The sequence below is a fragment of the Haliotis rufescens genome, unplaced genomic scaffold (assembly GCF_023055435.1).
Source record: "Haliotis rufescens isolate VD_foot unplaced genomic scaffold, xgHalRufe1.0.p SCAF_5, whole genome shotgun sequence".
Taxonomy (NCBI): Eukaryota; Metazoa; Mollusca; class Gastropoda; order Lepetellida; family Haliotidae; genus Haliotis; species Haliotis rufescens.
This window is the reverse complement of record NW_025964223.1, coordinates 9,744,173-9,809,950: the sequence shown is the minus strand read 5'-3', so window position 1 is coordinate 9,809,950 and position 65,778 is coordinate 9,744,173. Positions and strand designations below refer to the sequence as shown.

General features: G+C 40.4%; 1 protein-coding gene and 1 long non-coding RNA gene across 2 annotated transcripts; one reads left to right on the top strand and one right to left on the bottom strand.

The window, feature by feature from the left end:
• The first annotated feature begins 16,378 nt into the window (after positions 1–16,378).
• On the top strand, positions 16,379–62,011 carry LOC124150652. The gene is made up of 24 exons (XM_046522622.2): positions 16,379–16,535; positions 17,285–17,449; positions 17,669–17,877; positions 18,278–18,467; positions 20,760–20,888; positions 21,406–21,527; positions 21,625–21,792; positions 23,576–23,726; positions 25,879–26,021; positions 26,423–26,597; positions 27,096–27,318; positions 27,876–28,003; positions 39,086–39,215; positions 44,307–44,362; positions 45,959–46,167; positions 46,589–46,778; positions 47,304–47,432; positions 47,892–48,013; positions 55,760–55,927; positions 57,938–58,088; positions 59,588–59,730; positions 60,245–60,419; positions 60,910–61,132; positions 61,716–62,011. The coding sequence occupies exons 2-24, from the start codon at positions 17,311–17,313 to the stop codon at positions 61,843–61,845; spliced, it is 3,603 nt and encodes a 1,200-aa protein (XP_046378578.2). The 5' UTR covers positions 16,379–16,535; positions 17,285–17,310; the 3' UTR covers positions 61,846–62,011.
• Positions 36,749–38,933, bottom strand: LOC124150662. Its single transcript, XR_006863263.2, has 3 exons — positions 38,835–38,933; positions 38,245–38,314; positions 36,749–38,073 (listed from the first exon to the last, which is right to left on the bottom strand). It is a non-coding gene; the product is annotated as an uncharacterized LOC124150662 (long non-coding RNA).
• Positions 62,012–65,778: the final 3,767 nt, after the last annotated feature.

The window sequence follows — 65,778 nt, the reverse complement described above, 5'->3', positions numbered from 1 at the left end:
TTGTTTATGTGTATACTGAATTACAAAACAAGCAACCAAAGGTAAAATGTCGCCACATGTGAAGGATTTAGTTGTGATACTAATATCATACTTATTGTACACTAATATAGTATTTTCAACTGGATATCCATTAATCTTCCCAAAATCTTGTATCGCGATCATACAGACTCTGACTCCAAAATCTCCTAAATCCGTTGACTTCATTAAATTTAGATGTTAACAATAAATATATTGTCCGTTCATGATTTTAGTTGTTACTTTGTCCATTCTCATGTAGAATTAATTGCCCAGTATGGCTTGTTTCATTGAATAGATTAAAGTTCAAGCCTACCTTTCAGTAGGTTAAAATCTGCAAGACCACTTGGTTCTGCCTGTCGTATCGAAAATACAACAACCTATATCCCTCACTGAAGCAAAGATGGAGTCACCCCTTGTTCTGGCGGATTATTGGGCATTTAGATCAGGTTAGTCAAGATTGCATGCACTGGGCAAACGGCCTGCCCAATGCATGCAATGAGCAGTTGCACAGTTTGATTGTAACATATACGTATGTGGCCACAGCCAGACATCCCCCACACTGACACGTCATTATATGGCATTCTCGAACACCTTTTATATGATTTTAATCTCTAATAACATTTTACCAGTAGATTGTTTGAGTAACTGTGTTCAACATTAAGATGACAATGTTTTCAAGCTAACATGGTAAGATCAAGATACATTCAGATGATCTAAATTGCATTCCTAATAATATTAGTTCATTTAGCGTAAAACACCAGCTCGGGGATATGTGGTGTTGCACACACAGAGTAACATTGTCTCATGATCAGCTGGGCATCCATCCAATGTTTCATTCATTCCCCATTTAGTTTGTTATATTGCCTCATCCGAACCGTGAATATATACATTGAAATTACACTTCTTATGTTTCCAGAGTGAAGGGTATTTCTGGACTGGGAGTCGTGGACGCCTCCATTATGCCGAATATTATGTCAGGAAACACAAACGCTCCGACCATCATGATTGCAGAGAAGGTGGCGGACATGACCAAAGCAACAACATAATCCAAATTATATATAGATCAAAATTCCCAATTACAATCATGTGTAATTAAGAGGCGACTATAACGTTCACTTGACATGCTGGATGTCTGACAAATAATGTGTTCTAAGTAACGTGAGTGTATGATTTGAAGCACTGGCTGAATCGTAAACAGTCGGACAATTCAATGATTGACATTGTGAATGATCCACGCCGTTGAGGTATGAACCGCAGTGAACCAAGTCACCTGATTGATGAAGTCGCCTCTTACTTCCAGTTCATGTAGTTGTCGTAATATCGTCGGAAAGATCGCTTTCGCTTTTTCATTATTTAGTAGAAGACGGTTCCGATTAACACAGTCTTTTTCAAGTTAGACAGATAAGATGGATAGACACATACTTGTTTTTCCTGGTGTATTGTGTTATTATTTGGTAGGAGACGGTTCCGATTAATAGTGCTCAGTCTTTTTCAAGTTAGACAGATAAGATGGATAGACACATACTTGTTTTTTCTGGTGTATTGTGTTTCATGATTTAGTAGAAGACGGTTCCGATTAATAGTGCTCAGTCTTTTTCAAGTTAGACAGATAAGATGGATAGACACATACTTGTTTTTCCTGGTGTATTGTGTTTCATGATTTAGTAGGAGACGGTTCCGATTAATAGTGCTCAGTCTTTTTCAAGTTAGACAGATAAGATGGATAGACACATACTTGTTTTTCCTGGTGTATTGTGTTTCATGATTTAGTAGGAGACGGTTCCGATTAATAGTGCTCAGTCTTTTTCAAGTTAGACAGATAAGATGGATAGACACATACTTGTTTTTCCTGGTGTATTGTGTTTCATGATTTAGTAGGAGACGGTTCCGATTAATAGTGCACAGTCTTTTTAATGTTAGACTTATAAGATGGATAGACACATACTTGTTTTTCCTGGTGTATTGTGTTGGAAAGATCGGTTAACTTTTTCATGATTTAGTTGGAGACGGTTCCGATTAATAGTGCCCGATCTTGATTTCCCTGGCTCCCTCATGATCATACACAATGTGTATTGCGAGCCTTATACCGTGCCGTCCACCTTTATATATTAAAGTGAACTACAATACCAAAACAGTTTGCGTGATGGTATCGAGAGTAATATTAGTCAGATAACCGATACTGACGAGTCGTCAGTATGTAATTATGCAGATTAAACTTCAAAACTATTTCAGCTTTATCATAGCGATAAGGACTTGGCCAGAAAACTGAGTGGTTGGTGTTTTTGAGCAACGTCCCAGGGTTAAGATGACATGCCATCAACCTACCTACTGAGTCTACCCACGCTATCCTGTAGTCGCATCTCACAAGCTCAGGGGACATGGAACTGGGAATGTAACAATGTTGGGATAAAATATAACCGCAAGATTACGTTTGTCTCATATTCTAGAATCGCACAAAACATGGTTAGCTTTTTTCGGCCCGATATGTGCATTTACTAAAGTTACAGATATTTGACCTATGTGAATTCTTATCAGTACCCTGTCTACTGAGTATAGGGCTGTAGGGTCCCTTGTCTGATAACCTTCACGAGTAACGACTGGCGAATTGCAGGCATACTTACTGCGTTGTGAGCAGAACTCTTTCTAAGCGGTCGGGTGCGAATGTTCGTCGAACTGCAAGTGTTGACATGGAAGGGCTGCATATATGTCGGATATCGACCTTGTCCTCTGTCGCTCTGGGTGAAGCTAGTTGACGACCGCTAGTATGTGCGTCACTGGTACAGATGTATTAGATGACATCTGTGCTTGGCGGGGCGGTCGGGTAGCCTAGTGTTAAAAGCGTTCGCTCGTCAAGACGGAGACCCGGGTTCGATTCCCGACATGGGTACAATGTGTGAAGCCCATTCGCCGTGATATTGCTGGAATATTGCAAACAGTGGCATAACACAATACTCACTCACTCACATACCTGTATTTTAATTTGTTCAGAAAGGGTCACATGACATTCTTGAAAACACGGTATTGCCCGGAGATCCTTCCTGTCGTACAGCGATCACAATCTTCGTGTGTGTTTTTTTGTATTATGTAATAAAACAAATATCGACTACTGTACGGCCAATGTAATGCAGTATGGACCCAAGAAATTGATATTGACCTCGGCCGCTGCGTTTGGTCAATATCAGATTCTTCAGTCCATAACACATCATATTGCCTTCATGAATGGTCAACAATTGATAGGTATTGTGGGGAATATTTCACCATTCAGATAAACCAAGGGAACATCCAAAACAATGTATGACTTTATAATCAAATTCGTAAAAAGTATATGACACTGATATCGATGAAACTGAGTGTAATTATTACAGGCTCGGCCATGTAGGCCCAGTCAAATGTTCCTCTCAGGCTCGAGGCTACCATCATAGGATTATCCAGTGTCTTCTGGTTCTGGTCATCGCCCTAGCCTCGATCAGCAGGAACATTCCCGGACAGACGGGACGACAGAACAGCCCCGGCGGATCCTGCCCAAACTTTGACATAAACCCTTATCTCAGATATGAAATCGGCCACACCTAGCTTCTAGTATTGATAAGATCTCAAGCACTAATAAGTATAGTTGCAGTTATTTCACAACTATATAACGTTAGTATTTCACAACTATATAACGTTAGTATTTCACAACTATATAACGTTAGTATTTCACAACTGTATAACGTTAGTTTTCGTTAGGGACCAACCATTCGACATTCTTAAGGGTCATGGGATTTTCTATCGAGATTAGATATTTTGCAGCTACAAAACCAAATATCATTTTATTATTTAAAATTATTAACCTGATTTCTTTTTGTAAGAAGAACACCTCGCAATAATGTAATTGTTGTGGTAGGCACATTTATTTCAACATTCTGAGGCATAAATATTTTTTTCACGATTTTAGGGGACAATATATTTCCTTCCATAAAATCCCTGGCCCCCGGGAATATCAAATGATCTGTCCCTCACGTCTTCTTTCCCACTGGACCATAGAGGGAATTGGTGGTGAAAGCGTTGGCTGGCCACGTCGTTGGCCTGGGTTCGATTCCAACAGTGCGTGATACTGCTGAAATGTTGCTCAATGTAGCCAAATCATGGAACTTTATCGGCCAATAAAATCAATTCGGACTAGAAGTGTTCGTGTAGCATTAATTCGTTCGGGTTCTCACACATACACACACACACACACACACACACACACACACACACACACACACACACACACACACACACACAAAACACACACACACACAAAACACACACCGTCACCATCATCACACCACCCCACTCACCCTCAGCACCGAACACACAGGTTACATCACGTTGCCTAAAGCGATGTTCACGTTAACTGAAAAAGAGCAGAAACATATATATCTATATTCAGGGCCTATGTAATGCATGTCAGCATGGTGCTAAAAGTTTAAGCGAAAGATAACATACTCGTTTAAGACCCATAGAAATACTGTAAAGGGCCTTGGCCCCACTGTAAAGAGCTGCTTGCGAAGACAGCAGAGAAAACATTCCACGTGCATAATGTAAGGGCGACTCACACATTACTAACACAGATTACAAAGATTCCTTGTATTTTTCTTTTAATATTTTAAAATCTAGCAGTAGGTGTGTGTCCTAAGTTAGAGAACATACACATGTGGACTAGTAAAGCTTAGCTCGTGAAAAACAACTGCCCCAACCCTGCGGGGTTCGGCAATTCTGTTTGGCAAACATCCAGTTACTCGTTCTCGTCATGTATTCAGTTACCCAACACACGATAAAGCTAAGTCAGCGTATATTTATAAGTTTGCGCATGCGTATCTCTTTTCATGATCAGCACTACACCAACATGATATTCCCTTCACTGAGACACGTGAGCTGGCCCATTAACCCCATTTAAATTGATCCATTTAAAGACTGAGCACCTCAAATCCTCCAGCAGAAAGTGAGACCTGATTGACCCAAAGGAAGTTTACGACCAATCGTGGGTAATACAACAATGTGCTAAACGATACTGAATGTATTTGTCAATTACATATAAGCTGATGTTTAAGTATCTTGCCATTGACCAAAACACCATGCTATGGATGTGCAGTCAACAGATATAAATGTGAACAAAGACGTCATCTCAATAAAATTTGCTGTCAGCATTTCTATTCAAATATTTTCTACAGAAATACTGAGGACAACAGTATTTACAATTACCAAAAGTTACTGAGTGAGTGAGTTAATAGTTAACGTCACATCGGCAGTATTTCAGCCATATCGTGACGAGAACTGACATAAAATACAAATATTTGAATGGAATAAATATCTGGCATCGAACGACAGTAAAAATAACTAGAGTATCACAGTTTTGATTTTAAAACTAGTTGAGAACATTAAAAAGAATACATTTTCAATCAACAATACAATATAAAAATGGGCTATAGATCACCAGCAACCAAAGTTAGGCCACCTTACTGGGGACCGTGGGGACTTACAATACTTTTGCTACCTGCACGACTCCCCAGCAGGTTTTACACCATCCCTTCAGCCGCTGGTGATTATATGCAATTTAGCCAACACTTAAAATAAACAAATGTTCTACGTCTAAAACTGTGGCAAGAATAAATGTACTTTGAATGATGTGGTCTTACATATCCTCTCAGGGGGACAATAATTTTACGTTACTTCAACCCCCTTCAAGGATACAGCCAATAACAATCTCAGTCAGCAAATTTATTTTACCACCAAAAGTTACTGAATTTCCACAATGGTCCTAAATCGGCGCGAATGAATGTCTTATTGTATAACACAGTTGTAACGTCAGATTTACATCATGTTAAATACACTTTACACAAAGTTCAAACTCTGAGCCTTAGATGCCTTCTTAGGAGAATCATGTTTCTAATGCCGTAAAATTTGTAAATACAAAAATTTGTTAAAACTACGGTTATGACGAACTCAAAGGGACCACTAATTTTATTTGCTCGTTATAAGCATATATACAACATATACACAGCAAATGCCCGGGACCAAAAAAAACAGTTCGTTATATTCGCAAGTTCGTTATAAACGTAGCTTACTGTAATGTTTGACAAAAAAAACACAAAAATCCTAATGGTTCAGACAAAATATGGGGGGCACAGGTGGCCCAGTCGTCTAGGGCGCCGCGATTCGCTGTGCAGAGTTGCGTTCCTTGGGCACGCCAGAAACCTATGATTGAGGGTTCGAATCCCGTTTCGCCCCGGTTATGTTTCTAGGTTTGTCAGCACCATACCCGTGCTCGTGAATTTCACCGAAGTGGTAAACGTCCAAGACCTGCATCACTTCGGGCTTTCCTCCCACATTAAGCTGACACGCCGTGATATGACTGGAATACTGTTCAAAGCGGTGCTAAATACCACTCACTCACTCAAACAAAATATGACGTCAAGAGGAGATTTATACATGCTTCAACAGTCTTGAAGTGTGAGGAGAAGATGCTTGTAGGCCCCTTAAAGAGACATTTTGAGAGGATTCAGGAGCATCTCAGTCCATTTGGAGCAGAAATGGCTGAGCAGTTGGCCTGGTCAGTGGCAGCAATATTGGAAATCTGATTCAAGGTATTTTTGAGCACATTAATGTGTCAGCATTGGTAAGATAAAGAATGGGAAGTTTAAGCTGCACTGGCCCAGTGATTTATGAGGAGAGTATGATGAAGGTGAAGGGAATGCTATGTGAGAACAATTAGGAGCATGGTCAAAGTGCAAAGATCAGATCAATGTCAAATTTTAAGATATCGCTAAAAACAGATCATGTATGTTAAAGACTTCGACTGTAGTTCGAACTACACGCTTCAAAAATGTCCGTACAGACATGACTGACAAATGACTGTTAATAGGATATGGCTATCACGGCTACCATATGGAAAATCAGATAGAAACCTGTTGAAACCATTTGTGTGTCATCAATGGTGGGAGCAAGCATGAAGTTTCAGCTTCATTGGTCAATAAGTGTGTCGCAACAAATGGAACACACATGGTGACCCCTATTACCCACTACAGCGAAATTCTATCCAGTTTACATCATTAAAGACAAGCAATGCTTAAGATGCCTAAGTTGACCATATTTCCACACGTGCCAATCCACAAGCCAAGCGTATTTTGGATATGATTTTGCCGCACATCTAGATTTTCTTTTCATGTTCCTCTAACGTTTATACGTTCACACATGTTAAACTGGATACTGTGCTGTTACTGCGTAACAGTTTTCAGCAATGTTTGCTGCCTGGCTGTCGGAACTCTCCTGCGGGTGAGTCATTTGTTGTTGTGTAATGGCAAGCTAGACAAACCATGGCCTTCGCTCTCGCGATGAGAAAATTAGATTTTGAACACTTGGGACTCAAAACAGTGTGAGTATTTGCAGTATTTTCAATATGGTTAGAATTGTTTGTGTACAGTTTAATTGGCCTTTTGTAGGATAATGAGTCCTGAATTTCACGTTGACAACTCACGTACTGTTACTAAGTCTTCGCGCGAATTTGAATGTATTTTGAGTCACATTCAATCTATATGATATATTTTCCTTATAATCCAATCTCGGATAAAGGTTTCATGCAAAATAATATTTCTTACATAATTATATTTGTAGTGTGTTTTTAAAATCTATTAAAATGCATTACGGGCTATATCATTTGTCAGCGACCAGGTTAACTTGCCATTTGTGTTAATTTTTCTTACAGCATTTTACCTTTTATGATAACCTCCATCTTCAGAATAAACACCTGCATATCTGATGCCACTTGTACTATCATTTCTTGAACAGAAGCTAAAGATGTTCGGGATTATCCGAATTGTAGCTCGCAAGGATGACAGTAAAAGGACTAGTGTAAGGTTGCCGGTCATCTACACGGGACGGCTCTTCAGACAACAACAGGACTTAGAAGCTGATTACAAGATATTGTAATAACTACTGTGAGGAACCTCATCATGTCTGACATTTGGAAAACAGAAAAGGAGAGGTCAGAGGAGTTCATCTATTTGTAACAGATGGAAACTATTGAAAAAGCAAAATTTTGAAACTTTAAGCAGAATAAGAACTTTAACAGAAAAGGCAACTGAAATGAAAAAAGGAGACCAAGGATGCACACTGTGTTAAGCTAACTAAAACCTAACAGGAACTTAAACGGAATTCTTAAAGCTTGCAGTGAATTCCAAAGCGACATCAAGTCATTATGACTTACTGAACGGAGCTACATTACTGTGAACTGTCATCGGGATGTATAGACTTCTTACGGGGTACAAATACACTTGATAGCAACAATGATACATCTGCAGAAATACCAGGTACTAAGTGGTGAAATTGAAACAGGCAAATCTGTAGATGATCACATCTGGGAACTCATTTATTCATCATCCCGTTACATGAAGTCGACTATATACACCAGTAAATCGGGATTAAGCAACACTAGTTCGACGCTCGCTTGGAAGCGTGATAATGTAGAGAGGCAGCATGTGCGAGAGCAGAATACGCTGTCAAGGAAGCAGAGATTCGTGCACTTCTGGAAGAGCAAGCAACAATCGAGAAGAAACACCTGTACCTAGGGTTGCAAGGCGCCTGAAGGACCGTGTAACCATTCTTGGAAAGATTCTCTTTCACGATCAGATATCAGGAACTTCAGACTGTGATCAACCATTACCTTCTGGCAATGAACGAGAATGGGAAGATTGGAAGGACTCATTGACATTGCTCCAGGAACTCAAGATACTCAAGATACCTGTCTCATTGCAAGGTGTCATCACAAAAGAGGTACATGCTTCCTTGGATGCATCGAAGAAGACCGTGGCTGTTGTTGCCTTCTTGAAAACTGTTGATAAGGACGAAGACCAAAGCCAAGCTTCATTCTTGACAAGGCAAATCTTGCTCCTACTCATGGGCACAGTCGGAATTGCTGATCTGGTTGGTGAACATCTTGGACTTCTTCCCGATGTTCGTCAGTATTACAGGGACAGCAAAATAGTCCTTAGTTATTTTACAATTAAACAAAAAGGTTTTTTATGTGTATGTGTCCAACAGTTTCAATCATATCAGGAAACATTCTCAACCGGAACAGTGGCATTATGTGCCAGATCCCTCCATGCTACACAGTTGATTTCATCAAGATGGTTCTCAGATCCAAGGTCAATTTCCCAAAATGAAGATTCCGGCACTCATGCTTCATGTCCGTAAAGACAAAGATATGCGACACAATTGGATCTTTGGAAACACGCTACTTGGAGAAATTCGCTTGTACGAGCTTTTACTCCACTCAAAACAAAGCGTCATTGGAAATCAACTCTTTCAAAGAGGCTGAATTGCTTGTTATGAAGAGGATACAGTACGGGACCTTTCGTGCAGAGATGTGTTGTCTGCTTGCAAAAATGCTCATCCCAAGGAAAAGCGTTATATTGAGGTTGGATCCAAAGCTGGATAATCATGGTATTCTGTGTATTGGCGGAGTCTCAACAAAGCAGATTTTGACGCTCGTGTGAAAAACCTGATCATTATTCCTGGGGATTATCACCTTGTAAGGCTCCTTGTGCGTCACCATCACTCAAGGGTCAAACATCAGTGTCGTACGTTAACAGACGGAGCGGTTACGTAGGTTGGTTTATGGATCACTGGAGCTAAGAGGGTGATATCCTTGCTCATATACAAGTGTATTGCATGTCGGAAGCTCCGTGGAAAAAAACAATACCAGAAGATGGTTGATGTCCCTTGTGCCTAGTTCTCCCTTCACCTACGTTGGATTAGACCATGCTTAGTTGTTACATGTTGCACAGGAGGGGGTCAAGCTAATAAAATGTGGTGGACTATTTTATTCACAAGATAGACACAATTTTATGGATAACAGCTTCTTTAATACTGTAAAGAGCGACGTTTCGGTATAGATCCTTATACCGTTGTCAAGCAAGACTGAATGACATAGTGCAGAATATATATAGCAAGTGGAGGATTAACAGTAGAGGATTAACAGTAACAACAAGGGCATACATGAGTGGGATAACATAGGTAGGTGTGACAACAAGGATGATGTTATCACAACACGATGGACAGAAAACACATAGCTAGAAGCCAATGGGGCATGAAGCCAATAAACAGGTGATTATTGTTTGATGAGTTCATAGTAGGCGGATGGGATGAAATAGCCTTGATCTCTGTTGATTGATGGGTTGTGGCGGCGAATGTGGACTGCTTCTGTTAGTTTTCTTTTGGTGAAATCATGGAGGTTGTTGGCGAGGATTTGGACGTTGTCCCAGTTGATGATGTGATCAAACAACGTATTTTATTCACATATCTTACCTAGCGGGCTATCAACTTGCACAATCATTTCTTGAACGGAAGAGGTTCGGGATTATCCGCAAGGGTGAAACAAGTACAGGGTGCACTTCAAACTGACGTTCTTACCTTTTAGGACCGCCTCCGTGGTCTAGTGGTAGAGCGTCCGCCCGGAGAGCGATCCTCGGCCGCGTCATACCAAAAGACGTCAAAAGATGCTACTTGTTGTTATTCTGTCTGTCGCTCGACATAAAGGGGCTAAAACAAGGACTGTGTGGCTCGGAGTCAGTACACAGTGTCTGAGTAGGATATCCATGTTAAACTGTGGCATGGTATCTCAGTGAGCTAGCACTATAAATCGGCATCAGTCCGGACTAGTACAAGCAGCCACACACACACACACACACACACACACACACACACACACACACACACGTGCATGCAGGTCGCTATATAAATGCAATAATCTTGGACGAGACGTTAAACCCCATTTCACCTCACCTCACTTTACCTTTCAGCGTAAGCTGGATAATGGGGAAATAGAGGTGGAATTGTTTAAGTTTGTTCGTCCCTATAGTTCAGTGTCAAGTCTCGATCTGTCACCTGTCAGGTTTGGCAAGTACGTTGATCACGTGGCTTCATCACCCCCGGAAACGCCCGAACAACACCAGATGATAAATCCGAGGCTACCCGACGTAGGAGTGCAGAAACACCGATCACTACACTGCCGGTACTCTGTATTCACAGATAATATAAACTTCAGCTTACCTCAGCGGCAATACAGCACATGTTGCAATAGATTCATGAACCATGTACAGGGAAGAGTTTAAGAAAAGGTCTGTATTAAAAAGATCTAGCTTGACGTAACGTGCAGAAGTTGATAAGTCTGAGTAGATAAGGCAAGGTCATAACCAACAACCAAACAAACAGGATAACGAGAGCCAGCTCAGGCTTACATAACACGCTATAACACGCTGCTCTGTGACAACTCCGTCCTAGACCCGGATGTGAAGACATGTCGCCAGTGTTATGCAATTTACTCTTCTTGAAGCACACGCCTGGTGACCTATGGGGAGTACCAAACATAAATATTGCTGAACGTTTATTCTTTCCTTCGCTTTGCACATAGTGGTTTTTATTACCGTATTCGACGTAATAAGCGCCCCGCTCTAACGGCGATATTTGCAAATGTATTGGCTAGTGAACAATTCCAATGAGCACCCCTTCCGAATGATCAATGTACACAAGACTTATTTATTTGGCTATAATACGCACTCGTGTGTTATATGCACCCTTAATTATGGACAATTAAATTCTGGAAAAATATATCTGTCGTAAATAAACATTTCAGACTGTCCGCATAAATCACGAAATTTCTCTTTCAACTGTTTTTTTCACCAAAATGATATTCTAATAAGAGCCCCCTATTTCTAATTTTTAGAGCGCCTTTGGGCGCTTATTACGTCGAATACGGTATATCTTTAGTTAAAGGTGAAGTGAAATGGAGTTTAAATGCATGCATGCACGTGTGTGTGTGTGTGTGTGTGTGGGTGGGTGGGTGGGTGGGTGTGCGCGTGCGTACGTGCTAGTCTCAACTAAACCCGATTTTATAATGCTAGCCCACTGAGATACCATATCGCAGTTTATCATGAATACCCTACTCACACACATGTACAGTATACTGACTCCGAGCCGGCCAGTCCTTATTTAGCCCCTCAATGTATGTATGTATGTATGTATGTATGTATGTATGTATGTATGGTAGTGACGTATTCCTGGAAACAGGACACTTCTGCTACTTATACAGTCAGAACGCCCCTTTAACTGCATATTGTCCATGTAAGGATGACCGGAAAATACTCCCGAGAACATACTGACACCAATGTTTGCGCGCAATGCAGGTCCTTAACGATAACGCCCACGCCCACCGTGCTGACATCCGCCCGTCAGATGGGGAGACCTGTACGCCAATGTCAAAGGCCAGCCGCCACGTTTTCCGAACTGGACCAAACACTGAAAGGGGAGAAACGACTCCCTGCTATTATCACTGGAAGACTGATCCGGGCCATGCTACGAGGTACAAACGAATGTTTGACCAATCGTGGGAGGATTATTGATCAAGTCATCTCAAACGTCAATAAAACACTCTTTTTAGCTTTGATTAAGTAGTGATGTTGATCTGCTCAGATTACAAGCAAAGTGGAAATAATGTGAACATTTAACCAATTCTATTGATGTATTTTCACTGTGACGTAAACGGTACATACAGTGTATGATTTACACCGTCTGTCTATTGGGATGATTGATCTCAGACAAAGATATATTTCTGTCTTTCAGAATGAAAGACCATGGGCCTCTCCATGACGACACTGCTCCTTGTCGTCAATGTATTTCCAACTAATTAAAAGGGAATTCTATCTCCCGAACTGAACACGACCTATATCTTCATTTTAGGTAGCATAATGTACATGTACAGAATTCATTCGTAGTCTCTGAATGGTAGCTTCAGTTTCAATAAGTCTGCCTTACTGTACATTATTTCATCTGCCATTAGAGCACAAGTTCAGCGTATGTTGGCGTCCGTTTGGAATGACTTTATATTGATAATGCTATTGTAATGTGATGTTCGGTTTGTAGTTGAGAGAGAGAGAGAGTGTGTGTGTGTGATTGTGTGTGTGATTGTGTGTGTGATTGTGTGTGTGATTGTGTGTGTGTGTGTGTGCGTGCGTGCGTGCGTGTGTGTGTGTGTGTGTGTGTGTGTGTGTGTGTGTGTGTGTGTGTGTGTGTGTGTGTGTGTGTGTGTGTGTGTGTGTGTGTGTGTGTGCATCGCCATGACTTCGATAGCTTGGCAGCCGGTGAGTGTGAAGGGCTATAAAGACATTTGCAAAAGTCGGACGGCATACAAATTGAAAGACTTCACCATTCAGATAAATATTACAACCACGTTTAAGTGATCAGGTAATTTAACCGCCGCCAGCGTCGGACTCTTTTTTATTAACCCACACAGTACTTGAAATGTGTTACAGTTATGGAAAGGGTAGGTAGGTAGGTAGGTAGGTAGGTAGGTAGGTAGGTAGGTAGGTAGGTAGGTAGGAGTTACATTCACCCGATGAAGGAGTAAGTATATATACTCCTGTCATATGTGCGTCACATTAACATGCCTTTCAAAGTAACAACATTCAGGTTCCGCTCGAACACCAGATTTAACCATCATGTGATAGATGGACGAAACAAGGTCCACCACAGCCGCAGACCCTGACGTACCTGGCTCTGACATATCGCCAGAGCACACACATCACGACTCACAACGGTAGGCCGAGTGGGCCACCATTCTCCACAGTCTGATTCGCACGATCACTGCTTCCATGTGCAGCAGGTCGGGCAGCTCGGGCGTGCACACAGTCACGATATTCACTGCAGATGGCCTTGAACTTTGACATGTCTACATAAACGCCAGCTTCAACTGTGACAACTTCATGTCCGTTATTCAGTTATGGCCTGATGAGACTCGTACGTGGCACGAGTTGAGAGCGCTAGCCACTTAAAACTGTGTTCAATCTTAATCCACTCATTTAATTATTACTATATTGTACCTGAGGGTGAGGATACAGGTGGTACAGGTGGTAAGATACTAAATCCATACGTCACACGTGTTTTGATTGGATAACCGTGATCTCTGTCAAACCGGGACTACTTTGTTCATTCATACAAAATTCATTTTGAAAAAACAAAGGCAGAACTGGAGCTAATGAGAGCGAGAGATGTTTCGGATAGTTATGATGAGTTATGCATAGAGCTTCTACAGACATTATATGATCGAGTTATATCCATTTACAACGTACGACTACCGTTCAATAGATCGAGGGTCCCCATGAGCGTGACGCACCCGACCACTTTCGCAATTTTCAATTTGATTAAACGTAAAAGGGTGCACGTGTTGAAATGAAGTCAGTTTAAACTATCTGGACAGATATCTAGATTTACTTGGCATGATCAGGTTGTGCCTTCAGAGCTCCTTCGAAGCGTATTTTGTGGCACTGTTTCGGGAATTGCTTGTTCACGACTGCACGACTTAGATCACTAAAAATGAACATTTCCGATATAAATCATTCGAAAACTGCCTAGACGTGTGCCTGACTTCTGATTATGTGGCCCAAAACATCCCAACTGTGAACAATAACATTCCCTATCTCAAGCGTAAAACGCTGGGAGTAGATCACGGTTGTCTTTTCTTATTCCGGTGGTGACCTTGCCCTTCGTTCGAAGCTGTCACTGACATGCATGCATACTTGAGTTTGTTGATTTTCACGTCTTCAGTATAGGGTGGTACAGTTAACATGAATGTCTTTGGCGAACACTCTGATTTCCCTCTTCCAAAATGGTACGGACTTGACATACATTCATCTGATAGATCAAGGAAACCATTTTGATTGCACAGCCGGGACCACGGTAGTGCGAGTGGCCGACTGTTGGTCCGATAATTCAAAGCGCGGCGCTTATGTGACGCGGCGCTTATGTGTTCCACTCATATCACGGCGTGTCAACTTAATGTGGGAGGAAAGCCTGAAGGAAAGCGTCGAAGATTATTGCATTTATTATTATTGCACACAATATTGTGTGTGTGTGTGTGTGTGTGTGTGTGTGTGTGTGTGTGTGTGTGTGTGTGTGTGTGTGCCTGCTTGTACAAGTCCGCACTTATGCCAATTTATACTGCTAGCACACTGGGAGATACCATGCTGCAGTTTAACATGAATACCCCACTCAGACAAAGTATACAGACTCAGAGCCGACCAGTCCTTGTTTTCGCCCCTTAATGTCCAGCGCCAGACAGGGTAACAACAAGTACCATCTTTTAACTTTTGGTATGACGCGGCCGGGAATCGAACGCCTGACCTTCCGCTCCCCGGCCTGACGCTTTATCACTAGACCACGTAGGCGATCTTGAAACTGGATGTATATATGATAATATATAACCAGCTCAGCTTCATTGCCTTTCCGCTATTGGTGCCATAATTGCCAACTTGTTTTAAATCTTCAGATAGGGTGCCACAGTGACCGACACATGATAAAGGTAGCATTAACATGTGGCCAGGAAAGTGCCCTTCACATATACATATGTATGCTTTTCGTAATACGTCAACTTGTCTGAAGTTATCGCTGCTGTCCTTGTATGTTCTATGCCTTTCTTGTCCCGAATCTGTCCCCTCTGACAATGACGTGTTGGGGTTATTCCGCTCCATAGTCCCCATTGGACGCCAGGCGTTTAATTGAGTGTGTTAAAATTCCACGTCGGTTCGTTATACGTGTGTCATAAAAAACATGTCGATGGTGTCGTTTCATAACAAATTTATATTTAAAGCTAGTGGGAGAATATTAAGAAGAACTAAGTAAAACATGACCCTTTCAAAAGCAATGAGAGTATATCCAATATTTGAGTATACCCACTATTTGAGTATATCCACTATTTGAGTATATTCACTATTTTAGTATATCCACTTTTTTAGTATATCCACTTTTTGAGTATATTCACTATTTGAGTTTATTCACTAGTTGATAGTAATTTATAAACTTAGGCTTATGAGATTGTCGAAATCGTACGATTATATTATAAATTCGAAGGATAGTACTACAAGACTACAAACATTATGAATATCAACATTAAGATTCACCAGAGCATATGTTCATGTGTGACACCGTTCACATTCGCTTATCTGTTACACATGGTAACATCACCAGTAGATCTAGACAATGATTAATAAACACATGCTTATGATATAGTCGCAATCGAACAATGGACTCTTTGTAGAGATTTTATCACTTCCGGTAGAGTAGTACATGTTTACCCTTTTCGCGAACACCTGGTGTCATCACTGATTTTCAGTGATCCATTCGTATCATTTCCACCACTATTTCTCCTTTAAGGCCAATGGAATATGTTTAATCAGATAGTTGAGACTGGATATTCTATAGCGATAACATTTTATATCAGGAACTGGTTTTATAGCTTTTATTTACACTATGATATGTCTTCAAATCTGGGTCAAGGAAAAAGGTGCATTTGTTGAGTCACAGTGTAAAGTGCATTCGTGCTTCACGTTAACACCGGCGCTTGTCTATTCTTGTTGTTCATTATGACCTTGGCTTATCTCCACAACTCGACTACTTCGGTGAAGGCTTGACGTGTGTAACATCGAGCTCGCTGTTTGTTGCATACGGTAAGAAACACACAGGGCTTATTTCAATTTTCGCTAAGCATTTCATAACTATTTCAACATGTGTTATATAGAGGAATTGCTAGAAATGGCTGAGGTGTATCATATTTATACGAACAGGACAAAATGAGCGTGAATTGTTTTCGAAGTGTTTTCATTAGATCAGCATATTCATTCCCCAGTTGTATGAAAAAGAAAAGAAACAAGAAAAGGATGATGCGAGGCATAGTCACTACGCCAGAATGCCATCGGCTTGTGGCAGGAACGTGTCAGTCTTGTATCAGCACGAAACAAGATCAGCGAAGGAATCCAGTTCATGCTTTGATTGGAAACACTATCTTTCGTAAATAGACCTCACGTTAAAACGTAAAAACAAGTAATGTTGACAGTGCATGTATTTTCCATTTCCATAAGTCCCAGTGGTTTGTCTGGCTGAGACAAACGGGTGACTAAACACTTGAGTAATGACCCACACCATCGAGCAAACTGACCTGCATTTAGCCAGATCACAGTCCGATATCATCCGTTTCTATTCAGTTTCCTCTTCCTGCACAATATAGGGTTAACCCTTTCTATTCCGAAAGTGGCTGATTATTCAGTTTTCAAAGGCTGAAAACAGAGATAAATAGTATTTTTCGTTTTCATATAGGCATGCAGCTTATTATGAATAGCTTGGCTTGCAGGAAAAGCAGAAATAATGTAACCAATAGTGAAGAGAGAACATATTGCACACCGACTGCGTATTTTGACAGAATATTCAAAATCTGAATAAAGGACCATGGAGGCTTCAACGACGTCACTGCTGATTGTCGCCAATGTTGCAATCCTCGCCATCTTCATCGGTGTCTCCGTCTATCCTGTTGACGACAAAGACATTCTTTCCCCAGAACTGAGGACGTTTTATGACTATATCATAGGTAACATTCATATATTCGTTTATTTCATCTTCAAATGACTGCTATATATTGAACAACATCATTTGGATCGTTAGTGTATTATAAGAACAATTGCTGTAGGATTATATTATGTTAATATTGCATGATGTAGTTCAATTGTTGCATTACTGTTTGGACGTCCACAGCAAATGATTAAGTGTGATCTGTTGTGTATGGTTAACACAGTATTCTATTTCACAGTTGGGGCAGGGTCCGCAGGGGCTGTTCTTGCGTCCCGTCTGTCCGAGAATCGTGACGTGACCGTCCTGCTGATCGAGGCTGGCGGTGATGACCGGAACCAGAAGACGCTGGATACTCCTATAATGCTAACCCTGAACCAGATGGACAAATTTGACTGGGCCTATTTGACCGAACCTCAGCAACATGCACACGCAGGGCTCATAGATAAGGCAAGGTTAACAAATAGGTCTCTGATGGCACGCACCTCTTTGTTGCCCTATTTTTGTGATGGTCGAAGTTGCAGTTTTTATTAGATAATATATCAATATATTCACATGCACATACAGTTGTATTCGTACATTTAATTGGTGTTTGTATCATTCGTGACTGCACATGCCCTATTTTCGAGTTTCTTGGTTTGCTGATTGAGCATAATTTCAAAGAGCGTCACACGAATCTTGTTCGGGAAATGTTTGTTCAAGGTTACAACATTTAAGGCCCCTTTCAAATAGTGTTATGGCAGACATGTGGATGATATATCCATACTTGACGCACCAGTGACAAAACCGTGATAACATTTGATATATTTTTCATTGGTGTTCCGGGAGATATCTTTGAGATGAATTTCAGAGGGGAGCATGGCCACGTGGTAGAGTCTTGGGAGGAAGCAGTAACCTGAATTATATGCAGTATGTCAGAGGTCATCGCCATGACTACGACAGCTGGGCAGCCAATGGATGTGAGGGGTGGAGTTACAAAGATGTCCTCCCTTACTTCAAAAAATCGGAAGACATACAAATTGACAGACTAAAAAATTCAGGTAACATGTCAATATTACCACCACGTACAGTTCATAATTAGCTGAAATTCGTTCTAGTATTATGCTCTTTTAAATGTAAATTTAATCGCACTTTGAAAAGAACTAAAGGCGAGGCACAATATATCGGGGTGAGGCCCAATGTAACAGAGATTAAAGACTTTCACAACTCAGGTAGATGTGTGAATGTTGCATAACGCTGCACTCAGCAATATTCCAAATATACAGCTAAATAAGTAAGATATCGAGATGAGAACAATGCTAAATATCACGAAATAAACCACGCCTCGTTCGTCATCGTTCTTTGTGTTTTATCGCGTAGCTATCTTAAAAAGGTAAATAAGTAAGACATCGAAATCATAATACTTTTTCTCTTCAGAAGCAACAGAGATAGCTATGCAATCTAGATTTACTACAACTGAATGGACGATTAGCTGATATCGCCTACATACACACTTCAAAAGCATGTGCATCAGTGACAAAATGCAACGTCTCTAATATGAAGAACACCGTGTACTCACAAACATCCGAACAGTTAAAAACTCATAATGTTAAATCGCCATTTTAAAAAAACAAAGGCTATAGGTCGTTTCTGCATCACCCTTTCAACAAGAAACGCTGTGAGAAAGAAATGACGTCATTCTGAAATGCAATGACCTCATCAAAAATGGATGTTATTAAAAAATGGATGACATTATAAATTTCGATGACAAATTGCTGCGAGAAAGGAAACTGTTGTCAATAATAATCAAATTAAGTTAGATATATATTAAGAATTCACTGACGATAAAGTTCATACTTTTTTATGCCAATTAAATGAGTGGCGGGTGCTACCGGTAGGGTCGAACATACTTACTCATTCGTGAAAACCTTTTTTTCATTGAACTATTTTGCCTTTTACGCCCAGTGGAATCCGTTTCGGCATATAATCGAGAATTAGTATTCTCTGGTGTTGACGTTTTATTTATTATCAAATGTTTGGCCCTCACTCTATGAAGGTTCATACTCCAATGAACTCACACGAAGTGAAAGTCAATTCTTATAAAAAAAATTATCAAAATTTCTTACCTCAGAGGATGTAGGCCAAGATCTAAACACAATTTTATTTAGTGCGTGTGACTTCATGTTTACACTGACAGCCATACCACAACCAGCTATATCGCGGAGTAAAATAGTTCCTCAAAAAGAGAGGTGACATGAGCGTATGGACGAATAACTTGCTCTTCAGAAACATCTTACGCAGCACATATGTTCAAATCATATCCTCATTAGATGAGAAAGTTTTGTGAAGAACTACCTCAGTAAGTCAGTCACAATGACAGCGTGTCGTAATACATTTACATCAAGTACAAGATGTCAAAATGGCCGACACGATAAACGTGACGGGAGAGATTTCCGAAGTTGTTAATGAACCTGTGGCGGTTACATATGTTAGTCATCGTTGATCAACTGGCCGATCATTGAAAGGTGAATAAAGATGCGTCAAACAGACACTAAGGTAAATTTATAGATTGCTGGAGACGGTCAGTGTCAGCCTGGACACGGATCGAGTCGATACTACGATAGTTTAGATGTGCATGTCTTCGTTTATTCATAAGGATAGGCCGTAGCGAGGATGTTCGTTAACAATCATGCAGTCACGCTCTCTGACATTTCTCAATGTATACTGAAACGCGGAGACCAAGAATAAAGGATCTAAATGATCAGAAAAAACGCTTATGTATGTTTCCGTGCTAGGGAATTCCCAGGGATTTCCCCAGGAATGTGGAAGTAGTCCGGCAGTGTTTACGTCATTTCAAGAACACGGTCTCGTGAAAAACGTATGAACGTCAAATTGTGTCGTTCATACACTTATGAACTTCAATTTCGCGGTCATGTGACCGACCTCTCTTCCAGTGGAAAAGCCGTATATCGTGTAAACTTAAAATTATATTCGCATGACATGAACAATGCCGACCGGATGACGTCAACAATTCACTTGAGCGCGTGAAGTAAAAGGCAACTATGCTTGTCGTAAGAGGCGACTAACGGGATCGGGTGGTCAGGCTCGCTGACGTGGTTGATGCGTGTCATGGTCCAAATTGCGTGGATTGATGCTAATGATATTAATCACTGGATTGTCTTGTCCAGATTCGATTATTTACAGACCGCCGTCATATAGCTGGAATATTGCTGAGTGCGGCGTTAACAAACCAACCAACCAACCAGTCCTCTTTTCATGATAGTTGACAGTGTGTGAATTGTTTTGTTTTTTTGTAATCGAGACATAACGTTTTCTTCTTATTCATCATCAAGAATACCATGGCCGGGGAGGTCCACTGACTGTGACGGAAGTGAACGCAATACCCGTGGCCGACTACTTCGTCAGGGCGGGAACTGAACTCGGATTCAAGGAAATAGACTACAACGGAGAACATCAGGAAGGCAAGTATCTGGGCGAGGGAAGGTGCGTGTGCATGCTCGATTGTCTGTGTCTCCGTGCGTTCATTTCTGTCTGTCCGGCTGTGTGGCGATGTGCGTGGTTGTCAGTTTGTGTGTATATGCCTGTTCCGGAGAGTCCCTGGATGTGTCTTTTTCCACCTGTTAGTTTGTGTGGCTCTGCGTCTGCCGATCTGTTTGCCCGCTTGTCTGTGTCACAGTTGCATGTTCCTGTGTGTCTTTGTCAGTCTGTCAGTTTGGTTTGTCTCTATTTGTGTCTCTGTTCAACGAAATGGATTCCAATCCGTGACCTTATTTGGTACTTTTATCCGACAATTTGTATTTAAGTAGTACGGAAGGAATCGCCTGGCCCAATCGCCCACAACAACCTTTGAATTACATCTTGAGCACCCTATTGATGGAATTCTGCTCATGACGGTTTTCCTTCAAATATTTTCTTAGTCCAGTGGAACGGCCAAGGCGCGTTGTAATACTATACTAAGTTCAGCTGTAACTTTTTCAGGATTTAGTAGATCTCAGACTTCAATTGGGAATGGGGAACGTATGAGCACTTCCAAGGCGTTCCTGTGGCCTGTGATAGACAGACCCAACCTGCACGTCCTGGCCAACAGTCACGCCACGAAGGTAATGTACTTCACCCGTCCACATTCCTCTAGGATACGCATTCGTACATACATCACACACTAGTTCAGTACTGAGTTTGGCCAATTGTTTTCACCAGGTAATGATAAACAAGAAGACAGCAGTTGGTGTCGAGTATGTCAAAGATGGCCGCCTGTACAAGGTTCGTGCTTCAAGGGAGGTAATCGTGTCAGCTGGTGCAATTGGATCGGCACAGCTGCTGTTGCTGTCAGGGATCGGGCCAAAGAAACACTTGGAGGAGATGAAGGTGAGAACTGAGCATCGATCTCTTCATGCAATTTATGTCACAATTTAAATTTGTAGATCAGACTTGCTGTTCTCTCATCACAGATGTACGTCTTCATCCAATATTAGTACATCTGATCACATTTTCAAGGTAGAATGCCACAGCAAACACTGTCCTGAGCATGTTATCAGCATCCGTGTGGTATGGTTCTCATTACGGTACATGATTGTGTTAGGAATAACAATTTTATCAATATTTCGGTTACATCATGGCGTGTCAGCATGTCTTAGATAAAGCCCACACAAACACAGATCCTAAAGGGTTTGCCCAAACTGACACCCCGACGCTGCATGTTTCGAACAGATGCAACATATATCCCTGTGACCATTTTCTGACACAGCATTATGTAATATTGAGGCGAAGGTCGCCTTTCTATGAATTAATAAGACATTCTTTTGTCGTGTCTTAATCACATTAGTTTTAGAGTAACTTCCGGGTATGGTCAAAGGTCGGTTTAGGTCACACGAAAAATATAGCTCAAACCTCATCATTTTGGTTAACCGTTATTCAAATAAACTCGACAGGACCCTTTCCATATTCATAAGGCATATTCTGCTAAAGAAGAGACGATTGTACGATTCCTACTTTTTCTTGAGCATGTGTTTAAGAATCACTATCAATTATTGATGATACCAGGTGTTCTTGAAAAGGTGAGAGTATCCTACCAGAAGAGAATTGATCAAGAAAAGGTGTATAATGAATAACGACGTTAAAATACTTGATAGTATTTTTTTACAAGATAAGCGTTAGACTTGAACATTGCATACTATTGTAGATTTACGAGTGCTTCAGTAATAATGCTGCAATCAGCACATCCAGGACCATCTAGGATATTATATCTCCATTCTGTAATAACAAATACCCTGGAACCATTTACCACTTCAATGTTTCGGAAGCCATATACCACCCCTACCCTCTGTCCCTTACCCATGAGTGCAATTGATTGGACGGGTACTTAATGCTCTTTAGCCAACTCTTGCGACTCGGCTTAAGAGTTGTCACATTAAATAACAGTCATTTATTTACTGTGTGAGATTAATTTCCTTCATTTGTGTACCTAGAGCGTGAACAAAATACATGTAGGTTCTTTAATTACTTCTTATTGAGTGATATGCCTTCGTCTTCTGTTCTAAACGTACCAACTGTCAATTCAAGTTGTAGATAAATAAAGTCCCAAGTGTGTTATAGAATGTCCCCATGAGAATTCCGGGTTAGAATAAATCCCAAACAACCTATGCTGTTCTGAATAAGCGCCTTACCGATTTATCGAAAACTCAATTACACAAATACTATCAGGTTTCAGCATCCATTGTGTTAAACAAGTCTTACTTTCTGACTTCTAATGCCAGAGGATTCCGGGTTAGAATAGATCCCCTGCAACCTATGCCGTTCGTAAGAAGCGGCTTACCGATTTATCGAAAACTCAACTACAAAAATACTATCAGCTTTCAGCATCCATTGTGTTCAACAAGTCTTACTTTCTGACTTCTAATGCCAGAGGATTCCGGGTTAGAATAGATCCCCTGCAACCTACGCCGTTCTAATTAAGAAGCGGCTTACCGATTTATCGAAAACTCAACTACAAAAATACTATCAGCTTTCAGCATCCATTGTGTTCAACAAGTCTTTCTTTCTGACTTCTAATGCCAGAGAACCAGTAACTTGAGGCATGAGGCTTCTACTTATTGCCCTTTGTTTCTTATAATTATGGAAATGGTTTTGTCACTTGTATTACAATATCCAGATTCCAGTTCAAGCTAGCCTCCCAGTTGGCGAAAGCTTACAGGATCACATGATCCTCGTCATGGTGTCGAAAATTCAGAAGCCTATTGGCCTCACGGAAAGCAAATTAGACTCAACCCTTGCTTCAATCCAATATCGTGCATTGAAATCAGGTAAGTTCTATTTCCCTAAAGGATTTATTCAAGCATATATCCCTCATGTATTACCAACTAGGCGAACTTTAGTGTGTATTTTACTGAACAAAGAGGTGGCACGGGTGGCCCAGTCGTCTCAGGCGCAGCGATTTGCTGTGCAGAGTTGCATCCCCTGGGCACGCCAGAAACCTATGATTGTGGGTTCGAATCCTGGTTCGTTCCGATTATGTTTCTAGGTTTGTCAGCACTATAACCGTGCTCGTGGGTTTCACGGAAGTGGTAAACGTCTGAGACCTGCATCACTTCAGGCTTTCCCCCCACAGTAAGCTGAAACGTCGCGATATAACTGGAATGCTGTTGAAAGCGGCGTTAAAATCCAACTCACTCACTCCTGAACAAAAATATTTTACATTTTATTTAATCAAACGATTTTATCGCGAAAGAAACACATCTTCTTAGTGTTTACGACGTCTGTTTCGCACCATTCGTGGTGTGGCAGGCCAACGAACACGAAACTACACAATACGTCATATTTAAAGGACGTTGGTGTTTAACTCCGCACTCAGCAATATTCAATCGATATGACGGCGGTCTGTAAATAATCGACAATCCATTGATTGATATCATGAACATCGGTCTACCCAATTGGAATACAATGACATGCAGTAACTAAGTCACCGAGTCTGCCCACCCATCTCGTTAGTCGCCTCTTCAAGATTCCAACCAATATATGGGGGTCATATTGTGCAGTTATATCCAAGTAATAAGAATTCAGAACCAAAAAGGTTCAGCACCAGAACATCATTCATAACACAATAGTACTACAATATTACATTGTTACAATAAAGTCAGTTTTACTCAATTTTGTCTTTCTTCTCATCATGGCATGAGCACCAAAACGCCTGTACGCACAACGCGGGTTGGTAAGAAATACTTGAGATGAGTTCGCATGCTTGCATGAGGATTGAGTACAATAAGCCCAGGTCACAACAACGACAGAAACTCAGTTCTCCGGTTCCTTTGGTTGAAAGCGTAACTGCTGGCAACAAAACCGTGTTGTCTAAGTCGGAGTCAGTGTATGAATAGCTGTGAACAAAACTTGTGGCGCGGCTCACTTACGAGGTTGAGAGGTGGTTGTCAACATTTTGTGACTGCTGAGTCATGTGTATTAAAAGCAGGGGGCGGTTCTTGTCGATGTCTTCTTGGAAACCTTTGCTTTTTTCTGTGAAGAGCGAGAATGGAACACCTGATGGTTCTATATATCTTGCAAAACAGCATCTTCTGTGATTCTTTTCAACCAACAATTCCACAAAGTACACTTCTTTTCAGTTGTGGTTTCTTGAATGTACTGCTGTCAACATCACCAAAGAACAGGCAGGAATTTTAGTGAACGATCCTACTTGTTACGTGGGTGGAAAAGGAGCTTCAGAAGACAATTTCGACATTTCTTAAATTTCTGCATTGTTGAACGTGACGGTTTTCTCAGGTTCTGAAAACACCTTGGTCTACAGTTGTCGTTTTGAGAACATCATGGTTGAAGGGATATATTCCATATTTCGGGAAACAATCCTGCAAGTAGTAGGTGCATCAAGATAAGCCTTAGACTTCAAGCCATACACTAAATACCCGTCGACACCCGAGGTTGTGTTCTCACGCATGTATTTGTGATGCATGTTGTTCTAATTCCTTCGAATAGGACCAAAGTACCCAGGATCCCTCGGCTGAAGAAAATGTGAAGTGTTGGCCGGCAGTACAAACAGAATGATATTTATCTCTTATCCCAATCAAATGAAAGAAACTCTGATGTGGGCAATATATCCACCACAAGCAAAAGCGAGGAGCCCTTTTCCATAATCAAAGGAATCTCTGAGATTCCGACAATATGATGAAAGTTGTAAAACGTTGACAAAAAGGCTTGAGCTATTGGAATATTGCTTGACAAAAAGGAAAAGTTGACTGTTGAATATATCCGTATATTGATGTCACCTCACCCCATACAATATTTTCTTTCATTTGTGACAAACTGTAATGAACCTCTGACGATAGAGATGTAACTATATTTATGGTCACCACGTTTTGATAAATGCCCCATGGATCTAGGAATATATTTTCCTGTGTGGGACAGTGATGTGCAAAGTTGGAAAATCAATGTTTTTGTCTTTAAATGTAGGTCTTTTCACATCAAGCGGGGGTATGGAAGCCATGGCGTTTGTGAAGACGAAATCCGACGAGCCAAGTCCAGACGTTCAGTTTCACTTTGTCTGTGCTTCGATGGACAAAAGTCTGGCCCGTCTGTTTAACTTTGACCAAAAGGTAAGAGTGCTTTATTTCCACAGGAATCACAACAGGTGCCCCGTATCCATGCCCCCTTTCTTTGGCAAAACAGCCGACCAAACAGGGCACAGTCATTAGGGCCCTATGTTGATTGAGTGTTACCTTGCCCCGATTGAGTGAATAAATGTGATCCAATTCTATAATGACACATGTATTAATGGCTGAGCAATGGGCAAATATGACATTTTTAATATGTGACCAGCTTTACATAATTCTGTGGGACTATAAAGCACCGTAGCTGTGGTCTTTAATGAATAAGGCTTGTGGTTTCAGGGGAGACCGACGGATGGACGGACTACACACGCACACTGCCACGACATAATCTCGCTTGTCTTGAAACGTCCCTTCCCTTAAATAACGATCATCAACTTCTTGTTTAGATCGTTGCTCATTTCAACTGGACGTCGGCTGAAGATGGTTTCACAATCTTCCCAACTTTACTCCGTCCAAAGAGCATGGGGACAATCCGCCTGAGAAGCACCAACCCATTCGAGCATCCTATCATCGAGCCCAACTACCTGTCACATCCCGATGACGCCAAGACTTTAGTTAGAGGTGAAAACAATTCCAGTTATCAGGGCCTTCAAGGGCAAAGCAACTACTTTTAACAAAGACGTATTGCGGGTAAACCAATCACTTTTAACAGGGTCATAATTCGAGTAAACCAAATACTTTTAATGGGAACATACTTCGGGTAAAGTAACAACTTTTACCAGGGGGAGTATCTTCTTTTAACAAGAACATACTGCAGGCAACGCAGCATCCTTTGCTATGGATCTAGTTCTGTTGAGGCAACATCATCTATAAGGGATCATGTATATTTGTCCATCCATAAGTAGATGACAGATGTCACAACCAGAACAAAGTTAACATCAGGTGCAGCGTTGTAGAATTAGAATTCACGCTCATATTTTTGTTAATGAAATTAGCACTTTTCTACGAACTATTTTTGAACTACAGATAGTCAAGCTGAATTAATAACGCTTTGCTCAAAAATATACCTTGGAATATCAAATAGATCAAATGAATTTAAAAGACATTTTTGTTCAACAGGTGTTCGCATCGTCCAGAAACTTCATCAGACAAAGGCATTCAAGGAAATAGGAGCCCAGCTTGAAGACACACCCTTCCCGACATGCAACACTATGAAGTATGACACTGATGAATACTGGGAGTGTTATGTCCGGGCCCTGGCTACAACAGTCTACCATCCGACCACCACTTGCAAGATGGGGAAACCAAGCGACCCAACTACAGTGGTGGATCCTCAACTGAGGTGGGTGACTTTGGAAAACTTCAACTATTCTATTTCGTTGTGTTTTCACCAATCTAAAATGATCTCCAGGATTTGTTTGTCTACAGGTCAACTACATGAATATCACCTTGAATTTTTGTAGCTCTGATCACATCAGAGATCAGCAACTTTCATGGACATTCAGCTAATTCTTTTAATGCTTTTGTGGTCGTTCCGTGCTTGACTGATAGGCGCGGGTAAACTTGCCTTCGTGTTATGTTGGTATTTAAAGTCTATTAGTTTGTAAATGTATTTAGAAAATAACAAACGTATCAGAGCATCCTGATACGTATATAAACCGAGCTGTGACGGGACAACCAGAAGTTAGTTTATTATCCGTCTTTCAAACGTTAACCTGTAGGTTTATGTTGTATGTGATGTCCCCAATGTTGTCCGACGTTGGTCGAACATGCACTAACTGACTGTCTCATTATTGGAGAAAAGTGTATGTTGGAGGACGAAAAACAAAGTAGTTGCTGAAAGCTGACTCGAAGTCGTCAGTTTAATCTGAATGTCGGTTTCAATTTAATATTTTGCAGAGTGAAGGGCATTGCTGGACTGCGAGTCGCGGACGCCTCCATCATGCCGGCCCTCGTGTCAGGGAACACAAACGCCCCGAGCATCATGATTGGAGAAAAGGCGGCGGACATCATCAAAAGTAGCAAATAAGGATAATCTTGCTTCCGCATTTTAGATAGATCATCTATCTCTCTATCTCTCTCTCTTATTATTGCATATCTATCTATTATAACATAAAATATGCTTATAAAACGCTTTAGTTATCGTAAACATCACATAATGTTCTTCGATGATTGTTTTCAATCTGGAGTAAAAATTAAAAATACTTTCCTCAAAACTGTTTGTGTTCTCATTCGTGTGGATTTTCCATCAGGACAGCACAAAGAACATCTAATCTGTGAGTGAATGAATTCTGTGTCGTTTCTAGCAATATATTCTGTCAGGACAGGAGAGACCAAAAATGGGCTTCACATGTTCACACGTGAAGAATCAAAACAAGGTATTATCACCCCATCTAAAACATTACGTCAAATTCACAATAGAATACACAATTTCACATACTACTTTGAAAAAAACCAAGTGCAAATCGCATTTTTCAACCATGCGCCACAAGAATAGAAGTTGGATTTGTATTATGCATCCACTGTCTGTGTACAGCCTTCGTGACACAATTAGGATGATCTGCCTTCCTTAATAGCCGCATGCAATTTGATGGCCTCAAAGGTCGAGAAATACAGTGTTTCAGTTACTGTCAGTTGTCCACACTGACTTTTGTTCTCTCGATTGGTGACACCATTTTTTGTTGGTTTACACCACTGGCAGTAACATTTCAGCTGTACAATCGGGTCTTGGCCAGGAAACCCAGTGATTGATATTATATACAACGTCCCATGCTGGCAGCCTACATTGACATACAAACCATGTTCCTCAATATAATACTGTGACGATGCGCCCTATATTCTGTACATATCGGCCCATCAGAAACCAAAGGACATGCTTGCTCCCACCATTTGTTCAAATTTGAATCTGATTTGTTAAACGTTGTATGGAAACCACGATTGACAGACCCGTGAAGATCCGGGGTAGAATAGGTCTTCAGCAACCCATGCTTGCGTAAAAGGCGACTAACGGGATCGGGTGGTCAGGCTCGCTGACTTGGTTGATGCATGTCATCGGTCCCAATTGCGTGGATCGATGCTCATGATGTCAATCACTAGATTGTCTTGTCCAGACTCGATTATTTAAAGACCGCCGTCATATAGCTGGAATATTGCCGAGTGTGGCGTTAAACAGCAAACAAACAAACATATTGAAACACCGATTAAAGTCCATTATTTTGTCATGTTTGTTCCAAATGTAATGAAAGTCCGAAAATATTTAGTAAGTAGTGTGTCTTAAGATATATGTTCTCTTTTTCGCGATTTATTAAAGATTGACGTTGATCTGACCTTTGCACATTGACCATGCCTCTAATTCTTCTCAAAATCGAGTCTCTGCTCTGTGAATATACCAGTAGACCAATGAATCTTAAACTGTTTTCATCTTACCAATGATGCCCTAGGCCTTCATTTGCTCAAAAGGCTCGAATCCGATTTTTCATTATTGCTGTTACAGTATTAGCCTTATAGAAAAAGTCTTTTTTGTGGCTACTGCTCAGCAATATTTGCTCAAAATGAAACGGGTGCTCTTGAATTTTCTCCAAATGCGTTTTGGGCCCTTTAACACCTATTCCTCACATTTGTTCACTGTCGAAGCTTAACCTTGGCATGTATGTGTCTCACTATGATGACATCAAATTTGTTTAACATATTTTGTGAGGATTTTAGTGTTTTTGTCGAACAATTGGAAATTGTTTGGTTTTGGAAAAGCGATTCTCCTGAGAAGGAGTCTTGGAACTTTGGTGTAAAGTAAATTTAACAGTCGTACGTCGCCTATAGTGCAACAATATTTTACAAAATATACTGAACAGCATTGAAAACGCACAAGCAATAAATCTTGAAATATTACAAAAACAACTTGAGCAATGACCGATTTTAAGTAGAACAGACATAGACGGATAATTAAGGAAGACGACAAAGGAAACAGGAATACCACACAGTAATAAAATTTACGTCATCAATGTAAGGAAGACACATAGGGTTTAAATGAAAAATCATTATCTGGTATGTCCACCACTGGCAGCAACACAGGCCATACAACGTCTTCTCATTGATCGAATAAGTCTGCGAATAGTGTTCTGGGTCATTCCACTCTTGACGTAGTGTATCTTCAAGTTCTCTCAGGTTCTGTACTTGCGGACGACGTGAGAGGCGTTGACCCAGGTAATCCCATAGATGTTCAATTGGCGATAGATCGGGTGACAGGGCTGGCCATGGAAGTAGAGGCACATTATTGTTCGCTAGGTACTGTGTTGAAACATGTGCTGTGTGCACTCTTTCATTATCTTGCTGGAAGGTGTGCATATCCTGGTGCTGATGAAAGAATGGGATGACGTGATTTGCCAATATGTTATTCCTGTAGTAAAGGGCATTAACTCTTCCACGACAAACATGGTGCTCTGTTCGATGGTTATGACTGATGCCGTCCCACACCATGACACTCCCTCCCCACCATCGATCTGTCTGTACAACACAGTCATTGTGGTAACGTTCTCCACGTCAACGCCACACTCGCAGTCGATCGTCAGCATTCCGTAAATGGAAACGGGACTCATCAGAGAACAGCACACCATGCCACTGCCGCAATCTCCAATGACGATGCCTTTTGGCCCAACGCAGACGTTCATTTCGATGTCGATCAGTGAGTATGGGTCAAACATAGGGACGTCGAGCACGTAGCCCTGCTGAGCGGAGACGTCGACGTACGGTGTCAGCGCTGATCAAACCCCGTCGGCCTTGTACGGTTGCTGCAGTCCTGGTAGCCGGAAGTGTACGATCACGAAGATGCCGACGAACAATATGGCGATCCTGACGAGGTGTAGTTACACGACGTTGACCCGGACGTGGTCGATCTCTGGTGGTGCTTGTCTGCTGGTATCTGCTCAGTAGCCTAAGGACTGTTGAATGATGGCATTGAAACCGTTGTGCAACGACTCTACTTGACGTACCAACTTGAAGCATGCCCAAGGCACGTTCATGTTCCCTCTGCTGTGAATCTTGGCATTTTTGTGTCAGTACCCTTTACGTCTGCAGCAACAAGTGATGTGGCTTTTAAAAGTCTGTCTTTTATAGCCCTATTCTGCATGCTTCCCGTGAAAGAAAATACGTTTTCCATGAAGTGCACGCAATTTGTTGCGTTTTGGCGATGTCGCTCACAAAAAAATTAGAAATGTGTCTTGATGAGCTGTTCTTCTTCATGCTTCGTCCAGAACGTCGTTTATTACTCATTCACTTATATATTTTCGAATAAAAATACATCCATTTTTATGGTGGTGCGTTTTCAGTGCTGTTCAGTATATATGTACATTCATTCCATACTTTTGACCTCAGTATTCATGCTGGAACTATTTAAGGTGCAATGCTGACAGAAATTGTATTGAGCTGCTGCCCTTGTTGACATCTTAAACTGTTGACTACAAGTACATATCCATGCCAAGGCACCATATTTGGTCAATCAGAAGGAAATTTAACTTTGGCTTACATTGGCGTGACAATACATTTTCTTGGTCGTAAAATTCAATCGGCTCTCAGGCGTATTTCCTGCTAGGGTATTTGAGTAGCGTGTTAAAAACGAGGTTTGGTCCGCCATTTTTTTTTCACGAGTGTTTTAACAGGAATACCGATTACATTGCTTTGTGCAAAACGCCCCAGATATATATCTTGTGGTTTTGTTATTATGGACAGGACAACCCAATGACTGGAAACGTAAACAACAATCCTCACAATCACTCATGACGTCCAGATCCAATTCAATTGCCTGTCAACAGGAATGGGATGCCTGGGTCCTATTCTGAACGAGGCTAATTATTAAGTTTTCAAAGAATGATACATTCCGGTTCCTCTCGATGAGTTGGCTGGATGGACGTGACAATGTCAACCTAAGGCAACACTTTTCTTATCCCCCGCCGCGCGAAAGCGCGAAGCGGGGGATATAGTATTCACGACCGTCCGTCCGTCCGTCCGTCCGTCCGTACGTACGTCCCACCTGTTTGTTGCCGCGATATCTCAAAAACTAAACACTGGATTGTCTTCATATTTGGAACTATGGTGTATATACAGACTCCGCAGACACCAGTCGGTTTTGGTGACCTTGACCCCATTTTCAAGGTCACAGCAGGCATATCTGCTTTTGGAGTTGGAAAACGGTGTTGCCGCAATATCTCAAGAACTAATCTCTGGAATGTCTTCATATTTGGAACTATGGTGTATATACAGACTCCGCAGACACCAGTCGGTTTTGGTGACCTTGATCCCATTTTAAAGGTCACAGCAGGCAAATCTGCTTTTGGAGTTGGAAAACGGTGTTGCCGCGATATCTCAAGAACTAAACACTGGATTGTCTTCATATTTGGAACTATGGTGTATATACAGACACCGCAGACACCAGTCGGTTTTGGTGACCTTGACCCCATTGTCAAGGTCACAGCAGGCAAATCTGCTTTTGGAGTTAGAAAACGGTGTTGCCGCGATATCTCAAGAACTAATCGCTGGATTGTCTTCATATTTGGAACTATAGTGTATATACAGACACCGCATACACCAGTCAGATTTGGTGACCTTGACCCCATTTTCAAGGTCACAGCAGGCAAATCTGTTTTTGGAGTTGGAAAACGGTGTTGCCACAATATCTCAAGAACTAATCGCTTGATTGTCTTCATATTTGGTAGTATGGTGTACAAATACTTGTTATTTCTTGGTTTACGGATTTCACACTCATTTCAAAGTTGAGACCGGCCAATTTAAAAAAAAAGAAGAAAAAAAAGCCTCTCACATTTCTTTTACTTGTATTTTGTCCTAAAAAGGTAGGTAGGTATGAACAAAAATATCCTGGAGTAACAAAAGTAAAATAACTCAATTTTTCACTCAGCTTGTGCACAAATGGCAAAATAACAACAGTATTCATATCATGGGTGGAAATGCATGAAAGACGCTGCTATTTTTCCAGCATGGGCAACGTTTAACTCTTTCAACACCAGCCTACCAGAAGATTACTGCTGTGACACCAAGTTCCCAGAGATTCTTTTGTGATAGATGAAGTCAACATTTATCAAGGAAATTATCAGCTTGCAAAACATCTTGTACGAGGGGTGTTCATTAAAGGTTTCCCCTAAACCACTTAGGGTTATCATATTTGGTTGAAATCTCACATGTGTAATGATACATGTATCTTTGGGTTATGTCTGAATTTGCAGCACCGAACTATTAGTCCTATACTTTTACAGGTGTTATGATCTAGTAGGGTGTGACAATGGAGCCAGTAGAATACCGAGCAGTGATTAGGTTTTTATATTTGAAAGGTCGCACACCAAAAGAAACTTTCGATGAAATTTAAGCAACTTATGGGGAAGATGCCCTATCATATGACGTTGTTGAACACTGGCATCGCCAGTTCAAGTGTGGTCGGACATCTGTGGAAACAGCTGCCATTTCTGGTCGCCCCCATTCAGCCATTGATGAGGACACTATCCATAAAGTGGAAACCGCCATTTTGGCAGACCGACGTATAACTGTTCGCCAGTTAGCACAAGATGTCAAGATCAGTGTAGGGTCTGTGGAAAAAATCATCCATGACAATTTGAACATGCATAAGGTGTCTGTACGATGGATTCCCAGGCTGCTTACACCTTTCCAAAAGCAGGAACGAGTCAATTGCTCAAAGGATCTTTTGGACATGTGCCCAAAAAAACAGGCAAACGTTTTTGACAGACTTATCACACAGGATGAAACACGGGTCCGTCACTATGATCCTGAGACTAAAGTTCAGTCGATGCAATGGAAGCATGTGGAGTCACCACCCCCAAAGAAGGCACGTGTCCAACCCTCTGCAGGCAAAGTCATGCTCACGGTGTTTTGGGACCAGCACGGAGTAGTGATGATGGATTTCTTGGCAAAGGGTACCACAATTACAGGAGCTTATTATGCTTCACTGCTGCGGAAATTGAGGGACGCTATCAAGCTTAAGAGGCGTGGCATGCTGACCAAGGGTGTCCGTCTCCTGCAAGACAATGCTCCAGTACACAACAATCATGTTGCCCAGACAGAAGCGCGGTCCTGTGGCTATGAAATCCTTCCACATCCTCCTTGAAATATGGCATTATTTAAATAATTCATTAACAACTTAATAAAGTTCGTTTTAAATAAAAATAATGAAAGCTAAAACATTCATAACGTCCAGATTAAGGACCAATGAAGCGAAAACGTAACGATTTTCGGCAAATATAAGATTTCATAAAATGAACTTACCTATTTCTTTTTTATTTTCATTTGTTTACGTTGTTGGAACATTATTTTAAATAGGATTACAAATAATATCTGTCATCAGCCATTTCCCGATGATAGTGACTGTCCGCTCACTCCGTTTTCAAAGCTTCGTATGAATAACACATACGTCGAAGCCTGCCATGTCAGTATACATTAAAAAAACTTATATTGTTTCACCGACATAATCTGCTACAAGGTTCGTGATTGGTCAAATTTAAGCACGTGACCTAAGGAAGCCAATCAAATTACAGCAACGGTAATTTTCAGACTTTGGCGAAAGATTTGGCTTAAATCAAGTTATTCTGAACGTTTTAAGCATAAATCGCGATCTATATTAAAAATATGGAAATTTATTGATGCATAGTGCTAGGTTACAAGCTGTGACAAAGATTTCTTATGCATATATTTTGGCATTAAAGACATCGAGTACGAGCCGAGAAATCGAGGCAATGAAAGCCGAGATGTCATTTTACTTACGATAACACGCGATCGCACGAAAAGATGGAAAAAATAACTTAGATGTCAGTTTGGTAACTTTTAGATATTTTTTCGTTGATTTTATTACTTTGTAAGATTTGCTTGAAACGTCTTTATTTTGCTGTTTGACATGTTTGATGAGGACCCGTTGTCGAAGTGTTTCCGAGAATTTATTTTCACTAACATTTCGGGAAATAGTGTCCAGTAAATAAATTTTTAATCTATAGATAAAAAATAATAAAATCAAATGGAATACGTATTTCAGACATTGTGAAATGTGATAGATTTAATAAATGAATGATATGACAAGTAGGTTAATAAAATTATAAACTATTTTGATGTGAGTTGGTCGGTCTACCCTGCGGTGTGAGTCATGGCTTCTTGACCGGCCAACAGTGTTGAAAAAGTTAAACTGGTCACCACTGCGCTTTGCGTTGACAAGCTCTGATGGTATTAGAGAAGGATCCCAGCAAGAAATATCAGAGTGACTTCCCTTTGCTTTACGCTCGACGAGGAAATGAAATCTTTTTTGGTTTGAACTTTTTGACGAAAAGATCGGCGGTAATAAAAAAAGGGTAATTTTAACATTTGGACTTTGAAAGAGCGGCGCATCCTTAAACCAAGAAATAAAAGTGTCGCCTAAGCCGCAGACTGTCGTACCTGGCACTGGCATAACGCAACAGCACACACACACACACAGGCCCCTGAAGAAGGAAAGTGATACAACTGAAAAACTGGACCCATATATACTCAACAACAAAAGTTCCTGTGACACCAATATTTTAGTATTTCATATTTTTCAAACAGGTAAAGTTTGGTCTTCAATATTGTAATACATGTATGGAATCAAGTCACAAAAACCCAACTGCTACAGAAAGCGTGCATTCCATACAAAAGTTGACATTTTTATGCACGCCCAATGCATTTCACTATCCAAGAATGGGTATAAAAACATGTGCGTTAACGGGATTCCATATGCATTGTTTAGCATCGTGACAACAACCACGCAGAAAAACAACAAAATTACGCAATTATTCAACATTACGAAATGCCACGCCTGTCCGAAAATGAGCGTCTGCGAGCCATTGGTATGCTTGAAGCAGGATCGAGTCAAAGTGATGTTGCAAGACAATTTAACGTCCACAGAAACACCATTTGGTGATTATGGCAATGTTGGCAACAGACGAATGCAGTCAGAGACCATCCTCGGAGTGGCAGGCCACGCATAACCAATAATCGACAAGACACCTGGATTCGAACAACACACGTACGAAGTCGATTCCAGCCAGCAACAGTGACTGCAAGAAGCATCCCTGGCCTCATATGTGCAGGGACTGTAGCCAGAAGACCTACCAGACGTCCCATTTTGACTGGAAACCACCGTCAAGCACGTCTACAGTGGTGCAGACAGCGTCTACGCTGGACGGCCATGCAGTGGGGATAAGTTCTATTCACTGACGAGTCTCGTTTTCACCTCAGCCACAGCGATGGACGGATTCATGTGTACCGACGTCGAGGTGAACGTTACGTCAATCATTGTGTCAAGGAAGAAGATCGGTTCGGGGGCGGCAGCGTTATGGTATGGGGTTGGATTACAGCAAGACAGAGGACCCGTTTGATAGTGGTAGAGGGAAATTTCAATGGACAGCACTACCGCGACGAGATCATCGGCCCTGTTGTTCTACCGCTTTTGCGTCGTCGTGGCCAAGGCATTACCTTTCAACATGACAACGCCCGGCCTCGTATGGCTCGACTTGTACAGGATTCTCTTTAAAAAAAACAACGTGAATGTCATCCCCTGGCCGGCTCGCTCCCCTGATCTCTCACCAATCGAGCACATGTGGGATGAGTTGGATCGGCGCCTTCGACGTCAACCACGTGTTCCACAGACACTCCAGGGACTTCAAAACATGCTCCAGCAGATATGGACAGATATCCCACAGGACTTTGTGGGACGCCTGGTCCATTCCATGAGACGAAGATGTGTTGCTTGCATCTCAACCAGAGGTGGACACACACGCAATTGATTTGTAAATTGACATTTTGGCATGTTCATGCTTTTTTTTTTATAAAACACGCGTTTTCTGAAATCAGTATGGCAATTACAGCATTTGAACACTTACAGGAGTCTTTTATCTGTTGCAAACCGAAATTGTTTCAGATTTGGTAAAAAACAACTATGCATTAAATCTTATTCAAGGTCACAGGAACTTTTGTTGTTCAGTATATATTTAAATAGACAAGGTACGTCACTCGCCATCTTGGCCGAAGTTGAAATCGGCTGTATCGTTTAAATCAAATGGAAATATATGCATGTCATGTTCACGATACCTCCCCACCTCCCTCCAAATACGACCTGCATGCCACAAACCTTCAGTTTTGGCAATTTATCACCTATATCGAGTGATTATATCGAAATCCTGTTTCAGTCGCGGCTGTGGGTCACGGAAGTAAACAAATAATCTCCGCGCTCAATGGCGTCGAGTGCTGTGTGGTCCGCGCTCCAACCGTAACAAACGCACATGGGGATACCAATCAGAGCGTTCGAGGCCACCGAGTGCGGAGATTTTTGTATACTTCCGTGAATTGGCTGATATTCATGCCTAATTTAAGTTAGTATCAAACAAACAGAATAAAATGTTTTTAGAGGGTAAGCTAAAACAATGAAGAGAAACCTCAACTGAAAACAAAACTGATCAAGAAATAAACTGAAAACAAAATTGATAGACCATTCAAAATTTAACTGAAGATGATAATTTGGAATTACCTCTACCGCAAAATATATCAGCTGTAATAAAAACTAAATATCTATGTACATATGTACAGCCAATGTCCAATTGTTCAAAGCACAATCAATCTCCCCCATCCTGACTTTGATGGTGAGGTTTCACGACTTTTTTGACATCCTCCTTCTCAAAGTCTTCACACAAGTTGTATGCATAAACTGCTGAATAATGTTCATACTTGACATTGTACCATTTGGGAAAGCTTGGAACTACAGAAATATCATACCCTTGGTATACACCATCATGGAAAGTGTGCTAATATGCTTTCCAACAAAGAGAGGAATGCCTTCCTGATGCTGCTCTGTTGTAACCATGGTCATGGTTGCCTTTATCAAAACCAGGAGATTTGACCGCAAGTCTGCAAGAGAATGTTTAATGTACTTCCCAGCTTCATTCTTCTTTGAAAAGGAGAAGATCTTGGCATCTTTGTATTTCTGTTTTAGTACTTGTTTCCTGAATTTGAGCTGCGATTCTATGGCCTTTAGCTGTTCTCTTTCTGACAATCTTGTCAGCCCTTCATCTACTTGCTCCTCACTCTGCCAGAGTCCATAGTAACAAAAATTAAAATAAAAATTAAATGTCATTATTCTGAGTGGTATTCATCCTCATATCCAATATGTAATCATGACATCTCATATAAATGTTGACATCAAGCAACTAAAGTTCTTTAACACTAAAAAGTTTTTAAACACTAAAAAAATTCTTACACAGTAAAAAATATCACCATGATACCACTAACACGAACTTGCTGTATTTTGTCTGAAGTCTGTTTTCCACCTGAAATAACAAAATATAATGAATTAGACAAAGTATTAACGTAACTAAATCAATGGTTTTCAAAAAGGAAATCACATTATTTAAGTTGTACCTTCTGAGTATCTCACAATAATGTAAAATATTTAATTATTTTTATAAATAATTTATCAGAAGAGTGTTCCCTGTTTTCCACATTATATCATTTCTGACCAAGTACCTTCTGTACTTTTTAATTAATAATAATTCCTAACAAAATCCAACTCAACTTTGTACTTAAAACTATAAAATAATGAAATTAGAGGATAATATCATTAAAAATTATGGCAAACAGGGCAAGTGTTCCTGGAAATCCCCTTCTATAAATGACATGTAACAACGACCGCGCGATTGTACGGCAAGTAAGTGTGCAAGATTACCTCCCTTGGTGAAACTATAGACCACTCGCTTACCAAACATTTACAATACATTTACGCCAAAATATTAATGAAAATGGTTTGAAAATAAGTCAGATAATGTCTAAGGAACAAGAAAAATACGTTACCTGTAGCGTATATGGCTGTCAATTTGTTTTTCTGTCTAGATTCGTAATTCAAAGCAGTGTAAATTCTTTCGAAGTAAACAACTGGGGAAAAAATGGCGATATACGCGTAATTTATGCATATGACGTATGAACTTTGCTACTAGCCAAGTTCAAGGCTGTTGGAATTTTCCACATGAAAGCGTAAACGACACCGCTGTCAGTGAGGTCAGAATGTACCCGGAATCGAGAGAGAGGTTGAGCGCGCCGCCTAGCGGCGATGGTGGTTGCTATATATGGGTCCAGTGTTTCAGTTGTATCACTATCCTGCTTCAGGGGCCTGTGCACACACAGCACGGCTCACAACGGTAGGACTACAGGCCGAGTGGGCCACAATTCCCCAAGGTAAGATTTAGTACTCTCATCCCTTCCATGGGCAGGAGAGGGGGTTGCTCAGGATGTGCACACACGATACTGACTTCAGATGGTATTGAAATTTGACATGCTATGTCTACATTAGCGACTAGTTTCATCTGTGGTAGCATGTGCCACATGTGTGCATTCAGATATATTTAATGAATGTTTGTTTGTTTGTTGCTCAACGCCACGCTCAGCAATATTTCAGCTATATGACGGTGGTTTGTAAATAATCGAATCTGGACTAGGCAATCCAGTGATTGATATCATGAGCATCAATCCTCGCAGTTGGGATACGATGACATGCATCAACCAAGTGAGCGAGCCTGACCAACCGATCCCTTTAGTCGCCTCTCGAGTGTGTTAAAATTTCATGTCACTAAGTTATACGTTTGTCATATAAAAACATGTCGATGGTGTCAGGTTGTGTCACTTAACGATTTTGTATTTAAAGCTAGTAGGAGAATATTAAGAAGATCAATGTAAAACATGACTGTTACAAACATAATGTAAAGCAATGGGAGTATATCCACTATTTGAGTATATTCACTATTTGAGTATATTCACAAGTGATTGATAAACACGGGCTTATGATATTGTCGGAATCGTCCAATTATATTATACCTTCGAAACCTTATACCTACACGACTAAACAAACAGGGGGAATATCAACATTAAAGATTAGTTCCGATTCACCAGAGTATATGTTACATCTAGTAAATCCATAAGTGACACTGTCCCGGCAAGATACGCTCATCTTTTCGCGATACCTCCGGACACTTACGAAAACGTATCCGGTGGCAGATACCTTGCCAGATACTAGATCCGTGGTATCCGGCATTGGACACCTCACCGGAAAGCATGCCTCCTGGAATCCGGGTATCCGGCACCGGGTACCTCAATCTGGGTGTCCAAGGATCCAGCACTAGATACCCCACCGGATACCTCATTCCGGAGTTTTCCCAAAAAATGTCACAAATTGGGGGGTGAATTTTGTTCAAGTAAGTGTGAAACACCTAAAAATATATTTGAAACTAACCAAGAAAATTTCGTATTGCTGAAGGTATCCGGAGGCGATTTTTCGAGATGTCTTTTTTCTAGTAAATAATGTTAGCCGGGGCATATCAGATAGCTGTAGTAATATTCTGTGATATTTCAGATGTCAGTATCCCCTTAAAGTTGAGATCTATGGGCATGTACTTTTGGTGAAAACATTTTTCAATTTCATAAATATTTCATTTTAGATGTTCAGCATATTAAATGAAAAACTATCAGTCCTGGTATGCTGATATCCTCACATTGCATCTTCATATTCTCAGTTTGTTCTAGCCTAGTGGTTGAAGCGTTCGATTCACCACATCGGTACAATGTGTGAAGCCCATTGCCAACATGACCTCAGCTGCAAACTCAATGTTTTGCCAATTTGGACGAGGTTGTGAAACATATCTGCTGTAGGAATATCAGGTCCGCTGGAATATCCCTTTGTCACGCTGCCTTATTGCTGGCATGCTAGGCAAACACCTATTCCATACAACTGTCAAATTCCCCTCTGCTCCTTATATGGCCACCGATGAACTGTATTCGGCAAACCTCGCACCTTTCCGTAACTGCTGCAGAAATGACCGATCGTGTTCAGTGTCTAAGCTGGGCCCCGTCTCTCATATCACAACATAGCTTGGCGCCACTTGACGACGCGCATGGGGAGCCGTGAACCATCTTAGTTCAGTGTAGTGTTAACCCGGAATTTTACCCATAATTCCTCTACGGTCCAGGGCGCCATTTTGGAAGATGGATATAAACGGGAGTAGTGCACTTTACCGGGCGCACTTTTGCAGATCCAATTAGCGCTGTGGGGGTTCGAACGCGCTTCGCCGGCTTGGCTAATTAATGCATTCATTATTGCATTAATTAGCCGACGCTCTACCGCTGGACCACGAGCGCTATCGCATGTAATCAGTGGTCGTTTAACGGGTTACTAGCACCCCATTGAAACCAAACCCGCCATTGTTTATGTCAACATGACCTACCAATCGGATTAACTGTATTAACGCTTGAAAATGTAAGAAATTATGGCTAACCCTTGCCCAAAGCAAGCTAACCCTAAGGACCGAAAGGGGTGTTGGATCGTAAAGACGTGTAAGTTTCCCTAAGACCGAAAAGGGGTGTTGGATCGTAAAGACGTGTAAGTTTCCCTAAGACCGAAAAGGGGTGTTGGCTCGTAAAAACGTGTAAGTTTCCCTAAGACCGAAAACGGGTGTTGGATCGTAAAGACGCGTAAGTTTCCCTAAGACCGAAAACGGGTGTTGGATCGTGAAGCGAGAGTCACCGGAGCGTGAGGCACGGTAACGGTATATCGAGACAGCGGTAGCACTATAGAGTGGTAATTGACTGGATGGTACTAGGTAGCAGGGCTTCGTGACCTTATGTTCAATGATTTCTGTGCAGAGCTCTTAAGGAACGGATTGATTTAGAAATGTTCCTGATCTACATACTTTACTGTAAACGTGAAGGGGCCTTTTTTAGTTTTATGATCAACTGTTTATTATGACGACAAGGATTTGCATAAGGGTCGTAAATGTCAAAACACAGCATCAATGGAAAGAGAGAAGCCCATGGTAGAGAAGCAATGAGGAACAAGAGAAGAGAAGCAGTGAGTGGTAAATATTTGAAATTATTCTGCTTGGTGCATCATGTTCATGTAGCTATTCTGCAAATATTTCTTCAGTTTACTTGTTCTTTATCACCGTGTTGGCATGGATGGCACAATTATCTAAGGCACCACAATTTGCTGTGCATAGTTGCATCCCTTGGGCTTGATGTGCACAATATCCCACGTCATTGGGGTACGATTACGAGCGATCAGAGAGCCCACTTACTATCTCATCTATTACTTTGGCTTGTATGGCAAGCATAGGTTGCTAGGAACCTTTTTAAGAGATGTCAGTTAATGATTGTTTCAACTCATCAACATGTAACAATATATATCTCAAATGTTTAGTATATAACAAGACTCATATATGATAAATAAAGTGAATTTGCTGCCTTCTATCTGTAAGTTCATGTTGCAACAATTCTTTTTCATTGCTACAATCGTTATACATAATTCTGCAGAAACTGAGGCCCAGCTTGAGATCACTGGATGAGTCTGTCTGTTGTTGTCAGTCTGGAAGGACCCCTCCAGATTTCAGAAGTGATTGGCAGACAGCGATGAGGAGAGTCCTGTTATTTCAATGGAGGCCGACCTAGAAGTTGTATGCCAAGTGGCACTGGGACACACTCACAAAGGCTGGTCTGGCTAATGTGAGACGACCAACCAAGGCCAGGTCGGAGTGGGACCCTTCAAGGACGTTGAAGAAATTGTTGTCTTTGGCCATGTGGTAATCACTCGAAAGGAGTGATGAATGGGACTTATTGTCTATAAATGTGGACCCAAACACCAAATAGAATGTTCACAATTCTACTAACACTATGCAACAAGGATAGAGCCCATCTGGCCTGCCCTCATCCTGGTTCCTGTTCTTCCATGGCAATATAGAAGGAAAAGGAGGTTTGAGGGCAAATAACTCGGAACTGGAGAGCGTGGTCTGCTGGTGCTTTCAAGCGAACAGTTATCCTGCTCTGTTATGAGTATTGAAGAACAGGAGGAAATTGCATACTACATCAGGAACCATCATGTGAACACTGTTCAATGTCTGATATAGGCATATAAATAAAAGAAATTGATAATTTGTTTGTTGTAAAAGTTTCATTAGCCAGCTGTGTAAATGGGGTTATTCCGAGATTTGGCCTCAGTTTGATTATAACCACAGTTATTGCATTGCTTGGACATCTCAGGAATAACATGTGTTTCCTCAGATCTGGGAAAGTCTGATGACACATTGATCTGATATGTTAAAGGTCAATGTCATAGCCAGACAAAAAGTTTGTTTATGGCCAAACTGTTCCTTAGGGCAGGGGTAGAAGTTGGCAAAAGGTCATACATGACCAACATATTCTTAATTTTCCTCTGAAGTGCCCTTTCCTGCAGAAGTCTAAATAACTCTTATACACAGAGTGGTATATAAATTCATTTTTTTGTCAATGTTACATTGAATTCCACCAAAGGACATCATATTTGGCTTTTGTGCTGGATAGCACTTTGAAATGTTTTTAAATATTTGTCACTGTCAAGGTCAAAAGTGATGACTCATGAAGGGTTGAATTGTAAGATCAACGCAAAAGTGAAGGTCATTCATAAAGTATTTTTTCCATTATCACTAAAATGCGTATTTCTGGAGATATTTGTGAAGTATTATGCATGCAGTACTATATGTTACATTATTTGAATACTCATGTATGAGCAGTGGTAACAAATCACAGTTACCTAATTTCAATGAGTAGCATAAGCCATATTTTAATTGTTGCATATTATTCTGCCAAGGGCCTTCATAAGTGGTATATAAGTGATATGAAGCCCTTTACAATTGTTTTTGAAAAAGTCGCAACTGATATTGAAGGTCAAATTATCTTTCAATGTCTTTCAGTAAAAATGTTCACAGTAACTGAGGAAGAGCTCTCTGTTGTGCGATGAAATCAGGTACATGTCACCCTCAGAGTGAGGCTGTATGTCTAGATATAACAAGTACTTGTTCCGTTACAAATAATCTTATTATCATCTCACCAGGACAAAATGCCCAAGTCAGCACACAGTCGATGACTTTACACTTTCACTCAGAGCAAACTGGAAGTCTGAACATGAAATTTAAGGATATCATCATACATGTCTTAGAACTGATGTTTGTTCATTAAACAGCTTAACATCTAAAAAGAATCATAGATGAAATTGAAAAATTGTCTTCTCCTAAAGTACATGCCCATAAATCTCAACTTTAAGGGGATATTTACAACTAAAATAACACAGAATATTACTGCAGCTATCTGATATGCACAGGCTAACATTATTTACAAGACAAAAGACTCGAAAGACCGCCTCCGGATACCTTCAGCAATGTTCAATTTTCTTGGTTAGTTTCAAATATATTTTTAGGTGTTCCACACTTAATTGAACAAAATGCACCCCAAATTGTGACATTTTTTTAGGTATCCGGTGAGGGATCCGGTGCCAGATACCACGGATCGGCAAGGATGCGTTTTGGGTAAGTGTCCGGAGGTATCCAGAAGGGATCCGGGAACCGGATTTGCTGTGATGGTAACATCACTAGCTGACGACATTGATTCATAAGCACATGCTAGTGACGCAATCGCAATCGAACAATGGACTCTTAGCAGAGATTTCTTGCTTTCGGTAGGACAGTACGTGTTTACAGTTTTCGCAAAATCAGGGTGTCATCACTGATTTTCAGTGATCCCCTTTATGGCCAATGTATTATGTTTCATCAGATAATCGAGACTGATTATTCTCTGGCGTTGACATATGTATATTTGGGAAGGGTTTTATAGCTTTTATTTACCCTATAAGATGTCTTCAAATATGAGTCAAGGAATAAGGTGCATCTGTTGAGTCACAGAGTAGAACAGTGAACACAGGCGGTTGTGTATTCTTGTTGTTTATTGTGACTTTGGCTTATCGACACAGCTCCACAACTTCGGTGCAGGCTTGACGTGTGTAACATCGAGCAACCTGTTTCTACGGTAAGAAACACACGGGGCTTATTTAAAATTTCCCTGAGCAAATCAGGACCATTTCAACAAATGTTTTATAAAATAATTGGAAAACTGGCTGAGGTGTATCGTATTTATACGAATAGAACAAAATGAGTGTGAAGTGTATTTGAAGTGTATTTATTCGAATAAGTATATACATTTACAAGTTGTATGAAAAGGAAAATCTTGTTGAGATGCATAGAAACTACACCAAAATGCCCTTGTCTTGTGGTACGAGCGTGTCAGTCTGGTATCAGCACAAAAAAAGGTCAGCGAAGGAATCCAGTTCATGATTTGATTGGAAACACTATCTTTCGTAAAGAGACTTCACGTTGAAACGTAAAACCAAATAATGTTTACAGTGCATGTATTTCCCATTGAGTTGCCATAAGTCCCAGTGGTTTGTCTGGCTGAGACAAAAAGGTGACTAAACACATGAGCAACGATCCACACAATCGAGCAAACTGACCCGCAATGAGCCAGGTCACAGGCCGATACCATCCGATTAATTCAGTTTCCTAGTCCGGCAAGATATGGGTTTGACAGCTTCTATTCCGACCGAGGCTGATTATTCAGTTGAATGAAAACGGGGATGAATAGTATGTTTAGTTTTCATATCGACATGAAGCTTATTTTGAAGTGCTTGGCTTGCAGAAAAAGCAGAAATAATGTAACCAAATGTAAAGGGGGAACATATTGCACACGACCGTCTATTTTGACAGAATATTCAAAATCTGAATAAAGGAACATGGGATTTTCAACGACGTCACTGCTGCTTGTCGTCAATGTTGCAATCCTCGCTATCTTCGTCGGTTTCTCCGTCTTTCCTGTTGACGACAAAGGAATTCTTTCCCCCGAACTGAGGACGTTTTATGACTATATCATAGGTAACATTCATATATTCGAATATTTCTGAAGTTCATCTTCAAATGGGTCGTTACTGTAATGTAACAACAATTGCTGTATGATGATATAATGTTAGTATTGAGTTATGTGGTTCAATTGTGGCATTACTGTTTGGACGACCACAGCAAATGATTAATTGAGATATGTTTTGTGTATTGTTAAAACAGTATTCTATTTCACAGTTGGGGCAGGGTCCGCAGGGGCTGTTCTTGCGTCCCGTCTGTCCGAGAATGGTGACGTGACCGTCCTGCTGATCGAGGCTGGTGGTGATGACCGGAACCAGAAGACGCTGGATACTCCTCTGATGGTAGCCTTAAACCAGATGGACAAATTTGACTGGGCCTATTTGACCGAACCTCAGCAACATGCACATTCAGGACTAATAGAAAAGGCAAGGTTAACAAATACGTCTCTGAAAGCACGCACGTCCCTGTTGCCCTATTTTAGTGAAGGTCGAAGTTGCAGTTTTTATTAGATCATATATTAAGATATTCACATGCACATACAGTTGTATTCGTACATTGAATTGGTCTTTGCATCATTCGTGACTGCACATGCCCTATTTTCTTGGTTCTTGGTTTGCTGATTGAGCATGCTCTGTCTGCCATGATTTGAAAGAGCATCACACGACTGTTGTTCAGGAGTTGTTAGCTCAAGGTTACACAATTTATGGCCTCTGTAAAGCTTTCAAATGTTTTATGGTAGACATGTGTAGGGCATTTCAAAATGTGACACACCAGTGACATAAACCACGATAAGATTTAATATAGTTTACATTGGTGTTCCAGTAGATATATTAAGATGAATTTCAGAGGGGAGCATGGCCACGTGGTAGAGTCTTGGGAGGAAGCAGCCAGTTAAACTATATGCAGTATGTCAGAGGACATCGCCATGACTACGACAGCTGGGCAGCCAGTGGCAGTGAGGGGTGGAGTTACGAAGATGTTCTCCCGTACTTTAAAAAATCGGAAGACATACAAATTGATAGATTAAAAAATTCAGGTAACTGTAAAACTATATACATCATTTACATTTCGCATGTCAATATAATCACCACGTGCAATGCATTGTCAGCTGAAAGCTCGTTCTAGATTAAGGCGCTTTTAAATGTAAATTTAATGCTACTTTGAAAATAGCTTAAGTTGAGGCTCGCGGTCAGGCTCGTTGACTTGGTTGTCTTGGTTGCATTTCACCATATTCCAATGGCGTAGATGGATGCGCATAATGTCAATCACTGGATTGTCTGGTCCAGACTAGACTATTTACACACCACCGTCACATAGCTTGAATACTGCCGATTGCGGCATTAAATGGTGTACCAACAAACAAACGTAAATAGCAGGGGAAGAGACATTATGAGTCCCGTTTTCTTCGAACTGACTGAATTATACTTCAAAAATCGCCGTTACTAAATTAACGCTGCCTTGTCTTCGGTTTTCCGCTTTTCATGATAGTTGATGGTGTGTAAAAGATTTTTGTTTGTAATCGACACATAACGTTTTCTTCTTATTCATCATCATTTTCAAGAATACCATGGCCGGGGAGGTCCACTGACTGTGACGGAAATGAACGCAATACCCGTCGCTGACTACTTCGTCAAGGCGGGAATGGAACTCGGGTTCAAAGAAATAGACTACAACGGAGAACACCAGGAAGGCAAGTGTCTGGGCAAGGGAACGTGCGTGTGCGTGTGCGTGTGCGTGTGCGTGTGCGTGCTTGTTTTTTTTCTGTGTCTGCATGCGTTCGTTTTGTGTCTTTGTGGCTGTGTGCGTGTTTGTCAGTTTTTAGTGTCTTTGCTTGCTCCTGAGAGTCCCTTGTTTTTCCAGCTGTAGGTTTATGAGGCTCTGCGCCTGCCTACATGTCTGTCCGGGTGTCAGCCTGTCAGTTGTGTGTGTATATGTCAGTCTGTCAGTTTGGCGAGTCTCTATTAGATCTACTATTTAAAAAGTACGGAAGGAATCGCCTGACTCTCAACAACCTTTCCATTACATCTGCAGGACCCTATTGATGGAATTCTGCTCATGACGGTTTTCCCCCGAATTTTTGCTGAGTCCTGTGGTAAGGCAAAGGCACGTTGTAACACGTTATAAATGCCAATTGTAACTCTTTTTTTAGGATTTAGTAGATCGCAGGTTTCGATTGGGAACGGGGAACGTATGAGCACATCCAAGGCGTTCCTGTGGCCAGTGATAGACAGACCAAACCTGCACGTCCTGGCCAACAGTCACGTCACGAAGGTAGTGTACTTCAGCCATCCACATTCCTCTAGGATACGCATTCGTACATTCGTCCCGAAAAAAATTGTTGTTTTGAAACTTTCGCATCTAGATCAGGAGTATCTACATTTCTTTTTTGTCTGTTTGTTTCTACTAGAAATGCATATACATTTAAATTGTCAAATTGTCATGACATGATGAGTATATTACTGATAGATTCTTTTGTATTGAACGTCGTGCTATGCTATTCCATTCCTTTTGTATTTTATACTACTACTGCCACTGTGGTTATTACCACTGTTATTACAATACCTCTACACTACTGCCTAGAAGTTCATTCCCCTTACACGCATGGGCAACGCGTTACGCAACCAGTGTGCATCGGGTTGGTCACGCGTGTGAGACCCGTGTGCAACGCGTTGCACACGGGTGTGCACCCCATCCGCCACTCGTGTGCAACGCGTGACACACTCATTAGAGGGGGAACAAACTTTTGACCAAAGGAGGACCCGTCTTAAGCTGAACCTGGAGGTGGTAACAAGGAGAGAAAATTTTGTTATCCTGACGAAAAATGATAATACACATGTATTTCCTAATGTCTCCTTTCTTTATGTGATTTTGTGGGAATAACATGAATACTGTTGCGATTAAATAGATCTGTTTTGTTTTATACGACCATTGCTTCTAAATCCGATGGTGTTAATTAAGAGAATACATGGTCCTGGAACATGTTATTGCAATTGAAATGCTTTTATTGTGATTTGACATTAACCGTCTGTAGTACGACTTTCAGTGATAATATGTATGAGGTTTGGCGGCGCATTGTTTTTATTGGACCCTGATTACTTTATGATGACTTGGACTCTTTATCACAGCTCCATAGCCGTGAGGCTGGAAAAGAGCAGCATGTAATTAATGAGGGTGGGTTATATCATTGAGGATACACTTGAGGGAGAGAATACTAATTACCGTACTACAGGAAGAGACCTGTAGACGTAAGCGCGGGGTTGTGTTTTAGCTGGCCGTTTGATAATGGCCGCCAGGAGAAGTGAGCTTTGCCTGCATCATCTAAAATAAATAATAAGATACAGCAGTGTTATTTTCACGGTCTGTTGAATAAACTCCCAGCGCAACGGTCAATGTATCTTCTACTTGATCCTTGATACATCATTTTGTCTTTCACAATATATAGTATTTCAACGTACAAAGGACACTGATCTAAAGCAATTCCGCGGGAGTAGTTGTTACCTGTGCATTACTGTATTTTCCCAGTGAGTACCCGGATGATATAGCAGAAATCTAGACTTGTTCGCGACCTGTGCTCGCCATTCGTAAGCGCATTTTAATTGAAAGTAGAAGGACGTATGGTCACACTGATCAACAAAAATGAAATACAGTTTTTGAAATGTAGGTATATTTGTGGGGAGCATCGGTAATGGTGATGCAGTTTTGATAAGTCACTTGCTTAGTAATTGTGCAATCTTCGTGTACACTATTTTGACTTGCAACACAGAGTAAATATTTCACTGAACATTGCTTATTTTACCGTGTGTATATGTTTACATTCAAAATGTAAACAGATTTCACTAAGGAAATGTATTAAAACGCCTAAATATTCAGTTTATTTCACAAATTAACTGAAAAATATGTCCATCTTTATTAATATGATAACGAATTCCAAATATGTTTAATACCATCACCAAGTACAGTTCTGTATTGTTTGGCTTCTTTTCTTAGCATAATTAATATATTGTGATGTGTTTAAGCTCTCTTGGTCGTCTTTATCATTTTTAGTCAGTCGGTTAAATAAATGAATGGATTATTCAGTCAATTTGTAAAATGACTGAAATATTTAGATATTTAATAAATTGCCTGAGTGAATCATATTTTACACATTGACTGTAACATATACACGCTTACAAAAGAAAATACTTGTGAAAACACCGTCTATCGCGCATCGAAAAACTTCCCAACCAAACGGAAAGGAACAAGAATGATTCTGTTCAAAGCTGCAGCGAATGAATGAAAACAAAATGCAAATATCATTATAACAACCTACCAAAGTTATAATGTATCCGGGAATATCAACATACAGGAACAATATCCATTGCGTCAGCAGCTGTACAAAAATACTTATTCGATGTAAAATGTCTATGTGAGAATCAAATACTTTAATAATAATTATTTGGAAACAATATTTGGAATATATATGAAATATATTAAAATATTTAAATATATCGTTTTTAAACGTTATTTAAATGTATCGAATAGTATAACCCGTGTTTGTTTCTTAACTGATCTCTTATTTTGTTTCAATTGTTTCACATAGGTGCCAAGTTAGCTGAGAAAGCCCACGTGACAACTATTTTTATAATGTCCACGGTTCTTAAAAACATACATTGAGTTAGATAACAATGAACAACTAGTCAGTGTATTATCGGTTACCCTTTGAACAAAGTACATTCGATGGTCCTTCAGAATCAACATTGTCGAGGTGTAATTTCATTTGTTTCTTATAATAAAGCTTGAAATTCTTTATGATCCTGGCATCTAGTGTTAATTGTTAAAGTTAATCTCTGCAGCCGGTGCGTGTCAAAACACGGGGTTGTGTACTCGCGGGCAGATGACCACGGAGTACGCTGACCACTGTGTCGGATTAACGAGACTGATTAATGAGTGATTTCAGTAATTCGTTGCAAATTAGGTGTGTCGGAGTCGGAGTGCGAGAATGTCGGATTAACGGGACTAAATAGCGCTGAATCAATCGGTTCCCATCATTTGTGTCGGATAAAGCCGAGCGTCGGATTAACGAGTGTCGGATTAACGAGACTTGACTGTATGTTGTTTTTACATCTGTACTTCACGCCATGATATGAGTATTCCCTAGGTTTAGTAACCCTACCTTCACATGTAAACACTTACTTTTGACGTATCCACTGTGCAAGATAACAGTAATTAATCAATCAACGTATTTCCTGTTGATCCTTTGATGTCTGGGAATGATCAGTTGATTTACAAAAAAAGTAAAGCAACTGATCATACATCACTTGCTGGGCTGCGACGTGCATAACTCACATTCCACCTCACTTCAAACCTGGATTTAGATTAAATAATTACCCCACGTACAAGAAAGACCAAATTTGAACCTTTATCGGGTAATCTGAGTTGTGCTACAACTAAGTATACATGTTATAAATTCATTAACTGAGCAGCAAGTGAATTACGACAAATACACAAGTGTAGGGTTATACCAGAAAATGTGGATGACAACAAGGGAGTAGTAATTGTATCATCCACGCAATCCGAAATCCGCAAATGCTTTCACTCAGGGATACTTTTTTATTATCAAACTGTAACAATCAGGGGTATTTCCAAATGACGACATCCGATGAGCTTTCGCCGTTATTTGTCTGTTTGTTTAGGCTGAAGAAATTAATTACCATGCGCCCTTTGTTGAAATCTTCATAGATCACGGGTAACCAATCAGTTTTCAAAAATGCGTAAGTTTATTTAGCTGTCCTTGCAGACTGGTAGCCCAGTCTCTTGTCACGCTCGGTTGCGTTAACGAGCAAATTGACTCACGGCAGCTAGTAAGCCCAAGCGGAAATCCAAAGGTCGTGCTACCTGAAGAATCAACCTTCATTTGCGAAATATCTACTGCTCTCAAAATCAATATTTCTCCCAATACTAAAAGTCAGAACTTTCTAACCAAGGAGTACCAGTTGAAACTGGTCGATGGCTGAACATTCCCAGGGAAGACAACCAGTGTCCACTCTGTGATTCTATCGCCGTGGGAGATGAATTGCATTACATCCGATGTGAAGCTTTTCACCAACGGCGATATGAACTCTTAAATAAGCAATATCTTAAGTTTCCAAACATTTAAGAAAATTATGACCACTAACAGTGTAAGAAATCTTAAAGGCCTATCTAAATTCCTTAACAATGTGTACAATACAATTGGTAAATTGTATTAGTATCCACGTATCCTATTTTTATTAAATTGTACATAATAAAAATTGTAGATAATTGTATGTCATGTTATTCTAAGAATAAATGAGTTTGAGTCCGACACCCGAGAAGAAGCCAGAGATTAGTGCCCCTTTTTGAATAGTTTACAATCATGTGTTTTACCGTTAGCTGTGTTGGCTTAAACGTATTTTTATTTCAAAAGAAATCTGTATCGGTAAAAAAGCAAAACATGCTTATGTAATACCTCTCCAGGTAACAACTTAACAACCGCTGGATATATATAAGAGAGTGATGAACATAAACATACAAAATGCACAAATGAAAGCAAGCAAGTGGTGTCTTTGAAATAAGGTAATGCAGTTTTCCTTTACTACATGCATAAACTTAAGCTACTCAAACCTTTTGCTTTTGACAATGATGTCATGAACTGATTTAAGAAGAGTCATGTTTGTAGAACTGCTTAACTACTGCCATGTAATATAATTTTTAGACCATACCCATGTGTGTAGAAATACACAGTGTTTCTGATATTATCGTATTTTTTAACAGTTATAGAAAAAGTGAATTGCATCTTCAAGGTGATATCCACAAGTGCAGTCTGGTATGTCTGATACATGTCGTCTAAATTTATCAGCGTTTAAGTCACTGCAGCCGAGCCTAAGGCGACAGTGGACAATTTGGCATGATCTATGAAAATATTTGAAGTCAAAATTATTAATAATTGCATCAGAACGATTAATTAAGGATTTGATTTCTTTTAATGAGCGAGCATTAGTTACTTCATCGGATAGAGGGTTCCGCAGGTTGATCATATCCAGAAAAAATGATAATAAGCATAGGACTGTGTTCTACATTTGATTGTTTGTATGTTGAATCTTTTCCTAAGGTTATATTTCCTGTTATCAGAGAATTGAATATACACTTTTCAAATAATTTGGCTAAGCAACTTGTGAGTGCTACAAGTCTATAATTTGAGCATTCATGTTCATCGCTGACACTGACACCGCATCAGCCCGGCAGTGGACTTGACACAATTATTTGCGCACCGATTATATAACTCCTACAGACAGGTGGGGTGGTTGTTCAAAGCGAAACGGACGACCCCGTCTGTTATCTAATAAATGCTGTGCGGCGCCTTTGATCTTGCCTCCAACCATACACCTTATAGTAGTAAACGACGATCAGGATGGCCTGGAAATAAACACAATTCTGTCTGCCCGGTGCATCCACAATTAACTAGAATGCTTCATATCTACAAATATATATAGAAAATAGATTGCACTTCTTTATTTAATCATTACCCTTTTTTACCCTAATAGTACAAGTGCTTCCCCGTGTGCGAGATAGGCTTAAGTCGGAAAGCGCACGTTATATCTCCGAGGTACCTATCTACCAGAACTCTATTTGCTGTTCTGGCCATACATAAATATATGTAAGTTACGTACATGGGGAGGCTAGATTATTTACAGCTTACAGCAATATAGTGCAAATATTATGTTCAATAAAAGAAAACGTTGATAGATCTATAACACACTTTTTGTACTATTAAACCAACTGTGGACTTTTAAGACATTTTCGCTTATTGTAATAACATCTAGCTAACCAATCATGTCTATCTCTGAAATCCACAAGCATAGTTGCTGTCAAACCTAAAAAACATATTTAGGGAGGTCAGTTTTGATTTGCCAAGCACCTTAAGGTGAGTTTATTTTTAAACTGTCAAAAGCGATTGTCCCTTCAATACTAGTATATGTCTGGAAGCTGTCTCTCGGACTGTTATGGGTTATGATGTATTTTATGATATAACTGGGGAATGTTCAAATTAGTTACTGTCGTTTAATCCAACGTTCTAACTGTCAACTGTCTCAACAGGATCATAGGTTTGGTTATATATCTCCTCCCTGTCTCTATGTCTTAAGTTGTTAATCGGTAACTGCGGTCCAAATGTATCAACTTATTCATCTATTGTTGCAAACTTGACTGATTTAAACATATCTTATTGATCATGAACTACTCAGTCAGTCAAGCACCTGTATCAGAAATGTAAAACCAGCCATGTTTCATGTAGTCCCAATATCACTGAAAAATGCCGATGTAACGTGACAAATAAATTTACTCACAGGCAATATATTTTTCGTGAGAGTGAAGCACAATTTTATTAAAGTTTTATTAACAATTTCATAAACTATAATAATATTAATATTAAAATTCATCATCACTTGCCAAGTTTATGAAAATGTCCCCATTTGGGAGATGTCACATATAAACAAGGATTCGAACTAAGCTTGATCGTCTTTGACACTGAGGTTTATCCCCACTTTGCCAGCAAACTGCAGAAGATTAACAGTGAGTGAGTGAGCATCGTTTCTATGTTTATACAAGAAAAGATGTCATGCCAAAAACGCTCACAGTAGTTAGTAAGTAAACTCACGACCTGTCATGACCTGGTTGAGTGACTTCCTCAAATGAACGTGAAAGGATTACCCACAGAGAAAGAAAGGATTAAAGTCACCCATAAATCTTATCCTAACGTAGTACTCCAACTTCTAAATGCCTCTCAAAGAAGGATTAAAATCCTAAAGATATCCTATCTACGTGGTATAGGTACTCACAACCTCTAATAATAAACTGTTACGTTTGGTATCCCCAGCAATACTCACTATGGTAATTGGGCAAATGTAAAAATCACAAACCCTAACGAGATTCTGTCTACATGGTCACACCCGGTGATTGTGAAGATCTCAAATTTTATCAACTGTCAGACAGCATGGCTGTTCATATTCATTTACAACATCCTCTTATAATTAGTATAAAAGTGTCCCACACAAAACCTTCTTTTATTTATTTTTCAAAATACAACACAGAAAGTTGGGTGTGGGGAAATGGGACATATTCCTACGTGAAATAATAAGACATTAGTAGTGGTGACGGCTATGTCATAATTGAACTGTCTAAAGCATAAATTTGGCGAACGAAAAACGTTATATTTGCAATCAAATGGAATGACTCGTGTGGGCAAATGAATATGTTCGCAATCCACAAACAATTATTTTATTAATGGCGAACATTTACCAACCCGCGACAATCGTGTCAACACGGGGGTTTCTTAGCAATAAACTCGCATCTAAATTCACTACTGTTCTACTGTCGGCTAGCCACAATGGCTAGACTGGACCCTAGTGGAATGGTTCATGCCATAAAAGTCTAGCAACCGAACACTAATTAAGATGGGCCGACCTTGTATTTACGGTCTGGTGAACACAGCTCAATGGCCGCTCATTAACTCAAATTTCACATCTCACTGTTTTGTTTTATTTCACTATTCATTTGATAAATTTGTCAACTTCAACTGGAACCCGGTCCCGTGTTACACGCGTGGCACACGCGTGTGCAACGGGTTGCACACGCGATTCACACCCGTTGGACACGGGTGTGCAACGGGTGTGAATCGCGTGTGCAACCCGTTGAGCACCCGTGTCACATGCGTGTTACACGCGTTCTCAACGCGTGTTAGGGGAATGAACTTTTAGGCAGTAGTGTAATACATGTCAAGCATCATATTAGTTATCCAATAATTATATAATGCGCTGTACAGCTGTAAATGATATTGTTTATCTGTATGTGTATATGGGCCAATGACCTTTCATACAATAAAGATTGATTGATTGATACATACATCACACATTTATTCAGTACTAATATTGGCCAATGGCCTTTCATACAATAAAGATTGATTGATTGATACATACATCACACATTTATTCAGTACTGAAATTGGCCAATTGTTTTCACCAGGTAACGATAAACAAGAAGACGGCGGTTGGTGTCGAGTATGTCAAAGATGGCCGTCTGTACAGAGTTCGTGCTTCAAGGGAGGTAATCTTGTCAGCTGGTGCAATTGGATCGACACAGCTGCTGTTGCTGTCAGGGATCGGGCCAAAGAAACACCTGGAGGAGATGAAGGTGAGAAATAAGCATCGATCTCTTCATGCAATTTATGTTACAATTTAAATTAGTAGATCGGATTTTTGTACTCTCCAGAAACATCACAGATGTAAGCTTATTAGTTTTCATCCAGTATAATGTCACAGTAAACACTGTCCTAATCATGCAATCACCGTCCGTGTGTTATAGTTGCTTTTATTGAGTGAATGTGTTTGGAATAACTCTGCTTTGAACAATATTTCGGTAACATCATGGTGTGTCAGCATATTTTGGAAGACGCCCACACAAACGGAGATCGAAAAGAGTTTGCCCACATTGACACCACAGACGCTGCACGCTTACTACAGATGTTACATTTATCCCTGGGAACATTTTCAGACACAGCAGTAGGTGATATCAAGGCCACTGCAACCTTTCTATGATTTGAATATGACGAAACTTCACAGACATTCTTTTGTAGTGCCTTAATCACATTAGTTTTAGAGTAACCTCTGTGTATGGTCAAAGGTCGCTTCAGGTGACACTAAGAATATGGCTCATAACATTTTGGTTAACCATTTTTCAAATATAATCCACAAGACCCTTTCTATAATCATAAGGCATATCTGTTAAAAGGAGAGTCGACTATACGATTCCTACTTTTTCCTGAGCATGTGTTTATGAATCGCTCTCAAACAGCGATGATACCAGGTGTTCGTGAAAAGGTGAGCGTATACTGCCAGAAGAGACTTGGTCAAGAAAAGATGTATAAGGAATGACGACGTTAATTTACTGGACAGTTTTGTTACACATGATGAGCGTTAGAACCTTGCATACTATTGTAGATTGATGTGTGTTTCAGTAATTTACGTCTAATGCCGCAATCAGCACATCATCTAGTATAGTATACCTCCATTTTGTAATGATAAATACCCTGGACCCATTCACCACATGTTTCGCAAGCGATGTTGCCATCTCCTGCCCTCTGTCATTAACGTATGAGTGTAAATTGATTGGACAGCTACTTTATGCTCTTAAACCAACTCATGCGACTGAGTTGTGTCAGAATAAATAACAATTTATTTGTTTAGAGTGAGATTTTGCTTTAATTTGTACCTGGAGCGTGAATAAGATTCATATAAGTTCTTTAATTACTTCTTATAGAGAGACATGCCTTCGCCTTCTGTTCTAAAAGTACCAATTGTCAATTCACATCGTAGATTACTACTTTTCATGTTGTAGATTACTACTATTACGTTATAGAACGAACATACAACTTATATTTCTTTTTCATTGTCCCCGTGGGGATTCTTCTCGCCTCTTGCCTTGATTGACAGGTCCTATGAACATTGTTTTGTTCCTACTTTACTTTGTAAGCGTGTCAAGTTATGTGCATAAAATAAACAATCACCTGATTCATGTCACGTCACACTATGTATTCCTACACTTGGAATGTTTATCAATGTCGTCATTTTTGTCTGCTTTGATATATACACCTGTTTTTCGTTAAACTATTGTAGATGTTTCCGTTGTCAAATTTACGCAGATTCATACAGTTTGCACTTCGGTTTTTCGATTCATACCTTAATGAACGGAAACAAAATACACAGTCAGATTACTAAAGTCCCAAGTGAGTTTTAGAATGAAAACATAACTTATATTTCTTCTTCATTTCCCCATGAGGATTCCGGGTAAGAATAGATCCCCAGCAACCTATGTTGAAGCGACTTACCGATTTACCGACAACTCAAATACACAAATACGATCAGCTTTCATCATCCTCTGTGTTCAACAAGTCTCACTTTCTGATCTCTAATGCAAGAGAACCAGTAACTTCCATCCATTGTTAGTACAGGTGTGCCTAAGGCTATTACTTATTGTCTTTTCTTTGCATGTGTTTCTGACGGGTTTGTGATAGGTGCCACGTTTCCGCGAACCTATAGTGTCACCACTCTATGATGTTCTTATGAACACATGCTTAGGAATTGGTCGGAATCACACAGTGGACAATTATTGAAATGCTTTTGTCACTTGTATTTCAATATACAGATTCCAGTTCAAGCTAGCCTCCCAGTTGGTGAAAGCTTACAGGATCACATGTTCCTCACCATGGTGTCGAAAATTCAGAAGCCTATTTCCCTCACGAAACAGAAATTAGAGTCAACACTTACTTTAATCAAATATCGTGCATTGAAATCAGGTAAGATATATTTCCCACAAGGATTTATTCAAGCATATATACCTCATGTATCCCCAAATGAACGAATTTTAGTGTGTATTTTCATGTTCAGTTTAGACTGTATGTAGTCAAACACTTTTATCAAACAAAAACACTTCTACCCATTATTTACGAATTCTGTATGCCTCGCAATAACTCTTTGGCCTGTCTTATGAAAGAAACTGTGAGGTGGACAATATATCCATCATAAGTAAAAGCGAGGAAACGTCTTCCGGAGTCATAAGATCTTCGCAGTAATTTCAGAAATTCGCCCACAATATCCTAAAATGTAGACACCAAAGGCTAGACCTACTCGGATATTGCTCGACATCAAGGGAAAGTTGATCATCTGCTATTTAAGTACAATAATCTTGAACGTATATTCTTAAACCCAATTCACCTCACCTCATACGAAATTTATTTTCATTCGTGACAAACTGTTGGAAAATCAAATGTTTTGACATAATTGAACTCAGTGATTTTTTGCTGCACTTGCTAAAAGTCAAATGCAAAATCCTTTGAATCTTTGAGAATTGATTTGATATTAATTCCACTTATATCGAATATTTCTGAGAATATAACGAAATTCCTTCCTTGTTTGTTTTAAGGATTATGGTTAATCTTTGACATGGGGCTATGGTGGTACATTTGCTGGACCCTTTGGTCGGATTTTAGAATCCAGTGAAAAGAGGAATGGGTATTTCTATATTTGAGAAGTCAATCAGGTCATGCTTGGCACAAATCGTAATATACCTTTGAAGATTAATACTATTGGAGCATCCTGAACCAATTACAGTCCCAGACGTTCCAGGTATGCAGTCTTTCTGGTTCACCAGACTGCTATTCTCCTCATAAGATAGAAATGGTGAAGGTCCAGACTTTGAAGCATTTAATGTCAAGATACTCCTTGATTCAATGAGATAAAGTTAAAAGCTGCATTGCTTTACTTTTACGTTCAGAAGTGTAATTCCCATTGCAACCCTTTCCATGTTTTAAAGGAAGAGAAAAAAAGTTACATTATTAAATCTCTTTAAAAAATGAAAACATATCTGTTAAAAAGAGTGGCCCAAAAGATTTCCATTAAGAATTCGACTGAAAAGTAAATACGAAGACCATAATGCGCCAAATCGTCACTGATTTAAATGAGCAGACTCTTTTAATGCTGAAATAAATATTTGAGGTATGTGAGGTAATCATATTCTATGAAAGTACTCTCATTTGGAAGAATCGGACGAGGTAGTTTCTTCAGCCTGGAAGTGTTTCGAGTTGCAACCTCTTTATAACTCAAGATAAACATGGTCGTCTACAAACGTGTGACGTCCAAAACATGATCGAAGGATACATTTTGAAGGCCGCCATTGTGAAGTTATAATATTGCTTACTGTCCAGCAAACATCTTTCCTTGACGGTTCCAAAATCACACCTTCCTTAGTAGGTACTTGCTCAGCCACTAACAGCTTATAACTTGCCTTTCACTGTAGGTCTTTTAACATCAAGCGGCGGTCTGGAAGCCATGGCGTTTGTGAAGACGAAATCCGAGGAACCAAGTCCAGACGTTCAGTTTCACTTTATCTGTGCTTCAATGGACAAAAGTCTGGCCCGTCTGTTTAACATTGACCAAAAGGTGAGAGTGCTTCATTTCCACAGGAATCACAATATGTTCCCAGTATCCATGGGTCCAGTCTTCGGTATAAACGCCGACCAAATCGGGCACAGTTATAAAGACTGTGTTGATTGAGTGTCACCGTGCCTCGATTGAGTGAATAAATGTAATTGGAACATAAAGGTCATGGGTTGTATATGTGTCAAATATAACCACAACCAACAATATATGACGTTATTTGACGTACCACATACTGTCTGCTTATCCAATACTATAATGATACATGCATTTATGGCTGAGCAATGGGCAATAATGGCATTGTTAACACAACTGCCATGTGACAAGCTTTACATATCTTTTATAATTAATTCTGTGGGCACTGTAAGAGCACCGTAGCTGTGGTCATCAATGAATAAGCCTTGTGGTTTCAGGGAAGATCGTATGGACGGAGTACACAAGCACACTGACACGACATAAACGCTCTTGTTTTGAAACGTCCCTTACCTTATGTAACGATCATCTACTTCTTATTTAGATAGTTGCTCATTTCAACTGGACGTCTGTTGAAGAAGGTTTCACAACATTGCCAACTTTACTCCGTCCAAAGAGCATGGGGACAATCCGCCTGAGAAGCACCAACCCATTTGAGCCTCCTATCATCGAGCCCAACTACCTGTCTCATCCCGATGACGCCAAGACTTTAGTTAGAGGTGAAAATAATTCCAGTTATCAGGGCCTTCAAGGGCAAAGCAACTACTTTTAACAAAGTCGTATTGCGGGTAAACCGATCACTTTTAACAGGATCATAATTCGAGTAAACCAACTACTTTTAATGGGGACAACTTTACCAGGTGAAGTATCTTTTTTTAACAAGAACATACTGCAGGCAACGCAGCATCTTTTGCTATGGATCTAGTTCAGATGATGCAATATCATCTATAAGGGATCATGTATATTTGTCCATCCATAAGTAGATTGCAGATGTCTCACAGCCAGAACAAAGTTAACACCGGGAGTAGAATTAGAATTCACGTCAAGTGAAATTGGCACTTTTCTACGTGTATGAATACCATTGATACATCAGTTCAAACAATTTTTGAACTACAGATAGTCAAGCTGAATTAATAACGCTTTGCTAAAAAATATACCTTGGAATATCAAATATATCAAATGAATTTAAAAGACATTTTTGTTCAACAGGTGTTCGCATTGTCCAGAAACTTCATCAGACAAAGGCATTCAAGGAAATAGGAGCCCAGCTTGAAGACACACCCTTCCCGACATGCACCACTATGAAGTATGACACTGATGAATACTGGGAGTGTTACGTCCGGGCACTGGCTACAACAGTCTACCATCCGACCACCACGTGCAAGATGGGGAAACCAAGCGACCCAACTACAGTGGTGGATCCTCAACTGAGGTGGGTGAATTTGGAAAACTTCAACTATTCTATGGCGTTTGTACAAATACAATCATGTTACATTGTGTTTTCACCAATCTAAAATGATCACCAGGATTTGTTTGTCTACAGGTCAACTACATGAATATCACCTTGAATTTTTGTAGCTCTGATCACATCAGAGATCAGCAACTTTCATGGACATTCAGCTAATTCTTTTAATGCTTTTGGGGTCGTTCCGTGCTTGACTGATAGACGCGTGTAAACATGCCTTCGTGTAATGTTGGTATTCAAAGTCTATTAGTTTGTAAATGTATTTAGAAAATAACAAACGTATCAGAGCATCCTGATACATATATAAACCGAGCTGTGACGGGACAACCAGAAGTTAGTTTATTATCCGTCTTTCAAACGTTTACCTGTAGGTTTATGTGGGTATGTGATGTCCCCAATGTTGTCCGACGTTGGTCGAACATGCACTAACTGACTGTCTCATTATTGGAGAAAAGTGTATGTTGGAGGACGAAAAACAAAGTAGTTGCTGAAAGCTGACTCGATGTCGTCTGTTTAATCTGAATGTCGGTTTCAATTTAATATTTTGCAGAGTGAAGGGTATTGCTGGACTGCGAGTCGCGGACGCCTCCATCATGCCGTCCCTCGTGTCAGGGAACACAAACGCCCCGAGCATCATGATTGGAGAAAAGGCGGCGGACATCATCAAAAGTAGCAAATAAGGATAATCTTGCTTCCACATTTTAGATAGATCATCTATCTCTCTCTTTCTCTCTTATTATTGCATATCTATCTATTATAACATAAAATATTCTTATAAAACGCTTTAGTTATCGTTAACATCACATAATGTTCTTCGATGATTGTTTTCAATCTGGAGTAAAAATTTAAAAAAATTCCTCAAAACTGTGTTCTCATTCGTGTGGATTTTCCATTAGGACAGCACAAAGAACATCCATACTGTGAATGAATGAATTCTGTGTCGTTTCTAGCAATATATTCTGTTAGGACAGGAGAGACCAAAAATGGGCTTCACATGTTCACACGTGAAGAATCAAAACAAGGTATTACCACCCAATCTAAAACATTACGTCAAATTCACAATAGAATACACAATTTCACATACTACTTTGAAAAAACCCAAGTGCAAATGGCATTTTCCAACCATGCGCCACAAGAATAGAAGTTGGATTTGTATTATGCATCCACTGTCTGTGTACAGCCTTCGTGACACAATTAGGATGATCTGCCTTCCTTAATAGCCGCATGCAATTTGATGGCCTCAAAGGTCGAGAAATACAGTGTTTCAGTTACTGTCAGTTGTCCACACTGACTTTTGTTCTCTCGATTGGTGACACCATTGTTTGTTGGTTTACACCACTGGCAGTAACATTTCAGCTGTACAATCGGGTCTTGACCAGGAAAACCAGTGATTGATATTATATACAACGTCCCATGCTGGCAGCCTACATTGACATGCAAACCATGATCCTCAATATAATACTGTGACGATGCGCTCTATATTCTGTACATATCGGCCCATCAGAAACCAAAGGACATGCTTGCTCCCACCATTTGTTCAAATTTGAATCTGATTTGTTGTATGGAAACCACGAATGACAGACCCGTGAAGATCCGGGGTATAATAGCATAGTCTTCAGCAACCCATGCTTGCGTAAAAGGCGACTAACGGGATCGGGTTGTCAGGCTCGCTGACTTGGTTGATGCATGTCATCGGTCCTAATTGCGTGGATCGATGCTCATGATGTCAATCACTAGATTGTCTTGTCCAGACTCGATTATTTACAGACCGCCGTCATATAGCTGGAATATTTCTGAGTGCGGCGTAAGACAACAGACGGGGGTTTACTTGTCAGAGTGAAAGCATCATTCTTTGAAAACTTAATAATTAGCCTCGTTCAGAATAGGACCCAGGCATCCCATTCCTGTTGCAGACAGGCAACTGAATTGGATCTGGGGTATTTGAGAAGCGTGTTAAAAACGAGGTTTGGTCCACCATCTTTTTTTCACGAGTGTTTTAACAGGAATACCGATCACATTGCTTTGTGCAAAAAGCCCCAGATTTATCTTGTGGTTTTGTTATTATGGACAGGACAACCCAAACAACAATCCTCACAATCACTCATGATGACCTGCAATCAGCCAAGTCGCAGAGCCTGACGTCCAGATCCAATTCAATTGCCTGTCTCCAACTAAACCCAACTGCTACAGAAAAGCATGCATTCCATGCAAAAGTTGACTTTTATGCACGCCCATTGCATTTCACTACCCAAGAATGGGTATAAAAACATGTGCGTTAACGGGATTCCATATGCATTGTTTAGCATCGTGACAACAACCACGCAGGCAAACAACAAAATAACGCAATTATTCAACATTACGAAATGCCACGCCTGTCCGAAAATGAGCGTCTGCGAGCCATTGGTATGCTTGAAGCAGGATCGAGTCAAAGTGATGTTGCAAGACAATTTAACGTCCACAGAAACACCATTTGGTGTTTATGGCAATGTTGGCAACAGACGAATGCAGTCAGAGACCATCCTCGGAGTGGCAGGCCACGCGTAACCAATAATCGACAAGACACCTGGATTCGAACAACACACGTACGAAATCGATTCCAGCCAGCAACAGTGACTGCAAGAAGCATCCCTGGCCTCATATGTGCAGGGACTGTCGCCAGAAGACCTACCAGAAGTCCCATTTTGACAGGAAACCACCGTCAAGCACGTCTACAGTGGTGCAAACAGCGTCTACGCTGGACGGCAATGCAGTGGGGATAAGTTCTATTCACTGACGAGTCTCGTTTTCACCTCAGCCACAGCGATGGACGGATTCAAGTGTACCGACGTCGAGGTGAACGTTACGTCAATCATTATGTCATGGAAGAAGATCGGTTCGGGGGCGGCAGCGTTATGGTATGGGGTGGGATTACAGCAAGACAGAGGACCCGTTTGATAGTGGTAGAGGGAAATTTCAATGGACAGCGCTACCGCGACGAGATCATCGGCCCTGTTGTTCTACCGCTTTTGCGTCGTCGTGGCCAAGGCATAACCTTTCAACATGACAAAGCCCGGCCTCGTATGGCTCGAGTGGTACAGGATTCTCTTAAAAAAACACACGTGAATGTCATCCCCTGGCCGGCTCGCTACCCTGATCTCTCACCAATCGAGCACATGTGGGATGAGATGGATCGGCGCCTTCGACGTCAACCAAGTGTTCCACAGACACTCCAGGGACTTCGAAACATGCTCCAGCAGATATGGACAGATATCCCACAGGACTTTGTGGGACGCCTGGTCCATTCCATGAGAGGAAGATGTGTTGCTTGCATCGCAACCAGAGGTGGACACACGCGCTATTGATTTGTAAATTGACATTTTGGCATGTTCATGCTTTTTTATGAAATCACGCATTTTCTGATCATGAAGTCAGTATGGCAAATTACTCCATTTGAACACTTACAGGAGTCTTTTATCTGTTGCAAACCGAAATTGTTTCAGATTTGGTAAAAAAGTAACTTTGCATTAAATCTTATTCAATGTCACAGGAACTTTTGTTGTTCAGTATATATAAATAGACAAGGTACGTGACTCGCCATCTTGGCCGAAGTTGAAATCGGCTGTATCGTTTAAATTAAATGGAAATATATGCATGTCATGTTCACGATACCTCCCCACCTCCCTCCAAATACGACCTGCATGCCACAAACCTTCATTTTTGGCAATTTATCACCCATATCGAGTGATTATATCGAAATCCTGTTTCAGTCGCGGCTGTGGGTCACGAAAGTAAACAAATAATCTCCGCGCTCAATGGCGTCGAGTGTGTGTGGTCCGCGCTCCAACTGTAACAAACGCACATGGGGATACCAATCAGAGCGTTCGAGGCCCTGAGTGCGGAGATTTTTGTATACTTCCGTGAATTGGCTGGAATTCATGCCTTATTTTAGTTAGTGTCAAACAAACAGAATAAAATGTTTTTAGAGGGTTAGCTAAAACAATGAAGAGAAACCTCAACTGAAAACAAAACTGATCGGGGAATAAACTCAAAACAAATTTGATAGACCATTCAAAATTCAACTGAAGATGAACATTTGGAATTAACTCTACCGCAAACTATATCAGCTGTAATAAAAACTAAATTTCCATGTACATATGTAGAGCCAATGTCAAATTGTTCAAAGCACAATCAATCTCCCCCATCCTGACTTTGATTGTGAGGTTTCACGAATATTTTGATCTCCTCTCTCTCAAAGTCTTCACACAAGTTGTATGCATAAACTGCTGGATCATTTTCATACTTGACATTGTACCATTTGGGAAAGCCTGGAACTACAGAAATCACATACCCTTGGTATACACCATCATGGAAAGTGTGCTAAATATGCTTTCCAACAAAGAGAGGAATGCCTTCCTGATGCTGCTCTGTTGTAACCATGGTCATGGTTGCCTTTATCAAAACCAGGAGATTTGACCGCAAGTCTGCAAGAGAATGTTTGATGTACTTCCCAGCTTCATTCTTCATGGAAAAGGAGAAGATCTTGGCATCTTTGTATTTCTGTTTTAGTACTTGTTTCCTGAAATTGAGCTGCGATTCTATGGCCTTTAGCTGTTTTCTTTCTGACAATCTTGTCA

Bases quoted from the DNA above. Each gene is read 5' to 3' on its own strand.
- LOC124150652 (XM_046522622.2), top strand. From the start codon at position 17,311: ATGGAGGCTTCAACGACGTCACTGCTGATTGTCGCCAATGTTGCAATC. The intron at 18,468-20,759 runs GTAACATGTCAA...TTCATCATCAAG, and splicing joins TGACAGACTAAAAAATTCAG to AATACCATGGCCGGGGAGGT. The intron at 46,779-47,303 runs GTAACTGTAAAA...ATCATTTTCAAG, and splicing joins TGATAGATTAAAAAATTCAG to AATACCATGGCCGGGGAGGT.